This window comes from Manihot esculenta, chromosome 17, assembly GCF_001659605.2.
Source record: "Manihot esculenta cultivar AM560-2 chromosome 17, M.esculenta_v8, whole genome shotgun sequence".
Taxonomy (NCBI): domain Eukaryota; kingdom Viridiplantae; phylum Streptophyta; class Magnoliopsida; order Malpighiales; family Euphorbiaceae; genus Manihot; species Manihot esculenta.
This window is the reverse complement of record NC_035177.2, coordinates 10,210,249-10,282,337: the sequence shown is the minus strand read 5'-3', so window position 1 is coordinate 10,282,337 and position 72,089 is coordinate 10,210,249. Positions and strand designations below refer to the sequence as shown.

At 38.3% G+C, this 72,089-nt stretch overlaps 1 protein-coding gene and 1 pseudogene across 1 annotated transcript; one reads left to right on the top strand and one right to left on the bottom strand.

Moving 5' to 3' along the window:
• Nucleotides 1-24,642: 24,642 nt before the first annotated feature.
• LOC110604812 lies at nucleotides 24,643-25,857 on the top strand (annotated as a pseudogene).
• A 22,729-nt stretch (nucleotides 25,858-48,586) lies between these two features.
• Nucleotides 48,587-55,696, bottom strand: LOC110605191 (probable methyltransferase PMT14). Its single transcript, XM_021743567.1, has 7 exons — nucleotides 55,538-55,696; nucleotides 54,102-54,774; nucleotides 53,239-53,449; nucleotides 51,703-51,985; nucleotides 51,044-51,430; nucleotides 50,126-50,203; nucleotides 48,587-49,091 (listed from the first exon to the last, which is right to left on the bottom strand). Exons 2-7 carry the CDS (start codon nucleotides 54,741-54,743, stop codon nucleotides 48,860-48,862), a joined length of 1,833 nt encoding a protein of 610 aa, XP_021599259.1. The 5' UTR covers nucleotides 54,744-54,774; nucleotides 55,538-55,696; the 3' UTR covers nucleotides 48,587-48,859.
• Between the last annotated feature and the right edge of the window lie 16,393 nt (nucleotides 55,697-72,089).

Below are 72,089 nucleotides of genomic sequence, written 5' to 3'. Positions count from 1 at the left end.
TTATTAAGAAGATATATTGTGATTTGGAAGGCATTTCCCCAAAAGGATAGAGGTAAGTCTGCAAGACTCATCATGGACTGCTCCTTTCTAAAACTCCATTATAATGCAATGTTCCAAGTGAAGTTCGTTGTGAGAGAGTCCTATTTTCTGTTAGATAATTACGAAACTCTTGACTTAAATATTTACTACCTTAATCAGATCTAAGTGATTTAATATTTTTGCCAGTTTTTTTTTTAACTTCAGATTTGCATTCTTTGAACTTTTCAAATAATTCAGATTTGTATTTCATTAAATACACATAACCATATCTAGTATAGTCATCAGTGAATATAATGAAATATGAGTACTCACCTATGGTTTGGGTAGTCATTAGTCCACGTATATCCGTATGTATAAGGCTCAATGATTCTTGTGACTGTTTACTTTTTTCTTTAAAAGGTGTTTTGGTCATTTTATCCATTAAAAGAGCTTCACAAGTTTTATACGATTTATAATCAAATAGATCATGATATTCATCGTTATGTAACTTAGTAATTCTTATTTCATTTATGTGACCAAGTCTACAATGCCTAAGATAGGTTCTGATTATCTAATTTAAATCTCTTGTTATTTATATTGAGAATAGGCCTTTCAGAAGAAATATTATATAGACTATCTATATAAATTTCAGTTCCATGATAAGCTCCTTTATTATAAAAAGAACAAGTATTGTGAAGAATTTTGAGAAAATTTAGAGTATTCTTGTATTTCACTCTTAATCTTTATAATTGGTCTACATGACTATTTATACACAAAGAATTATATCTAAACAGGAAACAAATAATCAAATAATAATTACAGAGATAATTAAGGATCCTAATCAAATCAAATCATATCCCTAGAATCAACTATGATAAGCAAATAAGTCAACACTCCCCTTCAAGTTGGTGCAAAGATGTCGCACATGCCCAACTTACAAATTAGATTATGGTAGGTTTTTTTGTTGAGTCCTCTAGTAAACACATCCGCAAGTTGCCCAGTAGAAGTCACATGAATTAGGCTCAAGACACCGTCTGTTAATTTTTCTTTAATGAAGTGCAGATCAATTTCAATGTGCTTCGTCCGGTCATATTTGGACTGGATTTTGTGCTATACTTATAGCAGTTTTATTGTCATAATACAAAGTTATCTTGTCTCTCTTGAGCAACCTCAACTCCTCCAATAACTTCTGTAACCATAAGAGTTCACACACACCTTGGGTCATTGCTTTGTATTCTGCTTCAGCACTTGATCGAGCAACAACACTTTACTTTTTACTCCTCCAGGTGACAAGGTTCCCTTCCACAACTGTGCAGTAACCAGAGGTGGATCTCCTGTTATCGAGAGATCCTGCCCAATCTGCATCTGTAAAAGCTTCAACTTAGAGGTGACCATACTTGGAGTAAAGAAGCCCTTTTCCTGGCGCAGATTTTAGGTATCTTAAGATGCGAAGTACAGCCTGCATATGAGTCTCGTAAAGGTCATGCATGAATTGGCTGACTAAGCTAACAGTATAGGTTATATACAGTCGAGTGTGTGAGAGATAAATAAACCTTCCTACCAATCTATGGTATCTTCCAACATCCACGGACTCACCAATTCTTGCTTTCAGCTTGTGATTATTTTTAATGGGAGATTCTGATAGTTTACACCCCATCATACCAGTTTCTTCCAAAAGATCCAGAATGTACTTTATTTGGGAGATGAAAATTCCTTTTTTCTGATCTAACCACCTCGATACCTAGAAAATATTGTAGTTTTTCTAGATTTTTGATTTTAAATTCCTGAGCCAACAACCTATTTAGTTGAGCCATTTCCTCTTTGTCATCGCCTGTCACCACTATATCATCAACATACATAATAAGAAGGGTGATCTTATCCTTGTGATATTTGATAAACAGAGTGTGATCAGCATTTCTTTGTTGGTAACCAAAAGACATCATGACTTTGCTAAACCTATCAAACCAAGCTCTAGGAGATTGTTTTAGCCCTTACAAAGCTTTTTTAATTTGCACATATTTCCTTGTGTCTTCTCATCAACGAACCCAAGAGGAATTTCTATGAACACTTCTTCCTCTAAATCTCCATGGAGGAAAGTATTCTTCACATCAAACTATTCAAAACCCCCCGGAGTACGATGATGGAGGACAAAAAATTTATTTTTTCACCATTTTAAAGAAGAAGACATCCGATAAAAAATGTTCAAGTACTTCCAATTGCAAAAGTATCAGAACTCCTCATTCTTACGAGTACCCAGTTGGTATAGCTGGGAGAAAAGTGCTACACTAGGTTTAATGTGATTGTTAAAACACACGAACCAAAAGGCTACCAAGATTATCCAGCTGTTAGGATAAAGCTGAGCAACAGAAAGCTTTTAAAACTGAAAGACCTGCATAAAAAGGGGTCTAAAGGGAAACGGAGACCTGTCTTCAACTGCTCCTTGAAGACCATGATAGTGTCTCCAGCAGGAATAAAGTCGTTAGCACAAACGCGATGAGGAGCAAAAATTCATAAAGAAACCTGACGAATGTGATAGGTGTCATACAAACGATCCATGTCGCTATCCGAAAAGATAGATAGGATATCACTAAGGGAGACACCTTCATTCTCGGAGGTCTCCCTTAATGGAATAATGGGGCTGGCACTCGGATGGGGCCGTCAGAGGAAGAGTTGGAAACCCCGCTAAGGGAGAAAGAGGTGTTCCTATCCATATCAAAAAAACAATAAAGTTACCGTAAATCAGGTAAAGACTTTAATAGAAAGGGAGTCGTAGAGTGAATTTCTCAGAAAAATTTACAGAAAAACTCAAAAGTGATGCTTGGAGAAGATTATGGACTCTTATAAAAGTGGTTTCGACGGTAGACATTAAATGTGGCACGATAAACAGTGCAACAGCCACTAAAAGGTTCAGTAGGTGAAGCAACGTGAGTAGCAAGGAACCAATCTTGAAGGCCACGTGTGTAACGACCCGAAAATCGGACCGCTACCGGCGCTAGGATCCAGATCGGCTTAAGGCCGCCAGGACCCGTAGCAAGCCTGATATATAACCTAAAAACCTGCTTAATCCCATACATGATTAACAATATACATAAAAATTTGAACTTTTCTTTTCTTTTTCTTTTACCAAGCTCAACCTGTGCATGCACATAAACATATACATAGACATAAATATAAACCCCACACTGGAGCTCTCATCAAATGCTCCAATGGGGCCTCTCATCATACACAAGCTTGGTGAAGCATAAACATCATAAAACATGAATCATGTATACAAAAGGGATTACAATACACATAAGGTCAAGCACAACCTCTAATCCTCAATATCATTGTTATATAACATAACTATTCATCACTTTACAATTTATCATGTCCACATTCTATCTATTACAAAAGCATGACTTTACTCTTCTTGACTGCTCTGTCTAGCCCGAACCTGCAACCCTGGGGGATTAGGGAAAAGGGTGAGCTACTAGAGCCCAGTGAGCAGAATAGTAAAACATTTAAAACATATGGTAACATGGAATGCATCACATCACAATCATATCACATCAAGGATGAAGTTGTCACCAATAGTCCTCTACATGGTCCAACTGTGCCAGGGGCGTAGAATGGGCCTCACTGGTCTTTCCCTTACATAACATGACATAACATAACAGTCCAACTGTGCCAGGGGCATAGAATGGGCCTCACTGGTCTTTCTCTTACATGGTGCCAGGGGCGTAGAATGGGCCTCACTGGTCTTCCGTACCGTATCATCATCATCATAACATACGAGGACTAAAGGATCATTCAACATTCATCCACATCATCAACATATTATGCAATGCAACATATTCGTGAGTTCTAATGCAAACACCCTATTATATCTCATGGCATTCATGATGCATGAAGCATGCTAAAGCTGATTTATTTATTTTAAAGCATAAGAGTTATTCTACTCACCTCTGACTGAAGCTCTACTGACTCAGAAGCAGCTGAACTCACTGCTGGGGTCCTCGGTTCCTCGGGTCCGAACCTACACAGGTGGACTCAAATGAGGGACCAAACAACTAGAACATAACTCTAAAAACATCTCCCAAAAACCCCCTAAAACACCTTAAAACAATCATGCAAAACATGCAAAAGGAAGGCTGAACAGGGCAGGTTCGGCGGCACCTTCGGCGGCCGAAAGTCCCTCCAGAGCCGAAACCCAGGCAGGTTCAGCGGCACCTTCGGCGGCCGAAATTCCCAGACAGAGACGAAAGTCTCTTTTCGGGGGGCAAGCTTCGGCAGCTGAAAGGGCTGCCTCCCAGGCAGGTTCGGCGGCCGAAAGTCCTTCGGCTGCCGAACCTGGTTTCTGCCAAAAGGGCAGAAACTTGGTTCCTTTGCACAAAAGCCTCCCCTTTCCATTTCAACATGCTTACAACTCATTCAAATCATGCAAATATACATACATCAGCTCCTAGGGGTTTCAAACTATCCTAAACCCCACCTACAACACACAACAACAACACATCAACTCACATTGTCCATAAAACACATAAAACCTAACAAAACTTAAACATGCATTTTTACCCTTAGATCAACTTAAAACTTACTTAAAACATGTAATGAGCTCAAGATCGGCTCTTACCTCTTGAAGATCGAGAGGAAAACGACCCTAGCTCGGAGATGGGAGAGATTTGAGTTCTTGAACCTCAAAGCTCTAAAACTTGCTTTATACTCGAAAATCTTTAAAATAAGGTTGTAAACTCATAAAAATCATGAAGAAAAGAAGGAAGAAACTCAAAATGGCGAGGGATGGCGGAGAGCTCACCTTGGCCGACAATGGGGAGAAAAAGCTCGCCCATTTTCGGCTAAGGGGTCCCTTTATAGGTGGCTGGCCAGGCCACATTCGGGAGCCGAACGTGCCTCCGCATGCATACCATGTTCGGCGGTCGAACATAAGGTTCGGCGGCCGAACCTGGACTTCCCTCACTTATGCTTTCGGGGGCCTAAGGCACACCCGAAGCGCATGCATGTTCGGCGACCGAACTTGAGTTTCGGCGGCAGAACCTGAGTTTCCCTCCAAGGCTATTTTCATTCAAAACTCATTTTCCTTTTTACTTTAAATCATCAAATACATTAAAACATTTCATAAAAACATGATTTTACCCTTTCTAGAGGTCTCCGACACCCGAGATTCCACCGGACGGTAGGAATTTCAATACCGGAGTCTAGCCGGGTATTACATTCTCCCCCCTTAAGAACATTCATCCCCGAATGTTCACCAAACAACACATAGCATGGCATACACATAACATACATACAAAGCACATAAAACTCACAAGGAACTAACCTCAGAAAAGATAAGGGTATTGCTGGAGCATGGACTTCCGTGTCTCCCAGGTGCACTCTTCCATATTGTGGTGGTTCCACAGGACCTTCACCATCGGGATTTCCTTGTTTCTCAGCTTCCTGATCTGGGTGTCTATGATCCGCACTGGCTGCTCAACATAGGTGAGATCCTCTTGGATCTCCACATCAGGCTCACTAAGAACCTTGCCCGGATTTGACACAAATTTCCTCAACATAGAAACATGGAAAACCGGATGGATTCTTTCCATTGAAGCAGGTAAATCCAGCTTGTACGACATATTCCCAATCTTTTGCAAGATTTCAAAGGGTCCGATGTATCGTGGGGCTAGTTTACCTTTCTTCCCAAAGCGAACCACTCCTTTCATAGGAGACACCTTGAGCAATACCAGATCCCCCTCCAGAAACTCTACCTGCCTTCTGCGGATGTCTGCATAACTCTTCTGTCTGCTTGCAGCAGTCTTGATCCTCTCTCTGATTATGGGTACCACCTTGCTGGTGATCTCTACTAACTCAGGCCCTGCCAAGGCCTTCTCTCCAACTTCCTCCCAGCAAACAGGTGATCTGCACTTCCTTCCATATAAAGCTTCATATGGAGCCATCCCAATGCTAGCATGATGGCTGTTATTGTAGGCAAACTCCACCAAGGGTAGATGCTGCCTCCAAGAACCGCCAAAATCCAGTACACACATTCTAAGCATATCCTCTATCGTCTGGATGGTCCTCTCTGATTGTCCGTCCGTCTGTGGATGGAAGGCAGTACTGAAATCCAACCTGGTACCCATGGCATTCTGCAGACTCCACCAAAACCTGGAGGTGAACTGGGGCCCTCTATCGGACACTATTGAAACAGGAACCCCATGCAGTCTGACGATCTCATCAACATACACCTGCGCCAACTTGTCCACAGAATAGCCACTCCTGACAGGGATGAAGTGAGTAGATTTGGTGAGTCTGTCCACAATCACCCATATGGAGTCCAATCTGTTGGACGCTGCCGGTAACCCCACTATGAAGTCCATAGCTATATTCTCCCATTTCCACTCTGGAATAGGTAGCGGGTTAAGCATTCCAGCCGGCTTCTGATGTTCCAGCTTCACCCTCTGACATATTTCGCAGGCTAACACAAACTGTGCCACTTCTCTCTTCATAGCTGGCCACCAATAAACTTTCTTCAGATCTTGATACATCTTGGTGGCTCCGGGGTGAACGCTGTATCTTGCATTATGAGCCTCTCTTATAATGTCTCCTTTTAGCCCTACATCATCTGGTACACACAGTCGGCTCCCATAGCGGAGGATCCCCTTGCTGTCGAATCTGAACTCACTATCTTTGCCTGACTGAACAGTCCTGACAATCTTTACTAACTCTGGGTCCTCATGCTGTTTCTGAGCCACCTGCTCTAGAAACACGGGTGCCACTCTCATCTGAGCAATCAATGCACCTGTACCAGACAACTCCAATTGTAGACCTTTATCAATGAGCTTGTAAAACTCCTTCACCACTGGTCTCCTCTCTGCCATGATGTGGGATAGGCTGCCTAGTGACTTCCGGCTTAGGGCGTCTGCCACAACATTCGCCTTACCCGGATGGTACTGAATCTTGCAATCATAATCACTCAGCAGCTCTACCCACCTTCTCTGTCTCAAGTTCAGATCTCTTTGACTCAGGATGTACTGCAAGCTCTTATGATCTGTAAAGATCTCACATTTAACCCCATAAAGGTAGTGCCTCCACATCTTGAGTGCAAAGATTACTGCTGCCATCTCAAGGTCATGGGTAGGGTAATTCAACTCGTGCTTCTTCAGCTGCCTAGAAGCATAAGCAATCACCCTTTCATTCTGCATTAGCACACAGCCCAGTCCCACACGGGACGCATCACAATAGACTGAGAAGTCTTCATTACTAGATGGCAGAGCTAACACTGGTGCTGAAGTCAACCTCTTCTTGAGCTCTTCAAAACTCTTTTCGCATTGGTCGGTCCATACAAACCTCTGATTCTTCCTGATCAATCTAGTTAGAGGAGCTGCAATCTTTGAGAAGTCCTGAACGAACCTCCTGTAGTAACCTGCCAGACCTAAGAAACTCCTGATCTCTGTCACTGAAGTGGGTCTAGGCCAGTTAGCCACAACTTCTACCTTCTTGGGGTCCACCTCTATTCCATTCTCTGACACTACATGCCCCAAGAAGGAAATGCTCCTCAGCCAGAACTCACACTTAGAGAACTTGGCATACAAGCCATGTTCCCTCAAGGTCTGCAGAACCAACCTCAGATGATGGGCATGCTCCTCTGCATTCCTGGAATACACTAAGATATCATCTATGAAGACAATAACAAAGTGATTCAGGTATTGGCTAAATACTCTATTCATGAGATCCATGAATGCTGCAGGGGCGTTGGTTAACCCGAACGGCATTACAAGGAACTCAAAATGCCCATATCTGGTCCTGAAAGCTGTCTTTGGCACATCTTCTTCTCTGATCCTCAGCTGATGGTACCCCGATCTCATATCTATTTTGGAGAAACAACCTGCTCCTGCTAGCTGGTCGAATAGATCGTCGATCCTGGGCAATGGGTACTTATTCTTGGTAGTGACTTTGTTCAACTGCCTGTAGTCGATACAAAGTCTAAGGGATCCATCCTTCTTTCTCACAAACAAGACTGGTGCACCCCAAGGTGAGGTGCTCGATCGGATGAAGCCCTTTTCCACTAGCTCTTGCAACTGTTCTTTCAATTCTTTCAACTCGACTGGAGCCATCCTGTAGGGAGGAATAGAGATCGGTCAGGTTCCAGGCATCAGTTCTATCTCGAACTCTATCTACCTATCAGGTGGTAAACCTAGCAGCTCGTCTGGGAAGACGTCTAGAAACTCTCTAACCACTGGCACCGAGGCGGGCTCTCTAACCTGACTGCTAAGCTCTCTCACATGAGCCAAATACCCCTGACATCCCTTCCTAAGCAACCTACGAGCCTGAAGAGCTGATATCAGACCTCTAGGTGTACCCCTCCGGTCTCCCCTGAAGATAACCTCTGACCCATCCTGACCTCTGAACCTGACTACCTTGTCCCTGCAGTCCAAGGTAGCACCATGGGTAGATAACCAGTCCATCCCTAGAATGACGTCAAAATCTGTCAAGTCAGAACCTCAAGGTCGGCGGAAAGGCATCTCCCCTCAACAAAGACTGGACTGCACTGGCAGACTGACTCTGCCACTGATGGGTCACACTTGGGTCCACTGACCCAGAGAGGACACTCTAACCCAGAGATCATCAGACCCAACCTCTGGACGGCTCTCGGAGCAATAAAAGAATGAGATGCACCAAGGTCCATCAAGGCATACACATCTGAACAACCAATGACTAAGTTACCTACCACCACGGTGTTAGATGCATCTGCCTCCCGCTGAGTCATCGTGAAGATCCGTGCTGGAGCTGATGGACCTTCACCTCTGAAACCCGCTGAAGAAGAGGTTGCCCCTCTCCCTCTACCTCTGCCACTGGCCTGAGTCGTGACTGGAGCTGCTGGCTGCGCTACACTACCTGAAGCTGTCTGCTGGGACTGAGCCATAGGTACTGTCCTAGGACACTCTCGAGCCATGTGTCCATCTTGCCTGCATCTGAAGCAGGCTGTTGTCCCAGCCCGGCAAACTCCCTTGTGTGGCCTACCACACTTCGTACAAACTGCATTATCCGCACCAGAGCTTGAGCCACTCCCTAGTCCCAGACTGGACTTGACCTTATTCCAAAACTTGTTCTTCTTTGGCTTCTTGGTGGTACTGCTCCACCTCTTGCTACCTGAAGCTGCTGCACTCAGAGAAGAAGAACCTAGGGTCTTGGATCCAGAAGGTTGTGCCACTGACTGTTTAACTGTCCCCTGAATGATGGCACTGGCCTCCATTTTCCGAGCCATATCCACTATGGCATGGAAGCTCTCCCTATCTGCTGACTGGATCTAGGAGGAATATCTGGAGTGGAGTTTCATGATATACCTCCTTGACTTCTTCTGGTCTGAGTCAAGATTTTGCCCTGCAAATGGCAACATCTCCAAGAATCTGTCTGTGAACTCCTCTACACTCATATCATCAGTCTGCCTCAACTGTTCAAACTCTATCATCTTCAATTCCCTTGAGCTGTCAGGGAAAGCCCATCCTGCAAACTCGTTTGCAAACTCTTCCCAAGACATGCTGTCCGCCCTCGGGTTCACATGATTCTTGAACCACTCTCGTGCTTTCTTGCACTTAAGCGTGAACCCAGCCATCTGAATGGCTCTACTATCATCAGCCCCAATCTCATCTGTGATCACCTTGACCCTCTCAAGATACACAAACGGGTCATCCCCTTTTTCATACTGAGGAGCACCCAACTTCATGTAGTCGGTCATCTTGACCTTGCTCTCTCCAAATGAGCTAGGCTTAGGTACTGGGGTTTCTGGAACTGTGGGTTCTGCTGGAGGAGGAGGAGGAGGTGCAGCATCCCCTGGGGTAGGGTTTGCTGGATTTGGATAGTAAGGTGGAGGTGGGTACATTAGGTACTGTGGGTATGGTGGATAATAAGGTGGGTATGGTATCTGTGTGGGATAAGGGCTAAAGCTATGGTAATCCGATGTGCCTCCCATCGAATACCCAGGGTTTTGTGAGAAGGGTGGGTAATAAGGTGGCTGAACAAATCCCGAGGCCTGAGTGCCTCCTTGGGACTCTCCCATTCCTTCTTCTGACATGCTAACTCCCATACTGCCATCCCTCCTTTGCTCCACATCCATATCATCCCCCATGTCCTCCGACATTTCTCCCTGAACTGTTCCTCTTACTGATCTGCTTCTACCCAGATCCAAAGACCTTCTAGGGTCTCTTACTGCTCTTTCTCTGCTGGACCTGCTTGACATTGCTCTAGGCAATGCTGGAGGACGGGCGCTCGGGCCCTCATCCTCAGGTGGTACTCCAGTCAATCGTGCAGATCGACGAGTTCCTCTCATCCTGTTTTCTGAAAAATAGTACACATCACAAAAAAAACATTAGCATCATATGGTTCATGTGGGCACACATGAACCCGCATCACATACATCACATATCATAGCATATCATTAATGCACATGCATATAATCACGGCATTTCACATCATCATTCAAGACAGGACTCTACATCCTATCCTAGTGGACATGATCTTCCTATTGTGCTTGACCTTCTACAACATCTATGAGCCCGACACTCTAGGTCCAACCATATGAACCTAGGGCTCTGATACCATTCTGTAACGACCCGAAAATCGGACCGCTACCGGCGCTAGGATCCAGATCGGCTTAAGGCCGCCAGGACCCGTAGCAAGCCTGACATATAACCTGAAAACCTGCTTAATCCCATACATGATTAACAATATACATAAAAATTTGAACTTTTCTTTTCTTTTTCTTTTACCAAGCTCAAACTGTGCATGCACATAAACATATACATAGACATAAACATAAACCCCACACTGGAGCTCTCATCAAATGCTCCAATGGGGCCTCTCATCATACACAAGCTTGGTGAAGCATAAACATCATAAAACATGAATCATGTATACAAAAGGGATTACAATACACATAGGGTCAAGCACAACCTCTAATCCTCAATATCATTGTTATATAACATAACTATTCATCACTTTACAATTTATCATGTCCACATTCTATCTATTACAAAAGCATGACTTTACTCTTCTTGACTTCTCTGTCTAGCCCGAACCTGCAACCCTGGGGGATTAGGAAAAAGGGTGAGCTACTAGAGCCCAGTGAGCAGAATAGTAAAACATTTAAAACATATGGTAACATGGAATGCATCACATCACAATCATATCACATCAAGGATGAAGTTGTCACCAATAGTCCTCTACATGGTCCAACTGTGCCAGGGGCGTAGAATGAGCCTCACTGGTCTTTCCCTTACATAACATGACATAACATAACAGTCCAACTGTGCCAGGGGCGTAGAATGGGCCTCACTGGTCTTTCTCTTACATGGTGCCAGGGGCGTAGAATGGTCCTTACTGGTCTTCCGTACCGTATCATCATCATCATAACATACGAGGACTAAAGGATCATTCAACATTCATCCACATCATCAACATATTATGCAATGCAACATATTCGTGAGTTCTAATGCAAACACCCTATTATATCTCATGGCATTCATGATGCATGAAGCATGCTAAAGCTGATTTATTTATTTTAAAGCATAAGAGTTATTCTACTCACCTCTGACTGAAGCTCTATTGACTCAGAAGCAGCTGAACTCACTGCTGGGGTCCTCGGTTCCTCGGGTCCGAACCTACACAGGTGGACTCAAATGAGAGACCAAACAACTAGAACATAACTCTAAAAACATCTCCCAAAAACCCCCTAAAACACCTTAAAACAATCATGCAAAACATGCAAAAGGAAGGCTGAACAGGGCAGGTTCGGCGGCACCTTCGGCGGCCGAAAGTCCCAGACAAAGACGAAAGTCTCTTTTCGGGGGCAAGCTTCGGCAGCCGAAAGGCCTGCCTCTCAGGCAGGTTCGGCTGCCGAAAGTCCTTCGGCTGCCGAACCTGGTTTCTGCCAAAAGGGCAGAAAATTGGTTCCTTTGCACAAAAGCCTCCCCTTTCCATTTCAACATGCATACAACTCATTCAAATCATGCAAATATACATACATCAGCTCCTAGGGGTTTCAAACTATCCTAAACCCCAACTACAACACACAACAACAACACATCAACTCACGTTGTCCATAAAACACATAAAACCTAACAAAACTTAAACATGCATTTTTACCCATAGATCAACTTAAAACTTACTTAAAACATGTAATGAGCTCAAGATCGGCTCTTACCTCTTGAAGATCGAGAGGAAAACGATCCTAGCTCGAAAATGGGAGAGATTTGAGTTCTTGAACCTCAAAGCTCTAAAACTTGCTTTATACTCGAAAATATTCAAAATAAGGTTGTAAACTCATAAAAATCATGAAGAAAAGAAGGAAGAAACTCAAAATGGCGAGGGATGGCGAAGAGCTCACCTTGGCCGACAATGGGGAGAAAAAGCTCACCCATTTTCGGCTAAGAGGTCCCTTTATAGGTGGCTGGCCAGGCCACATTCGGGAGCCGAACGTGCCTCCGCATGCATGCCATGTTCGGCGGCCGAACATAAGGTTCGGCGGCCGAACCTGGACTTCCCTCACTTATGCTTTTGGGGGCCTAAGGCACACCCGAAGCGCATGCATGTTCGGCGGCCGAACTTGAGTTTCGGCGGCCGAACCTGAGTTTCCCTCCAAGGCTATTTTCATTCAAAACTCATTTTCCTTTTTACTTAAAATCATCAAATACATTAAAACATTTCATAAAAATATGATTTTACCCTTTCTAGAGGTCTCCGACACCCGAGATTCCACCGGACGGTAGGAATTCCGATACCGGAGTCTAGCCGGGTATTACAATGTGTCTCGAACCTCAATAGAAGATGTCTCCTTCGAATCTAAAAAAAATGAAGATTAGTGGGGGGCCTCTGATGTTACAGAACATCCACCCAAAGTAAGGTATGAGTTGTCACCACAAGACAGGGGCCACATGGTAAGAATCTGACAAGTGAAAAAGACAGTTCACCCAAGTAGAGGGAGACCCAGACACTTTATTTCCGTTATGACTCGCCCTTTCCGAATAGGTTGAGTCTTGACACAGAGTTACCATTATCAGGCACATTTCACATTTCGCCAGAGATCATGAGATTACCAACCTATTAGCTGGCAATATCCATTATCGAGCAGTCGGCCACATCATCACTGGATTTTCAGAAAACATTATATTTATTACCATCTTCTTACAGTATAAAAGGAGATCTCAGAGGTAAAGGTACGCTATCTCGAATACCACTCAAGCCCTAGATAATCCATTACGTTCTTTCTATCCTTCAAGATATTAACTTAAGTGTCGGAGTGGCTGCCGTAGGCACTCACCACCACCTCATGTTTCATCTCTTGCAGGTTCTTGCCAATCACATTACAGTATTGTTTCGGCCACGTCATCAATCTAATATCAGTTATATCAAGTACATATACATACATATATATAATTATTTTAGTAATTTATATTCTAATAGTATAATTTTATTAGTATTATATATATATATATATATATATATATATATATATATATAGAATAAATTGTAATTAACTAACTAAATTGTATAAATAGAATGGTAAAAAATATTTAATAATTAAATAATATTTCGTGTATAATTTTATTAAAATTATATGATATTGGAAATATATTATTACAATTATATATTATTATTATTATTATTATTATTATTATTATTATTATTATTATAAATCGATTTTTCAGTACAACAATTTGATTTCAGTATGCGTCTTGATAAAATATAAAAATAAAATATTTAAATAAATTGAATTTAGTACAATTCAATTTCTACATTATCGATTCGTTTTTAATTTTTATTCGATTCGATATAATTTTTTAATTTGATTTAAAATCCAAAAATCATGCACAATTCTATAGAACAATAAATTGGAAAGTTGATTTGTATAATTAAAACTTAGCTTTGGCCCAATTTAATAACTTAGAAGACGATTCATATACTACTGAATTAAAATAATTATTTTTATTTAAAAGCAATAAAAATTGAATACAACTGAAAAAATACACGATGAAAAATAATTTTTCATATTTTCATTATAAAAATAAATATTTTTAAATAAATAAATAAACTCAATATTTCATTCACTTACTATTACATCTTATAGAAAAAGATAAGTAAGATGACTAACTCCTGACGTATAAAATACATTAATCAGTAAAACTTTTTTCCTATAATACTCATGAAAGTGATTTAACATATTCAGAAATTAAACTAGGTAAAAAGCTGAAAACTTTTGTCCAATACGATGGATGGACGCAAGGATAAGATCAATTAAAGTCGGCCAATTTATCAATCGACGAAAATGAATGGTTGAAAATGAACAGTTACCGGCATGTGTGGGCGTTGGAATTTTCTTCCACTATAGAAATAATGCATTTATCTAAGTTTGAATTTATAAAAATAATGTTTAATTATTAGATATATTATTGATGTTCTCGTATTCAGAAAAAAACAAGAGAATTCAGAAAAAAGGAATTTAAGTGATTATGTAAATTTAATCGGAAAGGAAGACGTTTCTCCCCTTCTATTCTTTTTCTTTTATCTGCTAGTGACGTCTAACTGTCTCTCTGTTACAGTACCATCTGTCTCTGTTATTCAGACCCATTACGTACGGATATATCAGTCTCCTCTTCACGTCAGGCGGCCATTTAATTTCTCTCGACGTGCATGCGGGTAGAATTACGAAATGACTGGACCTATTCTCCTTTATCGACCAGACCGGGCTTCCTTCTATAAGGTTCGCGTGAGAGGCCGTCTGATTCCTCGACTGGACTGAGGCGCGCAATCTGGATTGATTCACTTCACTTTAAGAAAAATTAGGTGGATTTTAGACTTACCTTTCTCATTAGAGTATGCCCGAATGTAAAAAATCCGACTATCATCAATTAAATATTTATATTAAGTCCATTTATTTATCATACATATTTTAATTAAATTTATATAAATCTCAAACATAATATTTAATTTAATAAACAGCTAAGTTTATATTTTATCTATAATAAATTTAAGTTTATATGAAAATGAATTTAATAATTATATTAAATTAACATTTATATTCAAATATTATATTATATTATACAAGTTTGTTTTCCTTAATTTGTTAGGAAAAGTTTATTTTGTTGTAAATAGTTGAATTTTACCAAGAAATTTCTCTAAAATTGTTAGTTTTGAAAACACCGAATTCTAATTTGTTAGAGAACCTTTGAGCCAAAGCTTGCTCTTGAAAACAACATTTGCACAATTTTCCTACATCTTTTGCATTACAATTAATCTCTTGTCTCCGTTTACTTTGCTTTTGGACCAATCTTACGGCAAGCACCTAATGCCTCTCTAATTTTTCTTTGACCCACATTTATTCTATTTTTCATTATTTTATTATTTTAAAATTATTATTTATTTTTATTTTTATATTATAATAACATATAAATCGATAATTATAATTATATTATATTTTATTTTATTTTTAAAAATTTTTTTACAAAATAAATATATATTTTTGGCTCTCAGCTTAACAATTTTTTTTGAACGATTTGTTTTTAAAATGTTTTTATTACAAAAGTGTACGGAATCTGAAAGACTAGTCTTTTTCGATTGTCAAAAGTTTGGATAGGATTTAAAAGTTGGAAGGCCACCTGTCACGTGTCGTCCGTGGCAGCCTTTTCTTTGTCACGAGTGCATGTTATTCTTTCTTTTTTCAAGTAAATATAAAATAAATATTTTGTTTCAATAATTTTCAACTTTTTAATGTCGCTGTCATTTTTTTTTATAATATTTCATATTTTGAAGTTAAATAGAATAGTTATTTTGATTTTTGAAATTCAAATTTAATTAAATATAATTACATATTAAATAATAAATATTTATTTATTTAAAATTTATTTATCAAAATTGTGAAATAAATTATTTTATTTTAATTTTTTTAACTTTATTTTTTCTATCAAGAAAAGAGAATTAGAATCCATTATAAGATAAGTTCAAAAGCAAGTTAGCATACATAATGGATAATACAAAGTAATAAATACTCAAACCTTATAAGATATTAAAAGATATATTGATGTGAGCACAAACACGTATGGTGAGAAAATAAGCGTAAAGGAAGAGTTAGTATTATCTACGGGTGAGCAGTATTCGATTTAAATTGAAAAAATCGACCGAATCGAATTGATTTAAAAATTTAGTTCGATTTTTTATACGTTTCGGTTCGATTCAGTTTTTAATTTCAGAAATTTCGGTTATTTCGGTTCGGTTCGGTTTTTATCAGAAAAAAATCAAAAAAATCGAACCAAACCGATTAGTGATAATAATATATTTTTTCAATAATATTGAGAAATTAAATCATATTAAAATTAAAATATTTTAATTAAATTTTAAAATATTAAAAATAAAGTGTAAAAAATAAAAAAAATTATTAAAAATCGAAACCGATCAAATCGAACCGAATCGAATCGAATTAGACCGGTTCGGTTCAATTCGATTTCTGACCAAAATCGGTTCGGTTCGGTTTTTATAAACACTAAAATTTCAGTTTTCGGTTTATTCGGTTCGGTTCAGTTTTGAACCGAACCGATCGAATGCTCACCCCTAGTATTATCTCAAGAAGTAATTATAAGATTGAGTGTCAAAAAATTTAAAAAAACACTTTAAATTTATATTGACAGAGTATTAAAGAGAATAAAAGTTTAAGATGTATTAAAAATCAATAAAATCTCCTCTAATTAAATTGGCTGAATATGCAAAAAGGATCTAATTCATATTTAATCAATTATTTCAAATTGGAGGAGTAAATTTTTGGACAATTTACTAATTGTATTTTTATATGTTGGTTTTATTTGTATTGACATACTTAAATAACTTAGTTTTGGGTTGTTTAAATTTTACTTTAAGTAGTAGACTTGTTTGCTTTGGTGTAAGGTCCAAATTTAAGAGTTAATTTAATTATTCAGGTTCAATAAACTTGAAGGATATAATACCCTCTCCAAAAATGTGATCAAAGGTTAATTTCTAATTAAAAAACGATTTGTTGAGTTTGAAACTCTTTTTCAAGGTTTGGCTTTGATTTGAATTTTTATTACATTAAAAATTGATCTTTATCAAGATATTTTGCATACTAGTGAATTTCTATTCCTCACTTCTTAATCAACCAATTACTTATGTTTCCATTTGCATTAATCATTAGGGGTTCAATAGATTGGAAATCTACATCTTCTTATTTTCTATCACTTGTGTGTGTGGGATTTTGAGATTTGATATCATTGAGGTTTTTGCATCATATCTAGGCCCAAACAACAGGCTAACAACATCCTAATTTAGCCACTCAAAACCCTAGCTTATAGGCATGAGGAATCGAGGAGTTGTCCTTGTCGTTTGGGACTTTGCCATATGGGGATCGAGATTGGCCACTGAAAGAGAAAGGGAGAATAAACTAAAGCTCAAGACTATCAATACTATCGATTCATTAACCTTACCCCTCGCAAGAGTCATTAACCTTCCTTATTTCATGGCCCTTCTTACTCTAAATTTATTGCTAAAAATGAACATCGCCATCTACATACATTTATTATATTCTATATTTACATATTTGAAATTCTTTCATGTAAATATACGGTAATTTTAAACAAGCACAAACAAAGCAACACATGTATCCAAATGCGCATGTGTCCATTAAGACTAACATATGAGGTTTCTACTTTGAATTAGGCAAGATGAATTCTTTGTTCCTATAAATCATGTTCTTTAAGTCCATATTACATGCCATCTCTAATTTGCAAAGATGTGTTCTTGGCATGCATTGTTTTCTAAGTTTAGTTGAATACATAGCAAACAAGAAGGCACTTAGATTTCTAAACATGCATTTTTAGATCTATTTTAGACTAAGTTTCATACAAAGGTGAAGGACAAACTTTAAGGCATACCATCCATGTCTCTAACATGCATTCATTGATTTCAAGTTACCAAGTGAACGTAATTAGGTCGCTAAACTCTTTTCATACACATTTGGTAAAGAAAGCAATTAAACATCCAACCCCTTAGAAAAACTTAAAATTAAAAGAAAAACCTAGAAAGAGCTAAAAAAAGAAAAAAGTCCTATTACTTGCCCTTGGGCTGAATACCCTATGCAAGAGGTCTTTAATGTTGGGTTTTGAGCTCTTTTTGAGCTAGGACTCCTCTGTGGTTTCCATGGGCAACAGCTTCCTCTCGTTTTGCACCACTTGATGAGCTTGGATTTGGGTCCAAAGTGCTCCCTTTCCATGGGTTTGCAAATTTGCCTCCTTTAGTGAATAAGCTTCGGCCACCTTTGTTATTTGAGTCTCATCAACTTATTTGAACTTTCATTTATTTATTCATTCATTTTAAGGCCCAAGAAACTTAAAAAAAAAAAATTAATAAATAAAAATTATTAACCCTAAAAAAAAATAAAACACCTAAAGGAAGGGTTCTAATGCAAAAAGGAATTTGATGTCAACTCCAACTCCATGTAGAATTCGATCAAAGCGTCACAAGGGAACCCTAGCCAACCATCTTTATGGATCTAAATACAAACTTATCAATATGAAAATAATAAAATAAAATAAAATAAAATAATCTCAAAGAAATCAAGAAAGGCCTACCAAAGCCCTTATTCCCTGGTTTTCAGATTTTGTTAAAATTCTTACGAATTCTGATTTAATATGCAAATAGGGGTGAGCATTCGGTCGGTTTGATTTTGAACCGAACCGAACCGAATAAATCAAAAATCAAAATTTTAGTATTTATAAAAACCGAACCGAACCGATTTTGGTCAGAAACCGAATCGAACCGAACCGGTCTGATTCGGTTCGATTCGGTTCGGTTTGATCGGTTTTGATTTTTAATAATTTTTTTTTATTTTTTACACTTTATTTTTAATATTTTAAAATTTAATTAAAATATTTTAATCTTAATATGATTTAATTTCTCTATATTATTGAAAAAATATATTATTATCATTAATCGGTTCGGTTCGGTTTTTTCAATTTTTTCTGATTAAAACCGAACCGAACCGAAATAACTGAAATTTTTAAAATTAAAAATCGAATCGAAATGTATAAAAAATTGAACTAAAATTTTAAATCAATTCGATTTGATCAATTTTTTTAGTTTGAACCGAATACTGCTCACCCGTACGCAAACATGCTCAGAAAAATGTAAAATTTTCTAGAAACCCAATTACCTAGAAGTACAGAAAAATAATCAAAGTAAAAGTATGTGTAAATAAAAAGTTATAGCTCCTAAAATTTGGCTATTTCAAATTTATACAGATTGTAATTACTGATTTTTTTAGTAATATAAAAATAAAAATAAAAATTAGAACGTTAAAAATTCAGTATAAAAATTATAGACGACTTATCAATATTGATTTTATCAACCACGACCCAAACGGGTTAAGGGATCATGGACCTCTGAACTTTTTAAAAATTTAATAGAATATTTATATAATTTTTATTAATCGAAGAAAAATTATCATTCAAACTTTTAAAATGATTTATTAATTTATTCTATTTAAAAATTATTCAATTAAAATATTTTTATATTTTATAAAAATAATTTTTAAAATTTTTATAAATTTATTAGTATGTATGGAATATTTATATCATTTAATTCATATAATTTTAATTATATGCATCATTTAGTATCTATACATTTAAATATTTATACTATTTATTTTTTTTGATTCAAAATAAAATATGTTAACTAATCATTATTTTAACAAATAAAATAAATAATTTTATTTTATAAAATATATAAATCTTTTAATTGAGTAATTTTTATAAAGATAAAATTAGTAAAATTTCTAAAAATTCAAAATTCTAATAATAATTTTTTATAAATAAAGTCCCAAAACTAATATAATTTTAAAGCAGCCCTAATCTATGTCTATTTTCTTTTTTTTTTTTTCGATTTAAAAAAATTTACATATAATTTTTGAGATTTTAACTTCACTATTTAATTTTTTTGTTTTTAAAATATTTATAAGGTAAGTTATTCACATATTATTTTCATTAAATACTTGAAATTATAAAAATTATGATAATTAAATACAATAAAAAATTAATTGTGCTTTAAATTTGCTAATTGTATTTTATTTTTTTATGAATTGAAAAAATTAAACGATAATAATTTTATTATTTCATGAAAATTTAGAGTACAATTAACACTACTATTTAATGTAAATAAAAAATAATTTTAATAGTTAATAATTATATTTTAAATTTAAAAAATTTTAAATATAGATCAAAATATTAAAATCACATAGTATTTTTTAAGATAATAATTTAGACAACTCATATTACAAAATTTTAAAAATTCATATTCAATATTTAATAGTGAATAAATTAATTTAATTTATAAAATTTTATAAATATAATATTTTTTTTATTTTTTTTACTTTAAAAACTTTATACATGTAAATAAGTATTTTTTATAAATTAAATGAAACTAAAATTGTCATTGCAAAAATAAAATTTAATCCCTAACTTAAATTTCTGTATCCGTTACTAAATTTTATGATTATGAAATTACTCAATTTAAGGTCAGGAAATCAAGGAAATCAAGTTACAGGGGCATTGAAGTTGAATGGTAGACAGTGAAACTCAGAAAATCCCAACATTTAAAAAAAAAAATTTATATAAATATATCAAAATGAATTTATTGTACATAAAAGAAAAAAATATTTTGACAAACATCACTCTTGACAATCAGGATGAGGACCCAAGGAGTATGATGGTTGGTCTCACTACGTACACAGAGTTTGTGTTATTTTCAAAACTCAATCAAACGTATAAGCATGTCTAAAAATTATGAAAAATCAATCAAAATTAACAGGAATGAGATGTTTTATTGCATATTTATGAAGTTTTAATATAAAATTATCACTTACTAAGACCATCTCTAATACTGTGTCAAATCTCACTTTGACGTTGGAAATGACATCCAACGCAGCACCAAAATCCTACGGAATTTTGGTACTGCGCTACAGTGTCACGCCGAATATGGCGTGATTAGCAACTATTTGGCGTGAGACTGTAGCAATGCTATTTTCTTTCTTTTTTTTTAATTTATAATATAATTCAAAATTTATATATATTTTCAATTAAGTTCTTTTTTTTTCACTCTTATAATTTATTATATTTTTAATTTATTTTATATTTTATAATTATTAAAATTTAATTTAAATTAATATATTCTCAATTATAAATAATGTTTATGATAAATTAATTTATTTATAATATATTATATAAAATAAGTGGAGTGACACATATATTATAATTAAACAATATATATTAATTCAAAATACAATCATCAACTGCATATTAAATATTTAATATTCCGGAAGATCAGACCCGGATCCAGCAATATCATTGAGATATGGACCACATACATTAGATGCGGATGACGGTGGTGGTTGTTGACGCTGAGCTCTTTTCTCTGATATTCGAATTTTTTCTTGGCGAAACGTTTCACAAGCAATTGGATCGAAAATAGAATTTAAATCGAGCAATAAAATTTTATTTTCTTCTATAAATTCCTTTAAGTCCAAAGCTCTATTTTTCATTAGTCTTCCCTTCTCCCTTTCTGTAGTTGCATTCGCCAACGATTCCATAAATTTTTCATTATCAGCATGTAAGCATTTCAGAGCAGATGAAAAAGATTCATCAAGTTTTGTTCTTTAATTTTGCTTTTTTAACACCAAGAGGTCGATCCGATGATATATAATCTCCTACAATATCTTCATTTAAATGAATTGAAAAAGATAATAAGTTTGAAGATGATACCATAGGTGAGTCAGAAGTAGGATTGTCCAACTCTGATGACACATAAGAGGAGCTTTGATTTTGAACTATTTTTTTTTAGAGCTACTATCTTTGAACTTCTCAGCATCTTTCATCATGCTCCAAACATGGTCAAATTTGAATCCTTTTTTGTAACTTGGATATTGCATTAGTAAAGTTTTCGCTTGATTGAGCTACATAATTAGGAAAATGTTAAGAAAAGTTCTAAGATTTATGTACAAAGTAATTATCAAAAAAATACTCACCAGATCTTGCTCTGAAGCACCACTAGGATGTAAGTTTTCAACTTATCGATAACAACCATTCAATTTTCTTATAGCCTTCTCAATAACTTGCAATCAACATTGCAAATATCGTGGGTTGCGGGACTCCCAAAACACATTCTTTGTAATTTAATATGCTTCTGCTATTTGACTCCAAAAACGTTGACTAGATTGTTGTTTACCTATAATGGGATCTTGTGAAATATTTAGATAAACTCTGCATAATAACACATCTTTATTGGTAGAATATCCTGATGATCTTGAAGTCATCATTTACAAATTGATTAAATATTGAAGGGTATGACTAACTTATGGTAAGTTGTAGATGTTAGCATTCCAATATATATAAGTAAGATTGAATCTCAAATAATAATTACACCAACAGTATTTTGATAGATCTCATCTTAAAATCGACTGTTAGATGGATTTCATTTCGATCTCCACCTTCGGATAATATGCATTCTATCCCCACATTTTTCAATGAAGTCAGATGGAATCTCAAATAATAATTACACCAACAGTATTATGATAGATCTCATCTTAAAATCGACCGTTTGATGGATTTCATTTCGATCTCCACCTTTTGATAGTATGCATCCTATCCCCACATTTTTCGATGAAGTCAGATAGAATCTCAAATAATAATTACACCAACAGTATTCTGATAGATCTCATCTTAAAATCGACTGTTGGATGGATTTCATTTTGATCTCGACCTTCAGATAGTATGCATCCTATCCCACATTTTTCAATGAAGTAAAATGGAATCTCAAATAATAATTACACCAATAGTATTCTGATAGATCTCATCTTAAAATCGACCGTTTGATGGATTTCATTTCAATCTCCACATTCGGATAGTATCCATCCTATCCCACATTTTTCAATTAAGTCAGATGGAATCTCAAATAATAATTACACAAACAGTATTCTGATAGATCTCATCTTAAAATCGACAGTTGGATGGATTTCATTTCGATCTCGACCTTCAGATAGTATGCATCCTATCCCCACATTTTTCAATGAAGTCAGATGGAATCTCAAATAATAATTACACCAACAGTTAGGGGTGAGCAGTATTCGGTTCAAACCGAAAAAATTGACCGAACCGAATTAATTTGAAAACTCGGTTTGATTTTTTATTTAATTCGATTCGGTTTGGTTTTTAATTTCAGAAATTTTAGTTATTTCGGTTCAGTTCGGTTTTGATCAGAAAAAAATCAAAAAAATCGAACCGAACCGATTAGTGATAATAATATGTTATTTTTAATAATATAGAGAAATTAAATCATATTAAGATTAAAATATTTTAATTAAATTTTAAAATAATAAAAGTAAAGTGTAAAAAATAAAAAATTTATTAAAAATCAAAACCGATCAAATCGAATCGAACTGAATCAGACCGATTTGATTCGTTTCAGTTTCTGACCAAAATCAGTTTGGTTTGATTTTCATAAATACTAAAATTTTACTTTTCAGTTTATTCGGTTTGGTTCGGTTTTAAACTGAACCGACTGAATGCTCACCCCTACCAACAGTGTTCTGATAGATCTCATCTTAAAATCGACCGTTGGATAGATTTCATTTCGATCTCCACCTTCGGATAGTATGCATCCTATCCCTACATTTTTCAATGAAGTCAGATGGAATCTCAATTAATAATTACACCAACAGTATTCTGATAGATCTCATCTTAAAATCGACCGTTGGATGGATTTCATTTCGATCTCTACCTTCATATAGTATGCATCCTATCCCCACATTTTTCAATGAAGTCAGATGGAATCTCAAATAATAATTACACCAACAGTATTCTGATAGATCTCATCTTAAAATCGACCGTTTGATGGATTTCATTTCAATCTCCACCTTCATATAGTATGCATCCTATCCCCACATTTTTCAATGAAGTCAGATGGAATCTCAATTAATAATTACACCAACAGTATTCTGATAGATCTCATCTTAAAATCGACCGTTGGATGGATTTCATTTCGATCTCTACCTTCGGATAGTATGCATCCTATCCCCACATTTTTCAATGAAGTCAGATGAAATATCAAATAATAATTACACTAACAGTATTCTGATAGATCTCATCTTAAAATCGACCGTTTGATGGATTTCATTTCGATCTCCACCTTCAGATAGTATGCATCATATCCCCACATTTTTCAATGAAGTCAGATGTAATCTCAAATAATAATTATACCAACAGTATTCCAATAGATCTTATCTTAAAATCGACCGTTGGATGGATTTTATTTTGATCTCTACCTTCGGATAGTATGCATCCCTATCCCCACATTTTTCCTATTAAATCATGTATTCTTTAAATATATAAACATAACTCATATTTTTCAGTTCATCTTAAATTTGAGTCAAGAAAATTCTATAGATTGTTACTTAAAAGGGATTTCTGTGTTGGAGATACATCAAATAATGATGTTAAAAATTCATCATCATCTTCTTAAGATATTGATGATTATATTTCATATGATAATGAGTTTGTAGTGGAAACACAAGCAGTTAATCAACAATTTCTTAGAAATAAGATGGTTTTGCAGCAAATACAAGATCAACATCGGGTCTCTAGAGGTGGCTCTGTTCTAGGTCATATAGTAATCAATCGAGATCGTGAAGCGGCTAATCGTAATTTATTTCTGGATTATTTTTCAGATAATCCACGATTCAATGATGTAATGTTTCGTCGACAATATAGAATGTCTTAAAATTTATTTCTTTATATTGTCGATGCAATAAAAGTGCATGATACGTACTTTGAATAACAAAGAGATGCAGTAGGTAAAATTGAACTATCTACTCTTCAAAAAATCACAGCTGTGTTTCAAATGTTTGCGTATGGTTTGCCGGCGGATGCTACCGACGAATATGTGAAAATTGGGGAGTCCACTGCAATTGAAAGTCTAAAGAGATTTTGTCGAGCCATCGTTGAGGTATTTGTCGAGCAGTATCTGAGATCACCAACTGCCGATAATGTGGCAAGGCTTCTTTGTATTGGTGAGCAACGTGACTTTCCTGAAATGTTAGGTAGTCTCGATTGCATGCATTGGAAATGGAAAAATTGTCCTACTGCATGGGCTGGCCAATATACAAGTCGTAGTAGATCGCTAAAAATTATTTTAGAAGCTGTAGCTGATTATGACATTTGGATATGACATGCATATTTTGGAATGTCTGGCTCTAATAATGATATTAATGTTTTGGAGTCATCGCATTTATTTTTCGACCTTGCTAAAGGTATTGCTCTTCCCGCTCATTATGTTATTCAAGGAAAAGTATATAATACAGGTTATTATTTAGCTGATGGTATATATCCAAAATGGTCAACTATTGTGCAAACTATTCATGAACCACAAACAAGAAAGAAGAAGTATTTTGCAATGAAACAAGAATCATGTCGAAAAGATGTTGAACGTGCTTTCGGAGTATTACAGTCACGTTTTGCAATATTTGCAGGGCCATCATGTTTTTGGAAAAAAGAAGTGTTGCATGATATTTTAACTACATGTATTATCATGCATAATATGATAATCGAGGATGAACGTGACCTTAGTGCACCTATTGAAGACGGTAGAGAATTTTCAGCTCCAACTGTTGAAATGGCTGTCGATGAAACTACTCGATTTGAACAATTTTTGGCTCGACACAAAAAAATTAATGATAAAGATGCTCATTTTGCACTTCGTAATGCATTAATAAAGCATTTGTGGGAGCAATATACGAATTTAAATAATCATATAAATTAGCTTGTATTTTTTTATTGATAATTTAATATGTATGAGTTTATTTTATTTTTAATTTGCTAATTAATGTTTAATTAATGTATGTTTTTAATTAATGTTTAAGTAATGTTTTTTTATAATTAATATTTAATTAATACATTTTTATAATTAATATATTTTTATTTATTTATAATATAATTGAATATTTGAAAATTGGATGAAAATGTAAAATATATAAGTATTTGGGGTGAATATATAAAATTATATGAATTTTTTGGGTGAAATGTATAAATAAAATTAAAGTAAAATAAATAATATAATATTAAAGAGAGAGAAGAATATAAATAGAATATTCTTTTTGGTGTTAAAAATGGTGCAGAAAGTTGGAGATAGGTGCAAAAGGTTGGAGATAATATTACGCTATTTTGACATTTTACACCAAAATAGTGCAAAAAATGGTGCATAGGGTTGGAGATGGCCTAAGAGGACAGGCAAAGAAAAGTAGAAGAAAAGAATGGAATAATGTGCCTAGATGCACTTTTCAATGTGATCCAATTATTAAAATTTGACTTTATAATCAAATCGAATTGAATTAAATCAAAATAAAATTATTCAATTTTTTAGAAAATTTAATTTTACTTTTCATTTTTCATTCTAGCTTTTTTTATTTTTTTGAAATGGAAACTGGGGATGAAGGAAGTACAATTGAAATCTCTCAAATTTATTCAGATGCACTTACCATCAGGCTAAACCTGTGAGTGCATTTTTTTTATTCTAACTTAAATGGGTAATTAACCACAAAACAAGCAATCTAAACCAAAACAACAAAGAAGAAACCTTAATTAAGATAGAAACAAATTTCATTCGATCATCAAAACCATAATCATCCAATCAAGAAGATATAACCATCTTAAACAAAAGAGAGAAAAAATTACACAAATTGCAGAAATTTTATTAAAAATAAAAAATAAAAAAGGAAAGGGAGGCTCTATGGCGGCTTCAAGGGTGCTACAGGTTGCAACATTTCCAACATTTCCAACATTTCATCCAGATGTCATACGGGAGGTGGCAACGTCAAGGCTGCTGCGGAGCTGCAATAATACTAAGAGTCATGTGCAAAGCGACAACATTAAGGGTGCTACAGGGCTATGACAACATCCATCAGGCTATAATATTGCAGTGCAATCAGCGCTTCAATCTAACGGGCAGTATGGGCGGCTAGATAGGATAGAACAAGAGAAATAAGAGGAAGTGATTGGAGAAAGAGATGATGGAAGATAGAAAGTGTTAGGGTTTAGTAAAAGAAGGATTACATATTAATGACATGAATGGCTGAGATCTAAAAGGTGTGGATGGTTAAGGTTAAATGTTTAGTAAAATAAATTGAAAAAAAAAGGAAAAAAATGTTTTAGTGAGGAATCGAGACCTATACCCTTTAAAGGTTCAAGATTGGTTTATTATTGAGCTAAAATCTAAGAACACTTAAACCCTACCTCTAATAAATTATATATTGGTTTGGTTTTATTGAAATTTTATTCTTGAAAATCGAACTAAATGGAAGAGATAAAATATTATAAAAATCAAATCAATCCGTACTGATGATCATATAAATCAAACTAAATTATCAAATAAAATTAATTCGATCGATTTTTCAGTTCAAACTGAGTAATACTCACCCCTAACTTAAGGTGACTACCAATGGTTTTCGTTAGTGGTTGTTTAGAGTGATTTGAGAGATTTTTTGCTACTAGTAGGGAGGGTGACCAACTTCCCTTGCCTTGTTAAATGAATGTCCTCCCATGTGTTTAGAATAAGTTGCAAGATTAATTAACCTATCTACTTAGAATTGGACTCTCCCCTCTCCTCCCATGTGTTTAGATAATTTTTTTTTTATCTCTAAAGTTTTATAAAAATTAATTACTTGTCATTTCTTAGCTTGTTGGCTGAATTGGCGATAAGACAAATCTGATTTAGATTTTTTTTCACTCCTTAGTACAACCTATTCTTCCTTACATCCAAATTGACCTTAGATCTTGTATAAAAAGTCCTGAAACATGCAAGGAGGCCCTAAAATTTCAACTTAGCTGAATGGACCTTCGGATCACTCACCTCTCTATTCCTTTTGGCTTCTAAGCCCAAAGCTCTTATTCTTGGGCTTTTAAGGTTATCTTTATTTTTTTTTCCTTTTTATTATTTTTATTTTATTTTATATAGCATAAAGGAATTATTTTGGATCTCCTTTGACCCATTTTACAAGTATTGGAACCAAGTAGAGTTATCATCATTGGTTTTCTCATTGCCTCATATGTGCATGGGCACGTGGTACCAAAATTAAGGGTTTACAATTTCCCCCCACTTTGATAAAGGCTAGAGTTAGACTCACTCAATTGCCTAAGTTAGGTAAGGACTTCATAAAAATATTGAGTTTACATCCAAGTATTGAGTTATGGCAAGTGAAATGTAATGTCGAGTTTACACCTAGTGCTTTGAGTTGGTCAAGATGAGAAATGTGATGCAAATTGTTTTGAAAACTTTGATATTTTAGGATTTGGACCCAGATTTTCTTGGGCTTCCTACATTCTCCATTTTTTTAGAGAGAATTAAACCTTCTTATAGTTCAACAGATTATATGACATGGACAATATGGCTCGAGACCAGGTCCATAGGATATACTTTATATCCTAGGGGCCATCGCACATGCACAGTAGATAAGTTGTATCTGGACTTACTTTATAACTTGTGGCCTATAGAACATACTTTGTATTCTACTAGGATATTCTTTACGCTCTAAGAAATATATTTTATATTTCAAAGCCGAAAGATGTAGGGGAATGAGTAAAGCATCCCTAAAAACCAAGATGTACTATATATTTTGTAGCTTGTAGAATATATTCTGTATTTTGTCAGGATGTGCTTTGTGTCTTAATAAATATACTGTAATACCCGGCTAGACTCCGGTATCGGAATTCCTACCGTCCGGTGGAATCTCGAATGTCGGAAGCCTCTAGTAGGGTAGAAATATGTTTTCATAAAATGTTTTAAGGTATTTCATGGTTTTAAGTAAAATGGAAATGAGTTTTTGCATAAAAACAACCTTGGAGGAAAACTCAGGTTCGGCCGCCGAACCTTAAGTTCGGCCGCCGAACATGCATGCCTTCGGGAGCGCATTTAGGCCCCCGAAAGCATAAGTGAGGAAAGTCCAGGTTCGGCCGCCGAACCTCAAGTTCGGCCGCCGAACATGGCATGCATGTGGAGGCACATTCGGCCCCCGAACGTGGCCTGGCCAGCCACTATAAAAGGGTCCCTTAGCCGAAAACGGGCGAGCTTTTTCCCCATTTTCGGCCAAGGTGAGCTTTCCGCTGTCCCTCACCGATCTTGAGTTCTTTCCTTCCAATCCTACTCGATTTTCATGAGTTTTTACTTTGTTTTGAAGATTTTCAAGCTTTGAGCAAAGTTTTGGAGTTTTGAGGTTCAAGGGAACTCAACCCCTCCCATCTCCGAGTTTAGGTCGTCTCTCTCTCGATCTTCACGAGGTAAGAGCCGATCTTAAGCTCATTGTATGTTTTAAGTAGGTTTTAAGTGGATCTATGGGGTAGAATGCATGTTTAGCTCATGGTTAGGTTTATGGGTTTTATATGTGTTTATGATCAATGTGAGTTGCTTGTTGTGTTGTAGTTGGGGTTTTTGTTGGTTAGATGCCCCTAGGAACTTGTATACTTGTTTGTGTATGTTTGGGAATGTTGTAGAATAGGGTTATGCTTGATTGGATAGTTTTGGAGGCAAATGTGCATAGAAGAGCTGAGTTTCTGCCACTAAGGGAGAAACCAGGTTCGGCAGCCGAAGGAACTTTCGGCCGCCGAACATGCTTGTGGAGGCAGCCTTCGGCTGCCGAAGCTTGCCCCCGAAAGGAGACTTTCGTCTCTGTCTGGGAGTTTCGGCCGCCGAAAGTGCCGCCGAACATGCATTAGTTTCGCCTCTGTCTGGGAGTTTCGGCCGCCGAAGGTGCCGCCGAACCTGCCTGACTTTCGGCTCTGGAGGGACTTTCGGCCGCCGAACCTGCCGCTGAAAGTGCCCTGCCCAGCCCTCTCTTGCATGTTTTTCTATGATTGTTTCATGATGTTTTAGGGGGTTTTTGGGGAGTAGTTTAGAGTTATGTTCATGTTTGTTTGGTCCCTCATTTGAGTCCACCTGTGTAGGTTCGGACCCGAGGAACCGAGGACCCCAGCAGTGAGTCAGCTGCTCCAGTGTCTGGTCAGAGCTACCCAGAGGTGAGTGAAATAACTCATTATGTTTTAAAGCAAATAATGGACTTTTTAGCATGTTTCACGCATCATGAATGCCATGAGATGTACTAGGTTGTTTGCATTAGAATTCACGAATATGTTGCATTGCATACTTTATTGTTGATTGTTGTGGATGAACGTTGGATGATCCAAAGCCCTCGATCCATGATATGACGATGCGATATGTACAATACGGAATGTAAGACCAGTGGGACCCATTCTACGTTCGCTGGCACCATGTAAGGGAAAGACCAGGACCCATTCTACGTTCTGGCACAGTTGGACTGTTATGTTATGCTATGTTATGTAAGAGAAAGACCAGGACCCATTCTACGTTCTGGCACAGTTGGACTAAGTAGAGGGCTATTGGTGACAAGTTCATCCTTGATGTGATTAGCTGTGATGTGACGCATTCCATGATGCCATATGATTTAAATGTTTTTATTATTCTGCTCACTGGGCTCTTGTAGCTCACCCCTCTCCCTTAACCCCCAGGCTTGCAGGTACAGGGTAGACCAGGAGGTCAGCAAGAGTAATGAAGTCTTATATATGTAATAGCTAGAATGTGGACATGACGATTTGTAGAATGATGTTTTGTAAAAGTACAGTATAGATATGTAATGTAATGATGTTTGAGGATGTTAGAAGTGTGTTTGACCATAGTATATTGTATCCCTATTAATACATGATCTTAGATATTTTATGATGATTATACAAACCAACTCAACTTATGATGTATCGCCCATTGGGGCATTGATGAGATCCCACAGAGGGGTCATGATTATGATTATGCTTATGTATAGTGCATGCACAGGTTGAGTTTGGTGTATGAACGAAAGAAAAGTTTTAAATTTTTATGTATTTTCTTGATCATGTATGGGATTAAACAGGTTTTCAGGTTGAAATGTTAGGCTTGCTACGGTTCCCGGCGGCCTTAAGCCGACCTGGATCCTAGCGCCGGTAGCGGTCCGATTTTCGAGTCGTTACAGAATGGTATCAAAGCCCTAGGTTCATAGGATCGGACCTAGAGTGTCGGGCTCATAGATGTTATAGAAGGTCAAGCATAATAGGAAAGATCATGTCCACTAGGATAGGATGTGGAGTCCTGTCTTGTATGATAATGTGAAATGCCATGATTATATACATGTGCATTGATGCTATGATATGAATGATGTATATGTGATGAGGGTTCATGTGTGCCCACATGAACCATATGATGCTAATGTTTGTGTGATGTGTACTGTTTTTCAGAAAACAGGATGAGAGGAACTCGTCGATCTGCACGATTGACTGGAGTGCCACCTGAGGATGAGGGCACGAGCGCCCGTCCTCCTACATTGCCTAGGGCAATGTCATGTAGAGCAAACAGAGAAAGAGTGTCAAGGGACCCTAGAAGGTCTTTTGATGCTAGCAGAAGGGGGACAGATAGATGAGGAAGTTCTTCAGATGTGAGGGAGGTTATGGAAGAGGATCAGAGGAGGGATGGGAATCTGGATGTTAGCATGGAGGAAGAGGGAACAGGGGAGTCGCAGGGAGGCGTTCAGGCCTCGGGGTATGGTCTTCCACCTCATTATCCACCCTTCCCACAGGGTTCAGGGTATCCGATGGGAGGTACATCGGATTATTCCAGCTTTAACCCCTACCCTACCTACATGCCTTATCCACCTTTCTATCCACCTTACACGCAATACCCAGCTTATCCACCCTCACCCTTCTATCCAAACCCGGCAAACCCCACCTCCACCACCTACAGAACCAGCAACCCCAGTTACTCAACCTCCCAAACCTAGCTCAGCCGGTGGGAGCAAGGTAAAGATGACAGATTACCTCAAGCTGGATGCTCCCAAATACAAGTCAGGGGATGACCCCTTTGATTATCTGAGAGTAGTGAAGACAATAACTGATGAGCTAGGGGCGGATGATAGCAGGGCCATTCAGATGGTAGGGTTCACCTTAAAGTGCAAGAAGGCACGGGAATGTTCAAGTGTTATGTGGACCCGAGACTAGACGGCATGACATGGGAAGAATTTGCAAATGAGTTCGCTGGATGGGCTTTTCCAGACAGTTCCAGAGAACTGAAGATGTTTGAGTTTGAACAGCTGAGGCAGACAGAACACATGAGTGTAGAGGAGTTCACGGATAAATTCTTGGAGCTATTGCCTTTTTCAGGGCAAGCTCTAGATATCGATTCGAAGAAAGCCAAGAGATATGTTATGAAGCTGCATTCCAGGTACTCCTCTTTGATTCAGTCAGTTGAGAGGGAAAGTTTCCACACTGTGGTGGATATGGCTCGAAGGATGGAGGCGAGTGCTATAGTTGAGGGGTCAGTGAAGCAGTCAGTGACCCAGTCTTCAGGGGTTAAAACCCCAGGCAGAGGAGGGCCAGGTCTCTCTTCTCAGGGATCAAGTAGCAAGAGGTGGAATAACACCACCAAGAAACCGAAGAAGAACAAGTTTTGGAGTAAGTTGAAATCCGGTCTGGGATTCGGCGGTGGCTCGAGCTCAGATTCAGACGGTACAGAATGCCAAAAGTGTGGGAGGCCGCACAGAGGAGTGTGTCGAGCTGGGACCAATTCATATTTCAGATGTGGACAGGAGGGACACATGGCTCGGGAGTGTCCTAGAGCACCTTTTATGGGCCAGCCCCAGCAGACAGCTTCTGGTAGTGTGGCACAGCCAGCAGCTCCAGCCACAACTCAAGGCAGTGGCAGAGGTAGAGGGAGAGGGGCAGCCTCTTCTTCTGGTTCCCGAGGTGAAGGTCCATCAGCTCCAGCCAGGATCTTCACCATGACTCAGCAGGAGGCTAACACATCCAACACCGTGGTGTCAGGTAATCTCGTCATTGGGTGTTCTGATGTGTATGCTTTAATGGACCCGGGTGCATCTCATTCATTTATTGCTCCGAGAGCCGTTGAGAGGTTGGGTCTGATAGTCTCTGGGTTAGAGTGTCCCCTATGGGTCAGTGGACCCAAGTGTGACCCGTCAATGGCAGAGTCAGTCTGCCAGTACAGTCCAGTTTTTGTTGAGGGAAGATGCCTCTCCGCCGACCTTGTGGTTCTAGATTTGACAGACTTTGACATCATTCTAGGGATGGATTGGCTATCTACCCATGGTGCTACCTTGGACTGCAGGGACAAGGTAGTCAGGTTCAGAGATCAGGACGGGTCAGAGGTCGTCTTCAGAGGAGACAAGAGGGGTACACCTAGAGGTCTGATATCAGCTCTTCAGGCTCGTAGGTTGCTTAGGAAGGGATGTCAGGGGTATTTGGCTCATGTGAGAGAGCTTAGTAGTCAGGTCAGGGAGCCAGCCTCGGTGCCAGTTGTCAGAGAGTTTCAGGATGTCTTTCCAGACGAGCTTCCAGGTTTACCACCTACTAGGGAGATAGAGTTCGAGATAGAGTTGGTACCTGGAACTAGACCGATCTCTATCCCTCCCTACAGGATGGCCCCAGCTGAGTTGAAGGAGTTGAAAGAGCAGTTGCAAGAGCTGGTAGAAAAGGGCTTCATCCGACAGAGTACCTCACCTTGGGGTGCTCCAGTCTTGTTTGTAAAAAAGAAGGATGGGTCCCTCAGACTTTGTATCGACTACAGGCAGTTGAACAAAGTCACTACCAAGAATAGGTACCCTCTGCCAAGGATCGATGATCTATTCCATCAGCTAGCAGGAGCGGGTTGTTTCTCCAAAATAGATCTAAGATCGGGGTACCATCAGCTAAGGATAAGGGATGAAGATGTGCCAAAGACAGCTTTCAGGACCAGATATGGGCATTTTGAGTTCCTTGTGATGCCGTTCGGGTTAACCAACGCCCCTGCAACATTCATGGATCTCATGAACAGAGTATTTAGCCAATACCTGGATCACTTTGTTATTGTCTTCATAGATGATATCTTAGTGTATTCCAGGAACGCAGAGGAGCATGCCCATCATCTGAGGTTGGTTCTGCAGACCTTGAGGGAACATGGCTTGTATGCCAAGTTCTCTAAGTGTGAGTTCTGGCTAAGGAGCATTTCATTCTTGGGGCATGTAGTGTCAGAGAATGGAATAGAGGTGGACCCCAAGAAGGTAGAAGCTGTGGCTAACTGGCCTAGACCCACGATAGTGACAGAAATCAGGAGTTTCTTGGGTTTGGCAGGTTACTACAGGAGGTTCGTTCAGGACTTCTCAAAGATTGCAGCTCCTCTGACCAGGTTAACCAGAAAGAATCAGAAGTTTGTGTGGACCGACCAGTGCGAAGAGAGTTTTGAAGAGCTTAAGAGGAGGTTGACTTCGGCACTAGTGTTAGCTTTGCCAGCTAGCAGTGAGGACTTCACGGTCTTTTGTGATGCATCCCGAGTGGGACTGGGTTGTGTGTTAATGCAGAATGAGAGGGTGATTGCTTATGCTTCTAGGCAGCTGAAGAAGTATGAGTTGAATTACCCCACGCATGACCTAGAGATGGCAGCAATAATCTTTGCACTCAAGATGTGGAGGCATTACCTCTATGGGGTTAAATGTGAGATCTTTACAGATCATAAGAGCCTGCAGTACATCCTGAGTCAAAGAGATTTGAACTTGAGACAAAAAAGATGGGTGGAGCTGCTGAGTGACTATGATTGCAAGATTCAGTACCATCCGGGTAAGGCGAATGTTGTGGTAGACGCCTTAAGCCGGAAATCACTCGGCAGTTTATCCCACATATCGGCAGAGAGGAGGCCAGTGGTGAAGGAATTTTACAAGCTCGTTGAGGAAGGTCTTCAGTTGGAGTTGTCTGGTACAGGTGCTTTGGTAGCCCAGATGAGAGTGGCACCCATGTTTCTGGAGCAGGTGGCTCAGAAACAGCATGAGGACCCAGAGTTAGTGAAGATTGCCAGGACTGTTCAGTCAGGCAAAGATAGTGAGTTCAGATTCGATAGCAAAGGGATCCTCCGCTATGAGAGCAGACTATGTGTACCACATGACATAGGGCTAAAAGGAGACATTATGAGAGAGGCTCATAATGCAAGATACAACGTTCACCCCGGGGCCACCAAGATGTATCAAGATCTGAAGAAGTTTTATTGGTGGCCAGCTATGAAGAAAGAAGTGGCACAGTTTGTGTCAGCCTGCGAAGTGTGTCAGAGGGTGAAGCTGGAACATCAGAAGCCGGCTGGAATGCTTAACCCGCTACCTATTCCAAAGTGGAAATGGGAAAACATAGCTATGGACTTCGTAGTGGGGTTACCGGCGACGTCCAACAGATTGGACTCCATATGGGTGATTGTGGACAGACTCACCAAATCTGCTCACTTCATCCCTGTCAGGAGTGGCTATTCTGTGGACAAGTTGGCGCAGGTGTACGTTGATGAGATCGTCAGGCTGCATGGGGTTCCTATTTCGATAGTGTCAGATAGAGGGCCCCAGTTCACCTCCAGGTTTTGGCGGAGTCTGCAGAATGCCATGGGTACTAGGTTGGATTTTAGCACTGCTTTCCATCCACAGACGGACGGACAATCAGAAAGGACCATCCAGACCATAGAGGATATGCTCAGAATGTGTGTGCTGGACTTTGGTGGTTCTTGGAGGCAGCATCTACCTTTGTTAGAGTTTGCCTACAATAACAGCCATCATGCTAGCATCGGGATGGCTCCATATGAAGCTTTATATGGAAGGAAGTGCAGATCACCTGTTTGCTGGGAAGAGGTTGGAGAAAAGGCCTTGGCAGGGCCTGAGCTAGTAGAGATTACCAGCAGGGTAGTACCCATAATCAGAGAAAGGATCAAAACTGCTGCAAGCAGACAGAAGAGTTATGCAGACATCCGCAGAAGACAGTTAGAGTTTCAGGAGGGGGATCTGGTATTGCTCAAGGTGTCTCCTATGAAAGGTAAACTAGCCCCACGATACATCGGACCCTTTGAAATCTTGCAAAAGATTGGGAATGTGTCGTACAAGCTAGATTTACCTGCTTCAATGGAAAGAATCCATCCGGTTTTCCATGTTTCAATGTTGAGGAAGTTTGTATCAGATCCGAGCAAGGTTCTTAGTGAGCCTGATGTGGAGGTCCAAGAGGATCTCACCTATGTTGAACAGCCAGTACGGATCATAGACACCCAGATCAGAAAGCTAAGGAACAAGGAAATTCCGATGGTGAAAGTCCTGTGGAACCACCACAATTTGGAAGAATGCACTTGGGAGACACATGAGTCTATGCTCCAGCAGTACCCTCATCTCTTTTAAGGTTAGATCTCTATGTGTTTTTGTGCTATGTATGTATGTTATGTTTTATGCCATGCTATGTGCTAGTTGAGGAACATTCGGGGACGAATGTTCTTAAGGGGGGAGAATGTAATACCCGGCTAGACTCCGGTATCGGAATTCCTACCGTCCGGTGGAATCTCGAATGTCGGAAGCCTCTAGTAGGGTAGAAACATGTTTTCATAAAATGTTTTAAGGTATTTCATGGTTTTAAGTAAAATGGAAATGAGTTTTTGCATAAAAACAACCTTGGAGTAAAACTCAGGTTCGGCCGCCGAACATGCATGCCTTCGGGAGCGCCTTTAGGCCCCCGAAAGCATAAGTGAGGAAAGTCCAAGTTCGGCCGCCGAACCTCAAGTTCGGCCGCCGAACATGGCATGCATGCGGAGGCACGTTCGGCCCCCGAACGTGGCCTGGCCAGCCACTATAAAAGGGTCCCTTAGCCGAAAATGGGTGAGCTTTTTCCCCATTTTCGGCCAAGGTGAGCTTTCCGCCGTCCCTCACCGATCTTGAGTTCTTTCCTTCCAATCCTACTCGATTTTCATGAGTTTTTACTTTGTTTTGAAGATTTTCAAGCTTTGAGCAAAGTTTTGGAGCTTTGAGGTTCAAGGGAACTCAACCCCTCCCATCTCCGAGTTTAGGTCGTCTCTCTCTCGATCTTCACGAGGTAAGAGCCGATCTTAAGCTCATTGCATGTTTTAAGTAGGTTTTAAGTGGATCTATGGGGTAGAATGCATGTTTAGCTCATGGTTAGGTTTATGGGTTTTATATGTGTTTATGATCAATGTGAGTTGCTTGTTGTGTTGTAGTTGGGGTTTTTGTTGGTTTGATGCCCCTAGGAATTTGTATGCTTGTTTGTGTATGTTTGGGAATGTTGTAGAATAGGGTTATGCTTGATTGGATAGTTTTGGAGGCAAATGTGCATAGAAGAGCTGAGTTTCTGCCACTAAGGGAGAAACCAGGTTCGGCAGCCGAAGGAACTTTCTGCCGCCGAACATGCTTGTGGAGGCAGCTTTCGGCTGCCGAAGCTTGCCCCCGAAAGGAGACTTTCGTCTCTGTCTGGGAGTTTCGGCCGCCGAAAGTGCCGCCGAACATGCATGAGTTTCGCCTCTGTTTGGGAGTTTCGGCCGCCGAAGGTGCCGCCGAACCTGCCTGACTTTCAGCTCTGGAGGGACTTTCGGCCGCCGAACCTGCCGCCGAAAGTGCCCTGCCCAGCCCTCTCTTGCATGTTTTTCTATGATTGTTTCATGATGTTTTAGGGGGTTTTTTGGGAGTAGTTTAGAGTTATGTTCATGTTTGTTTGGTCCCTCATTTGAGTCCACCTGTGTAGATTCGGACCCGAGGAACCGAGGACCCCAGTAGTGAGTCAGCTGCTCCAGTGTCTGGTCAGAGCTACCCAGAGGTGAGTGGAATAACTCATTATGTTTTAAAGCAAATAATGGACTTTTTAGCATGTTTCACGCATCATGAATGCCATGAGATGTACTAGGTTGTTTGCATTAGAATTCACGAATATGTTGCATTGTATACTTTATTGTTGATTGTTGTGGATGAACGTTGGATGATCCAAAGCCCTCGATCCATGATATGATGATGCGATATGTACAGTACGGAATGTAAGACCAGTGGGACCCATTCTACGTTCGCTGGCACCATGTAAGGGAAAGACCATGACCCATTCTACGTTTTGGCACAGTTGGACTGTTATGTTATGCTATGTTATGTAAGAGAAAGACCAGGACCCATTCTACGTTCTGGCACAGTTGGACTAAGTAGAGGGCTATTGGTGACAAGTTCATCCTTGATGTGATTAGCTGTGATGTGACGCATTCCATGATGCCATATGATTTAAATGTTTTTATTATTCTGCTCACTGAGCTCTTGTAGCTCACCCCTCTCCCTTAACCCCCAGGCTTGCAGGTACAGGGTAGACCAGGAGGTCAGCAAGAGTAATGAAGTCTTATATATGTAATAGCTAGAATGTGGACATGACGATTTGTAGAATGATGTTTTGTAAAAGTACAGTATAGATATGTAATGTAATGATGTTTGAGGATGTTAGAAGTGTGCTTGACCATAGTATATTGTATCCCTTTTAATACATGATCTTAGATATTTTATGATGATTATGCAAACCAACTCAACTTATGATATATCGCCCATTGGGGCATTGATGAGATCCCACAGAGGGGTCATGATTATGATTATGCTTATGTATAGTGCATGCACAGGTTGAGTTTGGTGTATGAACGAAAGAAAAGTTTTAAATTTTTATGTATTTTCTTGATCATGTATGGGATTAAACAGGTTTTCAGGTTGAAATGTTAGGCTTGCTACGGGTCCTGGCGGCCTTAAGCCGACCTGGATCCTAGCGCCGGTAGCGGTCCGATTTTCGGGTCGTTACATATACTTTATATTTTAAAGTCTAATATAGAATGTACTTTGTATCTTAATAATCATTCATGACATAAAAGGCGTATTTTGTATCCTAAAGACTTTCATGAGATGCGGCACTTATTTTATCCTAAAGATGCGCTTATATGAATGAAAAGATTGTTTTCATTCTTTTAAAAAAAATGCCTCTAGGAATAAGATGATATCCATGTTGTTGAAGTAAAAAAATTTTTATGCCAAAAGAGATAACTTTCAAACAAATGCAGATTTATTGATTTATTTTCACTGAAGTGAATTTTGATGATATAAAACTTTCTAAGGACACTTTTAAAAATTTTGAAAACAAGGACCAAAAGATATTTTTTCATATGCAAAAATTTTGAAAACAAGGACCAAAAGATATTTTTTCATATGCAATGAAATATGATGAATGTATAAATGCAAGTTTCAAATTTGGATCAAAAGCTCTTTATCCTCCATTTTAACTGTCAGTTTTCTTGAGTTTTTCTTCTTCTTCTTTTTTTTTTCACTTTTTTATTGCTTTTTTTAATTGAATTCCCTCTCTCTCTCGATCTCGATGAGAATTATACTCAATAATTGAATGTAAATGATGTATATGAGAAGGTTTTCCAAACTCATCACTCTGATTGAATTGTACAAACATAGCCGAAGTTGATGCTTCTTGATATGTTTGACAAACAGTCCTCCTCTTCTGTAGTTTTGTACTTATTATTTTCTTTAAATTTTGTTTAAACTTCTCTTTATGAGTTTTCAACTTACGAGCTTTTTCTTCTTCTTCTTTCTTTTTTTTTTAATATTTCTTTTTTTTATTTCTCTTATTTTTACCTAAGACACCATTTGTTGGTTTTTAACTCAAAGATCCTTTTTTTTTTTAACTTTAATTTTTGCTTAAGTTGCCTTTTGAGGATTTTCAACTTAACTGAGTTTTTCTCTTTTTTCTTTTTATGGCTATAAGAGAAATTGACATTTATAATTGTCCCTAACTAAAATTCTTTTCTTGACCCATAATTTGCAATCCAATATGCCTCGATGCATGAAATGTTGATTATAAAATATAGATCCACTTTTACTTAGTCATAAGATGTCTTTACCTTTAAGATCAAATGTAAGCACTAATAACCAAATTAAATACTACTTTTATTCATGCAAGTGATTTCTTTTTTATTAATTGGGGTAGACCATTATTACTTTTTTAAATTAAACCTGATAATATTTTAACTTTTTAAAGTCCGATAAAACTTATAACATGTTAAATGGCTCTTTTAGATTTTCTATCTAAATCTTCTCTCACTCTCCTTTTGCCTATACTGCATTTTGCGAGTTTTCAGCCTAGCATATTTCTTTATTCTTTTTCTTTTTTATTGTTTCTAACTTTTGCCTAGGCCTCCCTTTATGGATTTTCAACCTGGCAAGCTATAACTTAAATAAGGTGCTTCTCATCAATCATTAGTTGTCATTACTGTTTATGCTCACTATTCTGATACTTCTCTTGGACAAGATCTATTGCATCCCATAAGGTTTGCCTCAGATATACTCAAGTCTAATCCTTAATTGAAAGCAACAAGCTAAGCCTATTATGACATCATGTTTTTACTCCTTGCTAACCATTAAAGTAACAACACTAAATAGTATCATGAAATTGCCTTTCAGTATAGTAAGTCCATTGATCATATTCCATCTTATTGTTGGTAGAAAAACTCTGTGTGTTATTATCAATTGTTCCTTATTATGCTTAAACTAAACACATCCCATTGAGATGATCTTTTTGTCCCACTTCTCGTCTCTGTACTATTTTTTAACCATATTCTTTTGTCTCTTCTCTCTTTGCTTCTTTTTTTCTTTTTTTTTTAAACACTTATGTTTTTTAGAATTTCGCACCTTTTTTCAAACTATAATATGCTTTCTTTGCTTTGTAGGTCCCACAATTTGATTTGTAAGCTTCTCATAAAAGATTATAACTCCTATTTTAGATATGCCTTATTAGAGTAGGAGAATGCGAGGATGCTTTAAGCACCTCATTGCATCAGAGGGTTATGAATTCTTCTCTTTCTTTTTAAGTTAAGAATGCAATCAATTTTATTTTCTGAAGTTTTTTTTTTCCGTACCCAAGCAGAAATGGATTTAAATAACTAAGAATGATATGCATTTGGTGTTTAGGATAAAAATAAAATAAATAAGCAAAAGAGAACTCTTTTATTAATACTTGTACCAAATACACTAGGCTTATTCAATTGTATGTGCTTCCCCCATTTATTACTCAAGTCTATCTTCATTCTTTGAACTTGATCCTTTTAGGCCATAGAGTCTTCATTCTCATCTTTATAGATAGTTAGGCATTAGGTTGGTATAAGTGTTGGGCCTTTATCCTGGGTTAGTTATTTTCTTTCGTTAATAAACTTCAACCTTATACCTTAGTTGAAAGTAATTATCTATGTTCTGATCTGTGCATTAATAATAGAGACAATAAAGATTAACCTTGTGATTTGGAGGTAAAGGATCTAGAGTCAGCTTGGCAGTTAAAAGTTGCAACAAGCCATGAGCATCAAAGAACTTGGAGAGGGTTTTGTCTAAGCGAGAGAAAATCCTAGTAGGCTTCTTGATGACCTAGGCATCCACTATCTTTCCTTCTCCTATAATTTGGCAATAATTTTTAAACAAGATACAATAAAATATAAAACCATCTTTACAAATAATAATTACTAAATAAATAATAATTATGATGATGATGATGTTTATAAGAGTTTACAAATCAAGTATATTTCCATAAAGTTATTTAAGTATAAAGTTAAACCGAGAATTATTCTTCTCATAGAATCATATAATCTTTCACAAATTTTCATAATCTACACTGTTCGGGCAAATTCATGTGATTATATTAATATACTATTAGGGGTGAGCAGTATTCGGTTCAAATCGAAAAAATTGATCGAACCAAATCGATTTGAAAATTTGGTTCAGTTTTTTATATATTTCGGTTCGGTTCGGTTTTTAATTTCAAAAATTTCGATTATTTCAGTTCGGTTTGGTTTTAATCAGAAAAAAACCGAAAAAACTGAATCGAACCGATTAGTGATAATAATATATTTTTTCAATAATATAGAGAAATTAAATTATATTAAATTTAATATATTTTAATTAAATTTTAACATATTAAAAATAAAGTGTGAAAAATAAAAAAATTATTAAAAATCAAAATCGATCAAACTGAACTGAATCAGACCGGTTCGGTTCGATTCGATTTCTGACCAAAATCGATTCGGTTCGGTTTTCATAAACACTAAAATTTCGGTTTTTAGTTTAATCGGTTCGGTTCGGTTTTGAACCGAACCGACCGAATGCTCACCCCTGTATACTATAACTCGTAATTCTTTATCACATATAAAAATTCATATAAACTTATGAGCCTTAATAATATTTTACACATCAAGCTAATAGTAGCCTTCAATATTTATTATTATTTAAATATTTTTTAATCCCCTAATTCTTAGTAGGATTGTTTAAACTAAATAAGGGTGTTGTAGATAATAGCACAAAGAGTGTCGAATGGTAAGGCTCGAAAGCCAGAGTGATAGAACTTACAAGTCAATAATTGTAGGGCATCTCATGTGCCAAACCTTTAGAGTCCAAAGACTAAAATTGTAACAGTAGCAGTAGGGCTTAAAAACTGAACCTATGAGGTATCTCATTCTAACTCTAAAAATCTATATTATATAACTATATATTGTATCTTTAATCTAGTTTATAACTTCTAACAAGGATTAGCATTTATTATTTTCTTTAACCAACTATATTTATTTTTCAAATCTAAATATTCCATGCTTATACTTCAAAAATTTTGAAAAACAAAAATTCATCATATTCTTACTTATATCATATAACCTTAATCAACATAATTAATGCATTATATTAATACAATTAACTATTAATTATAGTCCTCCAAATAGAGTTGACTCACATGAGTTTTCCACTTGATTGTACTAAACTCAATAACTTTTCATCTATAAACTATTTAATATACAACATAATTACATTGCTTTCATTTCGTAAAATCTACCTTTTCATCATTCAAAGTTTCTATCAAAATTTGCTCATTTAACCTAAACCTTTATATGAACTTGATTATTCTCAATTTCTAATTGAAGGTACATCCAAATAAAATAATGAACATATATAGATATGAACATGGATATTTAAAGCCTCTAGTGTGTATATATATATATATATATATATTTCAACCATTACAAAGCAATTGAATAAAAGATTTCTTCCTAATCCAATTTTATCTTCATCCTTGTGGAACTCATCTACTTTAAAGAACTATACATAAAAGAAGACAAGACACATACTTAATATTTCATTAAAGAATTTCGGCCATTCATAAAAATTATTCTCAATTTTTCACACTCTTTCAACTCAACCCATTAATCATCAAGAACTCAATTAAGTTAAGAGAGTATAACTGAAAAAAGTAAAATGCATTATATTATATCCCTTTTTAAATTTGGCCAAACTAAAGTTTTATTCCAAATTCCATGTCATCAATTTAAGCCTTTACACAATCTTCTATTAATTTAATTAATATATCACTACAAAAAATTTGTGAATTAGCAACAAAAAAATTGATCGCTAATTGGGGCATAATGGTGGCTATTTTGATTTGGTTGCTAATTGAGGCAAAATGGTCGCTATTTTGAAAATAGGGATCAAGTAGCGACCAAGTGAAAACGTCAATGTTTGGCCAATCGTTAAAAAAATAGTGACTAATTGACATTTGGTCGCTAAATTAGGGACCAATCAGCGACAAAAACATCATCGTTAATTGAGTGTCAATATGAATTTGCCATTATAAATTTTGATTACTAAATTAATCACAAAATAGTCGTTAACAATTGATCACTAATTTGTCGCAAATAAGTTGGTAAATTAGTCGTTGTTTGATCGCTATATGAAAGCTGAATATCTCTTTTTTTAAAGCTTTTATAGTCACTAAATGGTCGCTAAATTAATTGGATGCTATATGATCGTCAAATGGTCAGCATTTTGTTGCTAATTGGTGGTAAATCAAAGCATGTAAAAGTTATTTGGATCGTCTTTTGTAATTTGATCATTGATTGGCCGCTACTTTGAGCCTAATTTATTCTTTTTTTTTCTTAATATATTCATAAACATATTGCAATAATAATATGTACACATATATTTTAATTCATAATTTTACAATCTAAAATAGCAAAAAAAAAAGACAATATAGTCCAATACTAAATACATAAATATTAATAGATCCAAATAGTAGAAGTTCAAATATTTAAAAAGTAAATGTGTTTGTATAGTGAAACTTAATATTTAAGTCATAAACATCAAATTGTACAGATTTCAGCTAAAAAAACTACATTAAAAAGATTAAAGATCTAAAACTAAAAAGGCAAAAGACACGTGAATCATACCTTCTTTTCAATAGCCACAGCTTCGCAAGCAGCAAATGATACAACTAAGATAACATTTCTCCAAGTTATCTCTGCATGTGACATAAAAATAAGAAATAGATTGCGCCAATTGAATCATCTTCATATCTCTTTGTTATATATATATATATATAGGGAGATTTACAATTTAGTCTCTGGATATTGCAATTATTAACAAGTCAGTCCCTGTATTTTTAGAAACCTATTAAAACGTCCTTATGTTTTCTCTCCGTCAACGAAATAGTCCTTCTGTCTATTTTTGCCGTTAAAAATATAGTAAAAGACTAAATTACCCCCAATTATTTTTCTCCTCCTCCTCCTTCCTTTTCTTCTTCATCAATTCTTCTTCCTTTGCTTCTTCTTCTTCTGCTTCTTCTTCTTCTTCTGCTTCTTCTCCTTCTTCTTCTTCTTCTTCTGTTTTTTCTCCTTCTTCTTCTGCTTCTTCTCCTTTTTCTTCTTTTGCTTCTTTTTCTTCTTTATCTTCTTCTTCTTCTTCTCATTCTTCTCCTTCTTCTTCTTCTTTTTCTTCTTTTTCTTCTTTCTCTCCTTCTTCTTCTTCTTCTCCTTCTTCTTCTTTTTCTTCTTTCTCTTCTTCTTCTTCTTCTTCTTCTTCTTTTTCGGAGGAGGAGGAGGAGGAGGAGGAGGAGGAAGAGGAAAGAAAAGATAGGGACTATTTTGTTGATAAAAAGAAATAATAAGGATGTTTTAATAGATATGAGAAAAGATAGGGACTATTTCGTTGACAAAAAGAAACAATAAGGACGTTTTAATATATTTCTAAAAATATAGGGAGGGACGATTTCGTTGACAGAAAGAAACGATGAGGAGGGACTATTTCGTTGACTTAAATAAACGATAAGGATGTTTTAATAGATGTGAGAAAAGATAGGGACTATTTCATTGATGGAAAAAAATAATAAGGACGTTTTAATAGATATGAAAAAAGATAAAAATATTTTAATAGATTTTTAAAAATGTAAGGACTAACTTGTTAATAATTACAATATACAAGGACTAAATAAATGGTTTTATTTGAGGGTAAAATTGGATTTAAAAAATTTTCTCTCTCCTCCTTTATCTAATTTTAACGGAAAATAAGACGGAAGGACTATTTCGTTGACGGAAATAAAACATAAGAACGTTTTAATAGGTTTCTAAAAATACAGGGACTGACTTGTTAATAATGGCAATATCCAGGGACTAAATTGTAAATCACCCATATATATATATATATAACAAATAAATAAATAAAGCTGGCCTTTTTTTATTTCTTGCTGCAATAAACTCATTCACGATACATATAGTGCAAATAGTTATCTATGTGAACAAAACATTTGATAAAAGAAAACATCCCAAGTTAAAATACCTGCAATTTCTCATATTGCAGCCTACCCTTTGAATTTAAATTAAAGCCAAGAACAATAAAAAGAAAACACAAAAAAAAAAAGAAGAGAAGAAAAAGAAAAAGATAGGACAATAGTTATTAACGAGTACCAGCTTCCCGGCCGTCCTGAAAGTTAGACACGAACATGCATTGCTCGACATCATACTTCCTTTAGACAAAGGCCAGTCAAAGAAGGCAGATCTGATCGACCAGGGGCAGTCGAGAAAGGTCATTACAGTCCTGGGGGACCTCCCTCCAGGAGGGATCAATATCCTTGTCAATCCTTGAACCCTCCTTCAACTCTACTACCACGAAGACCTCAGCCTAGCCTTTTATTGAATTTTTGTACCCCGCGAAGATAGATAACCCTCCTTGGAGAGCAAAGTAATAAAACTCATGATTGATCCGGACTAAACAGAAGGTGGAGAATAGAGTGACAGAAGGGAAAAAGACCCCAGCACAAGCTAATTGATTCAAAAGAACACATGAAGAGGATGAAATTCGGGGATAACATACGAGGGGTCACTCTGAAGTGACGGAAGACCTCGATAAAGAAGGGGGTAAAAGGAAAGGTTAATCCAAACTCGCATTGCTTGACATAGAAAATCAAACTGCGACTCTGTTGGGGGTCTATCAAACCCACCGGTAGAGGAACAGGGAGGACAATCCTCTCACTGTGAAGAGGAGCCTTAATCCTATAAATGGAGGTGTCTATGTATTCATCGGAGAAAAAATTGGAAGGAGTAACTGTAGACATCAGACCCACAACATCGGAGATTCTAACAGCGGCCATAGGGAGAATGGAGATGTACCTCGGGGAAAAATTTGCAGAGAGGAAAGACAGATTAAAGGAAGCAGAGCAAGAGGAAGAGTCTAGAGCAAAACTGAATACGAATTCAAAATGGGTAAAGGCGAAGAAAAGACTTTTTGATAGGAGCCTCCCTAGGGCCGCGTGGTCATAATTGAGGCTTCGAGATTTACCCCCTCATTAATCATGGAATAACTAATGAGCAGGTAAATAGGCACTTGATGACCGCTGGGCCACTGGCACCCAGGCCGTAGTCGAGTCGTTGCAGGAGAGTTAGGCCCAAAACCTATCAGAGCCCACCACGCAAGCTGGCACATTAGCACACAACCTAGTCCACGGTTGAGCAGGCCGAGCTGACCGAGGCCCGGGCTCATCAAAGGGGAACCCAGCTCATCTGACGTGATGGGGGAGTAGGGGAGCAGGCCTAGCTATGCCACGACCCTATCAGCATGAGTGCCGGAAGAGAATTAAATGGCCGCCTAATGATGGTGAAAAGGCAGGTACACCCGTACGTAAGACTCTATATGATAGTGACAGGTGGTACTATAGCAGAGTAGCGATTATGCCTCACTAGAGGACAAGGAAAAAAGGAATAAAAAGAGAAAGACGTGAACCATTCAGACTAAACTTACTCATTCACAATTGTGTTTAGTCCTATGGTTAAGGTGAGTATAAAGAATTGGAATTTTTCATTTTATCACCTTTTGTTCTTCTGGTTTTTATAATGTAGAAAATGATTCATCAGTTAGCACCTGTAGGAAATTCTACAAGTTTTTTCCCTTAATTTATACAACCATAGATGGACTTCTTAGTTATATAAAATTTTATGAGATAGTTGGCTCAATGATAATAAGTTGAATGAAAAAGTAAATTTTTAAACTATTATTTTGGATCAATAAGTAGAATTGGTATTGAAGGAGATACAATTAAATTGTCTTCCAGAGTCAATCAATTTCACCAATTGAATTTGCCAGTCCTGATGATCCTCAAGGGACATCTGGATTCTTTGTCAAATAAAATTGTGAAATATCTACGATCAATTATTGAAAAAGTAATTATTATTCATATAATTTCCTTTTTTGGTTATATATATTAGCTTTTAATTAACTATTTTTTTTTTTTTTTAATGAATTTTTGTAGGCATGGGTTGGCAAAGGAAACTTACAAAATTGAAGTTTTCAAAAAGATGTATTTGAATTTACTAATTATTAGAATAGTACTATTAATACTCTGATTGTGGAAACATAAGAAACATTTTTTTTAACATAAGTTTGTGGTGTTCTATTTTTTTTTTTTTTTAAAATAACTAATCAAAGTATTAATATCGTAAAAATTTATCATATTATACTATTTTGTACTCTTACTATATCTTTTATAGTTTTGAATAAAAAAAAAACATAGTATTTAAATTTTTTATTTTTATTAGGATGCATATTTTCTGCTTAAATTTGATTCATTTAGTAAACGAATTAAGTTGAATTGAGTTTCTTAAATAGCTTTTAAATAACTTAATTAGTGTACAATTTTAGTAATGAACGAATATTGATATAAATAATTCAATATTCTTTATCTTCAAATGAGATTAAAAGTTTGATAAATCAAATATCCGCCGAAAATATTTTACTCTTTACTCCTTAATGCGATAATGGATATGAACATAATTTAATTTTAATTTAGTGTATTAAGGATATGTGTTTAAAATTTTTTTAAAAAAAATACAATCTTAAAAGCACACCCTCTCTTTTGGCTGAGCTTCATCTTGGCTGGTTGTGGTACATTACTAACTAAAATCAGAAGTGACTTTAGAACTCTGAGACACCAACCTGGGGATCAGTGGCAATCACCCGCAACCCAATTCACTTGTAGCTCCAGCTATAGAGCTTGACGTGGATGCTGAATCTGAAAGTCCTGGATTTTTCTTTGTGCATTTGTCTCGCCACTAAGAGGGTATGGGTAGGGCTAATGGCCAAGATTTTGCTTGTTATGATACAAACATGATACCAAGTGAGAGAGAAGGGAGTGCAAGAAGCACATGGATTGTTTATTCCAAAAAAGCAAAGAAGATTCCAGATAAGAGCAGAGCAGAAATTGTTATATGTGCTGCGGTTGTTATTTTATATAAAATAAGACACAGAGCTAGATGGAATGAGTATTCGATCGGTTTGATTCGAACGAAAAAAAAAAATTCAGAAAAATGAATTAAACAAACACAAATTTCATTTAACGAGCAAATACAAATTCTATTGTGCCCTCCAAAATCACATAAATGAATGTTTAAATTAAGATGGAGAATTAATACATTTGCTGCACATCATCAACAACATTGTATTAATAACTTACATATGCCTGCCCCAAACCTCAGAACTCTTCAGTCCAATTTCTTGTTTGGAGAAACATAATTCACTTCTTTAGTTATGTATAATTTTCATTATTTCTGCCTCCAAAAGAATTGACTTATGGCTTATTCATCAATTTGATGTGGTGTTTCCTGAACCAGCAACCCAGTACTGTTTGACAGCAACTAATATCTTCTCAGGCACAAGAGGACCATCCTCATGATCCACCATTTTTGCATCCCATCTCATGCCTCCTATAATTTTCATTACCTCATTGAGAACATCAACCTCGTCTCTGAACATTACTGTCCCTTCAGGACGTAAAACGCGATCCATTTCCAGAAGAATGTCCTCTGTTTTACACCTGTTATGCCATTTACACATGTTGATCAGAATTCAATGGCAGTGAAGGTTTTGCTGATCAAGTAATATGTATGCATACATGGGTCATGAAATTAGTAAGGTTTCCACTTGACAAGCAATTTAATGATGGTGACTGTAAAATAGAAGATTCAACTTGCCTAGAAGAGTATTGCATCAAGAGTAATTTTTACATGTACCCAGGTGTACATACCTCAGCCAATCAATGAATGACATCAAGCTAAAATCATGGTACATTCCACTAATTAATATTAAACTAATGCCAAAAACCTTGGTAGGTAAGAAATTTCCTTGCATCAAACCAATAGATAAGTGCCAAATACTTCCAAGTGTTTTACATTAACACATACCCTTGTTTGGAATCAATAATTTCACTAGAATTCAATTCAATTCAAATCAATTCAGTTCTTTTCTGTCAAGTATCAATTTTTTTGTTTGGAATTGAAGAATTTATTTCTTTTTTAACTTGCAAAATTTATATTTTCGAAGAAAATGAAATCATGTGTGATTTTGCGAGTGAATTCTTTTCTTGTAAATGAATCATGCCAAATGGAGGGATAGTTTTTTTGTAAAGTTGAAATCCATCATGACAAAAAGGTAGAGCACTAATAAAAAGGCATATTAAGAGAAAAAATATACAAACGTTTTCATAAAATCATGATCTTAATTTTCGCAATTTAGGCCAAATAGAGCAAATGGATTACAAAATTTATCAAATTGACAAAATTTTGGTTTCCCTTTTTATCTAACCGACCAAAATTAGGCTCACAATTACCAACCTCTTCCCTCATTACAGTTTTGTTGCAAAAATTAGCTAAAATTGTCTAAGATTGGAACCTTAATTTTGATCAACTTTATAAGTTGCAACAAATATGTTGAAATTAGCCAAAATTGAACTATTGGATTAAATTGCAAATTCACGAAAGGTTTGCCTCTTTTTTTATCATCAGGAGCAGTAAAATTAGTTATAACTCAAGTATGCATACATAAAGAATAAGAAAAGGTTTAGAAGCTTACTTCTTCCGATACAAGCTAAATACACCACTGGCATGAATAAAATCATATGTCCTTGGGTATGTTGAGAATCCTTCACACCTGAAAGTAGAGAACAAGTGAAAATGTCATTGGGATTTCAATTTCAAATCATGAATTTGTTAGGTTTCAACAGTGAGATTTTTTAGTTCCTCCATGAAAGTAATCAATAGATGGAATTAGCAGGGTATGATTGATTGAGTCAAAGAAGACTTTGGAAGGGCATGGTCATCTCTCCAAGCCAGAATGGCATACATCCTACATTCATATTTTTCTCCTTTCTTTTTTTTTTCTTTTCTTTCCCATTTGGTATTTGATTTGTCATTGCCCATAAACAATATCTGTAAATGGTTTATTTTCATTGAAGGGAGTTGATTTTGTTTAAACCATTGCAAAGGACTTGGCAAAGCAGCAGCAATATGATTAATGACAAAATAAAGAAGGTGAAATAACGAAATTCCTCTCAAAATGCACTAGAGGTTTTGTGGAGACAGAAAGACCACAAGCTGCACAGAATAGGACAATAAGCCAAGATGATTTTTGTGAATACTGATAAAACTTCATGCTACAATTTCCCAGTGAATCTTAAAATGATTGACAAGCTGCACTAGTATGAGTCAGCAAATTTGAGGTTAGCCATAGATGTTTCCTAGTTTAGCTGATAAATTTTATGGTTTCCTAGTTTAGCTGATAAATTTTATGGTTTCTAGTTTGAGAACTTGGGGATTGAAACCCCCCATCACAACACAAAAATGAGGGTTTTCGGGGGGAAACAGGTACTTCCATTGTAATTGTCCATCAATTGGATCAGCAAAATTGTTGAAGTATAAGTGAAAGCATAACCCACATGCCATCAGATGGCATAAAATTGGCAGTAAAAGGAGGAGATTCATAAGGACATACCAGTCATGATAGATTCCAACTAGACCTCTCTCATATATAACACCCAAAGTGTTCCTAGCAATTGTAGGCACAACATTCATCACCCAAGACTTTGGTGATTCAAGTGCAGCTGCAAACCCTCCAAGCCCTGCATTCATATCCATCACATTCCGATATCTTGTAGTGCCAATCAATCTGTTGATCCTTTTGTATTCATTTACATGCTTTTTCCAAAGTTTATTGTCCTCTTGATAAGATTCTGCTGTGACGCCCTCAACAAGTCCCTTAGCTATTCGAGGAGGCACTGCAAAAAGCCTTTCTGGAAACTTCTTTAACCCCCCACCAGCTACTTCTTTAGCACTGGTTACCTTGGGGAAAGGGGTTAAACATGTTTCCATTTCTTTGTACCTAAATAAACCATAGAAGGAAGACTTAGGATAGGGAAAAAAAAATTGTAGAATTTACAAGAGCTGTTATAACTTTTCACCTTTTCAAAAGGCATGGTATCTAGTTGAGAACATGGAAGCACAAAGTAATAAGCAGCAGGTGGAATGAAACAATTTTACTGTGGAGTAACCTTCAACTGTTTTATTATAGTTTACATCAACATCACTAATATCTATTTGTCATTTTCTCGATATTACACATTCATCAGCAAATTAAGATGAATCTAAACTCACCAGACATCATCAGCATTATCTGATTTGCATATGTTGGTAGACTTCCTTGGGCAATTTTTGTCATTTTCAAGTTTTCTCCAGATAGCTAGATCTCCTTTCTCATACTTTTTCTCCCAGCAAAGACTTTCAGCAATTTCTTCAATCTTTCTTTGCTCAGCCTGGAGATCCTGCTTAGTCCGCTTCCAAGTCTGATAGTATGTCTTCCAATTTATTGGAGGGCCAGACAGGATCCAGTATCCTCCAGGTCTCAGCACTCGATCAACTTCCATTAGATACATTCCATCTGTATACAGAAGCCCACGAAATTATTATAAACTACCAACAGATAAACAGGAATTTATCCCATAGAATCAGCCAGAAGTGATTCAATATCAAAATTTTAATCATTTAAGAGGACATAAAAGAAATGAGAAATTGGAAGTTTTAACCCAAAATTTTAATTGTGATGGTATCACAAACTTATTACAAGATCTAAAGTTCAGTTGACTTTTTCTCCATCCATGTTTTGAAGTCGAGAATATACTCATGCAAGTCTACAAGTTTCAATCAAGCAAACAACTTAACTCGTGGACAAGGTCACCTGCCAATGGAATCAGTGTACACAATTTCAAGTGAAAATATTAAGATCGGTAAACTTGCAAGTTTTTGTGCAGATGATTCCTGGTTCTCCCAAATTGAACTGAAATTTATTAGTAACGTACAATTTTGTTTGTGAGGTACAATATATAATCTCATTATAATTTTAACTTTAACTTATGTGCGTATGTGTGTGTGGTTTATAATAATTATATGCTGGAGTAAGCTTTCTTTCACTAGTTTATATTCATAAATCAATTGAAATAAAAAATTATGTGATTAAGCTTTATTCATATTTTCTATTGGTATATCATAAGAGTGATGCTATTGAACATGAAAATCGTGCACGGTCAAACTCATTTCAGCAGTCCAAAATTGCTCGTGTGTTGAATTCATGTACGTATTTCATAACAAGAGCATTTTCCATATCATAATAAAATATTAATGTTTATTTCAACATTGATTAAAAACATTATTTATAAAAGGAAATTTGATATTAATTTAGTCATCATTAAACGTTTTACATATAGATATTATCTTTTCTATTTATAAACCATTATCAATTAATTTGATCTATCAAATATAAGAGAAAAAGAGACACAATAAGATAGATAGATGAGTTAAAATTATTATTATTTATTTTGTTAACTTGAAAACCTGATAATGATATAATAGGTTATAATGACTTTTTCTGAAACAAATTAAAGTTGAGTCATTTTATTAAAATAAATTAAAGTCAAATGGTGCAAATGAAACAAATCACAAAGTTGAGTGACCATTTGTAAAATTACCATCAGGAATCAAATGTCTTTCACACTTACTGTTTCATAAAAAAGGTCTGTTATTGTCATAAGCAATCCAATGGTGGGATTGATATGAAATTTTCAATTTACTACACTTGATATATCTTTAGAAAGAAAAGACTTCCACATCATTCTTGTTGGAATTAGAACTACTAACCATTTGAGGTCCATGGTATGAGACATCGAGAGCATTGAGCCATATCAAAAGCTCTTGATGGGTATGGAAGACGTATTGATCCTAGAACCCCTATAACAGCTGGTACTCCCCGCTCCAATGCAAATTGTATTTGTGCCTCATGGTTATCTCGTGGTGCAAAGGACACTGACAATACATTTCTTTTCATCAGGTATGCACCCCAACTTGCAACCTACACATTTATCAATTTCATCAGGTCAGCAATCATAATTTATCACTTTGAGTGGATAGAAATGCAATTTTAAGTCAAGTTTCTCACTTTTTTTGGTAACAAATAAAAGATAAAAACCTGATTTTGTATGGAGACCTATAGTAGTCCACACTCCACAGTCACAAGACAATTACATGATGTAAAAAGTGTCAAGAGGGAATTGCACTAGAACTTACAATAAATCATGGAAAGAAAGGGGGTATAGTCTAAAACAGTGGAGTATAAAAAACGTGAAATCATGTCATATATATCAAGTCCTTTGAAGCAATATGCAATGCCCCCCTTTGGGCATGAGATCAACATAAAGATAAAATCAAGAGCATGATTATGCGCTAAACTGCTATACAACAGCCCCTTAAACGACAATGAAGTAGTAATGGCCCATTTAGTCAGCTTTCAAGCATTTGAAACTGCAGAGTTTATGCAGCTCTAAATTCTCAATCAATAAATCCAAGCTAAAAAACCAAAGCCTAGGCGTAGTAGAGTTAAAAAAATACTGACTAGCTGGATGTAAAGAACTATAATTGAGTTATAAAGTTACTGCTTACATAAAAACTTGAATAAATAACTAAACATTTACCAATTAATATTTTTATTATAATTTGAAACATACCCCACAACCAGTATCTAGAGCAGTCCTGACAGAGCCATCCGCTATTGGGATCACTGTTGCAAGTTCATCAATATATTTATCTGCACCCTGAGGGAACATGGTTCCTCCTCCTGGAAATTTGAACACATCCCCTTGAAACTGCACCCAATTCTGAACAGCCTTTTCAACAGTTAGGCTTTTATATGGAACATTAGCATAGTGGACATAGTCACGGCCTTTTGGCCATGGAAATGGGGTCTTATACCCTTTTGGTGCTGGAATAAGACAATGCAATTTTTCTTCTTCTGGCGGACAATGTCTTTCCCTGTATATCATATTTTCCCGTGGAAATTTCATTGCCCGGTCTTGTTCTTGGCAAGGTGTATAATCAGTATATTTAACATTACATGGCTTGAATGCTTTAGCTTTTGACTTAGATGGTTTAACAACCTCAACAGGATTGTGATGGGCTTCAAAGTTCAGATCAGGAAAGAACTTGCAATCTGCCTTTTTGGTTACTGCCAAAGCTATGCTATCTCCTTTACCAAAACCACTCCTCTGCCATGCTCCCAAGACATAAAAGAAACAGCACAGACAAAAAACAATAAATATTGACAAAGGACTCCGTGTTCTACTGCCTGAGGGCTTATGCTTCGAGCCCATGATATGGCTAGGAAAATCTCCTTGAGCTTCACTGTAAGATGCAGGATAGTTAGAAACAGGGACTTCTGTGAGTGATATAGAAGAAGCCTAACGTTTTTCAAAGGGGTAAAAGGAGCTATAAACATTCGAAAAGAGTACGCGTTTAGATCAATTTAGATCTTAAAAAACTATGAAATAATAGAACGCCTTCCACTTCACAATGACATCATTGTTAACTTGAGGCATAGTTTAAGAAAAATTGTACAGTTGATCATTCAGCAAGATCGCTCAGCCAGAAATACAACAAAATGGAAACAAATTTTAATAAGTAACCAGCAATAATCTAAAGAATTCTGCGAGAAATACAAAGCTTGGAGAAAAAGAAAAATGTAAATCAATTGACAAGAAAGATAAATCTTGAGAGAACATGACAATCAAGTAACATTGCTCAAATCAGTCGATTAACATCAAATCTGGGAATTACACTAACATAATAAACAGTATAATGGCTATTATAGTTAATGCTACACTTCTTTCAGAACCTGGGACCTAGATTTATGAGGCCACCAAAGAAGAACAAATGCAAATTTCACGTCTTTTGCTCCAAGAAACCTTAGGAACACTCGGTGGGTGAGAAAAGTAAAGCTTGTTTTTAAGCTCTAATTACACTAAAAATCAATCAGAAAGCTCAAACAAGATTCTTGCTGTGATCCCAAGAAGAAGATCAGAAAAAAGGACAAACATTTGAAGAACCCAGAAAAAAAATGCCAAAAAAAAAAAAGCAGGGAGTGAAGGCAGATGGAAATAGATCAAACCTGAGAAGCGCTTCGAGCTCCTGAATCTAATATCTCTCTCTCTCTAGATCTCAACAGGACTAGAAGCGGGGAAAGTGCTAAGTGTTGCAGTGTGAGCAAAATACTACTATAACTAGGAGACGGACACAAAGATTGAGACCCGCAATGGTAAAAGACAGATACGCATGATGAGGAGCTATTTATGGAAATGAAAGTGTTTGATAAAAAAGAAATGAGGGTTGTTTGATAAAAAAAAAAAAATGCATATGTTTACGTGTATTTAATTTTTAAACTTCTTTATTTACCACAATTATAATTAAGAATTAAATAAAATTTTAAAAAAATAATTAATAGTAAATTATAATAGCCTCTAAAATTTTATATTAATAAATATATATTATTTTTTTAATTTAAATTTTATATTAAAAGTAAATATATTTTATATTTATCACATATAATAATAAATATATTATATATAATAAATATTTATTATAAATAAATTTATATTAAATAAAATATTTATATAAATATTATATATTTAAATATTATAAATAAAATGAAATATTATATTTTTCAGTTTTTAAAGTTTTATCCCTTTTATCTCTTGAACTTTATCCTCATCTCCCTGCTCGGCAAGAATTTTAATTTAATGTCGTAGTATTTTTTTTTCACCAATAATTTTTATAAATAATAATTCATGAAAATTTAACAACTCAAGTTTATAGTAATTTTAAAATAAGATTTAAAAAATTAAGATATTCCTTTATATAGTGGAATTAATATGAAATCTTAATTATAACATGAGTCGCTTTAGTGTTTTAGTGTTTTGATTTAATTGAAACACTTCATTTAAATATCGGAAGAATGAATAATAAATGCTATCTGTTTTAATTTTTAGTTAATTATGATTAAAATAACTTTTAGCGATTAAAATAAATAATAATTATTAAAATAATTAATATTATTAAACTGATGTTGCTGAGATTAGATTGATGACGTGGCGTGAATGAAATTATGTTGTGATTAGCTAGAACCTGCAAGAGTAGAAGTGTGAGGCATAGACAGCCACTCTAATGCTTAAGTCAGTATCTTAAAGAGTAGAGAGAATGCAATGGATTACTTAGAGTTTGAGTAGTATTAGAGATAGCGTATCTTTGGCTTTGTGGTCGTTTCCCTTTTATACTGTAAGAAAATAGAAATAAATATAGTATTTTCTAAAAATTTGGCAATGATGTGGCTAGCTACTTGATAAGAGAAATCGCCAGCAAATAAGCTGGTAATCCCGTGATCTTAGGTGAAATGGGAATGTGCCTAATAATGGTAACTCTGTGCCAAGACTCGGCCTATCAGGGAAAGGTGACTCATGACGATAACCCGGGCATTAAAGTGTCTAGGTCTTCTTTTATTCGAGCAAGACCATATTTTCTACTTGTCAGATCCTTGCCACGTGGCTCATGTCTTATAGTGATAGTTCATAGTTTACTTTGGACGGATGTTATGTAATATCAAAGGTCCTCCACTGGTCTTCATTTCTTCATATTCAAAGAGACATCTTTTATCAATGTCCGGGACACGTGGCCCCTTAAGGTTGGCTCCTTGCTACTCCCATCGCTTCCACTGCTACAATGTTTATCGTGTCGTATTTAACACCTGCCATCGAAACCACCTTTATAAAGGTCCATCGTCTTCTCCAAGCATTATTTTTGCGTTTTTTTGCAACTTCTTTTTTAGAGGAATTCACTCTACGGCTCCCTTCTCGTTTCTGTTAAATTCTTTGCCTGTTTTATTGTAATTTCATTGTCTTTTTAATATGGATAGGAATACCTCTTCCTCCCCTAGCGAGGCCTCTATTTCTAGCTCCTCCTCTAACGGCTCCATTCGAGTGCCAGCCACCATTATTCCATTGAGGGAGACCTTCGAGAATGAGGTGGCTCCCTTAGTGATATCCCGTCCATCTTCTCAAATAGCGACGTGAATCGTTTGTATGAAACCTATCGATTCTTTTCAAATTTTTGCTCCTTCTCCCCGCGTTCGTGCTAACGACTTGATTCCTGCTGGTGACACTATTATGGACTTCGAGGAGCAGTTGAAGGAGGATCTTCGTTTCCCTTTAGACCCTTTCTTTGTGCAGGTCCTTCAGTTTCACAAGCTTTCTGTTGCTCAGTTTCATCCTAATAGCTAGAGAATCTTGATAGCCTTTCGATTCGTGTGTTTTAACAATCACATTGAATCTAGCATAGCACTTTTCTCCCAGCTATACCAACTGAGTACTCATAAGAATGAAGAGTTCTGGTACTTTAGTAGTTGAAAATACTTGAACATTTTTCACCGGATGCCTTCTTCTTTGAAATAGTGGAAGAATAAGTTTTTTGTCCTACGTCATCGTACTCTGGAGGGATTTGGGTGCCTTCAAACTAGCTGGCACTACTAGGTAGAGTTGAAGAATGATGGGATCCACCTGAGGAGAGAGGAAGACAAGGCTTTAGCTTCCCTTATGGCAATGGCTAAAGCCTTAAGGAAGATTAATATTACTCAAGCGGTGATGAACGCCATCTTATCCTGGCAGAGTCATTTGCTGGCAAGCTAGACCCGCGCTCCTCACCCACCCATCCTTCCTGAAAACGTTCCCCTACCTCAGGATCAATGTACTTCTCTTTTCATCCATTTTATTTTCTGAACTAACTATCTTATTTACTTTTCCTTTTGTTTGCAGATATAGCAGGGTCAAGCAGATTTGCAAAGGCAGTATGTGCTGCTTGAAAAGGCAAGGCTGTTGCTGCTAAGGTTGCTAATCCCCCTGCTAAACATGCTCGCCCTTCAGAGGAGGTGATTGTACTTTCACCTCTCCCTGCCCAGCCTACGACTGAAGAGCTGGCACCATTTTAGCCTGAATCTTTGGTCCCGGGCATTTCTAGTCTAGCCTCAACCCCTGTCTCCCTGCTGATGCCCCTTCTTCTTTCACTCCTATGAGTGCTGCGATTGAGTCTTCCTAGCTCGCTGGCATTCAATGTTTGGCCTTGGCGCTAAATAGGGCGCCTTCTCTCCTTGATGACCCTTCTTTGGGTCTCTTACTAATCAAGAGTGTCATGAGGCCCGCAGATCGCTGTCACTTGAATGAGGTTGAGACGGACGAGCTATTTCTTAATGTTATTCATTCTGTGCTGAAGGGTGCCCTTTGCGCCTATGTATTCAAGCAGCATTGTAGAGCCTTGAGGCTAGAATTTGGAGCAAATCAGATGCAAAGGGAGCTTTTGGCTGAGGAATGTTCAAACTTGCAAGCCTGGGTAGCTGAAGTTGAGGGTACAATGAAGGAGACCATGGAATCGGTGGACAAGCTTCAGGCTGACCTTGATGCGACCCTTGCCTTTAACCTGGGCCTTAAGAGTCTGGCTAAATTCGCAAGGATCAAGTGGCCTTGTTGCAACATTAGGTCTTAGAGCTGTAAGCTCAAGTAGAGGAGGCCCGGGTTGCCACCACCAGGGTAGCCGAGATCGAGGCGGAACTTCAGGAGACAGTGGCCTAGGGCGGGCAGATGTTTGTTCAAGATCAGTATTCCGTGAAGAAGGAGCTGATAAAGCGTTTTCCTTCTGAGGATTTCTCCTGGATAGATGACATCCTCTCCGAGGAAGAAAATGAGGGTAAAGGGGAGCATTCTGAAGATACTCCCCTTGAGATGAGTGTGATGAAGATATACCCTCTGACCTGGTTTCTCCTGTAATAAATGCCAAAAATATCAATGTAACGGAGACTCGAGCGAATAAGGCTAATGTGTAATAGCCCGGAAACCGGACTGCGACCGGCGCTAGGATCCAGATCGGCTTAAGGCCGCCGGGACCCATAGCAAGCCTAACAACTCTCCTATCACCTGGTCAAATCCCATACATGATTAAAACATAAACATAAAAACTTAAACATCTGATGTATACACCGAGCTTGACCTGTATGCTACATAACTGAAAACATGTAAACCCCCATGCTAGAGCCCTCATTAAATGCTCTAGCTGGGTCAACATTACATACATCAAGCTTGGATGATGAACCAAAACCTAACCTGTGCATGCATAAAAAACCATAAGCATAAAACCTCCACTAGAGTCCTTATCAAATACTCTAGCGTGGTAAACATCACATGCCACAAATTTAGTTCAAACTCAACTTAACATTAAAACATAACATACATCATGTACGAAAAAGGGACCAACCAAGCCTTAGGGCCAAGCACAACACTATTCCATAACATAACTCTACTTCAAACTTACATTACATTACATTCCATTCTCTTATAATACATTACATCAATTTACATTACATGTCCACGCTAACATGCTAATCTATTACATAAACATAACATTAACCCTTGCCGACTTTCCGAACTATCTCTGACCTGCAAACCTGGGGTTAGGGGAGAGGGGGTGAGCTAGAAAGCCCAGTGAGCAGAACATGGAAAATAATAATAAATCATATGTTTTCATGGAATGCATCACAGCACAAACATTTCACATCACGGATGGACATGACCACCAAAACTCCATCTGTCTGTAACATAACATGGTGCCCGGCCCTTCGGGCTCCTCAGGACTTCATTATGCCCGGCCCTTCGGGCTCCTCAGGACTTCATTATGCCCGGCCCTTCGGGCTCCTCAGGACTTCATTGACATATCATAATTAGGACTATTGGGATCGCCTTGGTCCATCCACATCAACAACAAATTAAGCAATGCAGCATCTTCGTGAAATCTAATGCAAGCAACCTAATACATAAACATGGTATTCATGATGCATGAACATGCTTACAATATTTGAGTTAGTTCTACTCACCTCTGGCAGACGCTGGACTGACTCTGCAACAGTTAACACTGGTGGCCTCCTTGGTTCCTCGGGTCCGATCCTACATAGGTGGACACAAATGAGGGACCAAACACACTCTAATAAGACTCTAAACAACTCCCCAAAAACCCCCTCAAATATCCTCAAAACATGCATAGAAAACAACCATGAAAGGGCTGGACAGGGCACTTTCGGCGTCACTTTCAGCGGCCGAAGGTCCCTTCCAGAGCCGAAAGCCATGCAGGTTCGGGGGCACTTTCTGTAATACCCGGCTAGACTCCGGTATCGGAATTTCTACCGTCCGGTGGAATCTCGGATGTCGGAAACCTCTAGAAGGGAAAAATCATATTTTTATGAAATTTCTTAATGTATTTTATGGTTTTAAGCAAGAAAGAAATTGAGTTTTGAATGAAAAAGACTATGGAGGCATTCCTAGGTTCGGCCGCCAAACCTCAACTTCGGCCGCTGAACATTGGATAGTTTAGGGGGGCAAGTTAGGCTTCCGAAAGTAGCAAAGGTTCGGCCGCCGAACCTCATGTTCAGCCGCCAAACTTGCATGAGTTTTGGAGGCACTTTAGGCTGCCGAAGGGTGGTCTGGCCAGCCCCTATATAAGGGCTCCATGGCCGAAACGGGCGAGCTTTTTTCTCCTTTTCGGCCAACGGTGAGTCCATGCTCTCCCATGGTCGTTTTTGATATTTTTCCTCCAATCTTTCGAGTTTTAACGAGTTTTATCTTGGTTTGAAGATATTTGAATAAAAAGAGTGAAGTTTTGGAACTTGGAGGTTCAAAGAGCTAGATCTCTCCCATCTCCGAGTTGGATCATCTTTCCTCTCGTTCTTCAAGAGGTAAGAGTAGATCCTTAGCTCATTTTATGCTTTTAACAAGTTTTATAAAGATTTATGGGGTAGAAACGTATGTTTAGGTTATTTTGAGTTTATGGGTTTAAGTTGAGTTTTTGAGCAATGTGGGTTGTTTATATATATTTGATGTGTTGTAGTTGGGGTTTAGGATAGTTTGAGACCCCTATATGCTTGTTGGCTTGAGTTTTCTTGTTGTAGAATAGGTAAATGCATGATTGAATGGTTTGGGAGGCAAATGTGCATGTTGGAGGCTGAGTTCTGCCCTTTGGAAGAACTCAGGTTCGGCAGCCGAAGGGACTTTCGGCCGCCGAACCTGCCTGTGGAGGCCAGCCTTTGGCTGCCGAACCCTGCCCCCAAAAGTGGACTTTCGGCTCTAGAAGGGAGTTTCGGCCGCCGAAGGTGCCGCCGAACATGCATGAGTTTCGTCTCTGGAGGGAACCTTCGGCCGCCGAAAGTGCTGCCGAAGGTGCATGACTTTCGGCTCTGGAGGGACTTTCGGCCGCCGAACCTGCCGCCGAAAGTGCCCTGTTCAGCCCTCCTTTGCATGATTTCTATGATTATTTTAAGGTGTTTTAGGGGGGGTTTTTGGGGAGTATATTAAAGTCATGTTCATGTATGTTTGGTCCCTCATTTGAGTCCACCTGTGTAGGTTCGGACCCGAGGAACCGAGGACCCCAGCAGTGAGTCAGCTGCTTCAGTGTCTTGTCAGAGCTAGCCTAAGGTGAGTAGAATGACTCTTTACGTTTTAAGCAAATAATGAAAGTTTTAGCATGATTCACGCATCATGAATGCCATGAGATATATTAGGTTGTTTGCATTAGAATTCACGAATATGTTGCATAGCATACTATGTTGTTGATGTGGATGAATGTTGAATGATCCATTAGTCCTCGTATGATATGGTATGATATGATGATGATATGGTATGGAAGTCCAGGAAGACCCATTCTACGTCCCTGGCACTATGTAAGAGAAAGTCCAGGAAGACCCATTCTACGTCCCTGGCATATTGGAATGTTATGATATGTTATGTAAGAGGAAGTCCAGGAAGACCCATTCTACGTCCCTGGCATATTGGAATGTTATGATATGTTATGTAAGAGGAAGTCCAGGAAGACCCATTCTACGTCCCTGGCACTATTGGATATGTAGAGGACTATTGTTGACAAGTTCATCCTTAACGTGATTTGTTTGTGATATGATGCATTTCATGAAAGCATGAACTTTAAATATAATGTTTCATTATTCTGCTCACTAGGCTCTAGTAGCTCACCCCACTCCCTTAATCCCCCAGGTATGCAGGTACGGAATAGGCCAGGAGGTCAAGAAGAGTAAAGTTATGTCTATGTAATAGTTAGATGTGGACATGATGAATTGTAAAGTATTGAATAGCCATGTAATAATATTATTGAGGATTAGAATTGTGCTTGACCCTATGTGTATGGTTATCCCCTTGATACATGATCTATAAAATGTTTTTATGATGTTTAAGTTTAACCAAACTTTTATGATATTAAGTTACCCCATTGGAGCATTGATGAGGACTCCAATGTGGGGTTGATGATTATGGTCATTAGTTGTGCATGCACAGGTTGAGTTTGGTAAATGAATGAGAAAAGTTCCAAATTTTTATGTTTATGTTGATCATGTATGGGATTAAACAGGTTTACAGGATGTATGTCAGGCTTGCTACGGGTCCCGGCGGCCTTATGCCAATTTGGATCCTAGCGCCGGTAGCGGTCCGGATTCCGGATCGTTACAGATTGGTATCAGAACCCTAGGTTCATATGGTCGGACCTAGAGTGTCGGGCTCATAGATGTTCTAGAAGGTCAAGCACAATAGGAAAATCATGTCCACTAGGATAGGATGTAGAGTCCTGTCTTGAATGATGATGTGAAATGCCATGATTATATGCATGTGCGTAAATGATATGCTATGTATGTGATGCGGGTTCATGTGTTTGCACATGAACCATTTGATGCTAATGTTTTACGTGATGTGTGCTATCTTTCAGTAAGCAAGATGAGAGGAACTCGTCGATCTGCACGATTGACTGGAGTACCACCCCAGGACGAGAGCACGGATGCCCATCCTCCTGCATTGCCTAGGGCGATGTCCTGCAGGTCTAGCAGAGAAAGAGCATCAAGGGACCCTAGAAGGTCTTTTGATGTGAGCAGAAGGGGGACAGTGCAAGGTGGAATGTCGGAAGATGTGGGGAATGATATGGATGTGGACCAGAGGAGGGATGGCAGTCTTGGAGTGAGTATGTCGAAAGAGGGTATGGGAGAGTCTCAAGGAGGCACTCAGGCCTCGGGATTTGTTCAGCCACCCCAGTACCCACCCTTTTCTCAGAATCCCAGCTATTCGATGGGAGGTACATCGGATTACCCCAGCTTTAGCCCTTACCACTCTCATATGCCATACCCACCTTTCTACCCACCATACCCACAGTACCCTGTGTACCCACCCCCATCTTTCTACTCAGGTCCAGCAAACCCTACCCCAGGGGATGCTGCACCTCCTCCACCACCAGCAGAACCAGAAACCCAAATGCCTAAATCTAGCTCATCTGGAGGGAGCAAGGTCAAGATGACCGATTACATGAAGCTGGGTGCCCCCCAGTATGAAACAGGTGATGACCCGTTTGAGTACCTTGGGAGGGTCAAGATGATTACAGATGAGATAGGAGCTGATGACAGTAGAGCCATTCAGATGGATGGGTTCACACTAAAATGCAAGAAGGCCCGAGAGTGGTTTAAAAACTATGTGAACCCGAGGTTGAATAGCCTATCATGGGAAGAGTTTGCCAATGAGTTTGCAGGATGGGCTTTCCCTGACAGTTCAAGGGAGCTGAAAATGATCGAGTTTGAGCAGTTGAGACAGACAGAGGAGATGAGTGTGGATGAGTACACAGACAGGTTTTTGGAGCTATTGCCGTTTACCGGGCAAAATCTGGACACGGATCAGAAGAAGTCAAGGAGGTATATCATGAGGCTCCATTCCAGGTATTCCTCCTTGATCCAGTCAGCAGAGAGGGAGAGTTTCCATGCCATAGTGGATATGGCTCGAAGAATGGAGGCTAGTGCAATCATCGAAGGGAAAGTTAAGCAGTCAGTAGCACAGCCTTCTGGTTCCAAGACCCTAGGTGGGGGAAGATTAGACCCTTCTTCTCTGAGTTCAGGCAGTAAGAGGTGGAGCAATACTACCAAAAAGTCAAAGAAGAACAAGTTCTGGAATAAGATCAAGTCAGGTCTGGGATTAGGAAGTCGCTCGAGCTCAGGTGCAGATAATGCAATATGTATGAAGTGTGGGAAGCCGCACAAAGGAGTATGTCGGTTTGGGACGACAGCCTGCTTCAGATGTGGGCAGGAGGGACACATGGCACGGGAGTGTCCTAGAGCAGCTTTTGTGGCACAGTCCCAGCAGACAGCTTCTGGTAGTGTAGCTCAACCAGTAGCTCCAGCCGCGACTCAGGCTAGTGGCAGAGGCAGAGGGAGAGGGGCAGCCTCTTCTTCAGTGGGTTTCAGGGGTGAAGGTCCATCAGCTCCAGCACGGATCTTCACGATGACCCAGCAGGAGGCAAATACATCAAACACCGTGGTGTCAGGTAATCTCATCATTGGCTGTTCAGATATTTATGCCTTAATGGACCCTGGTGCATCTCATTCTTTCATTGCTCCGAGGGCCGTCGAGAGGTTGGGTTTGATGGTCTCTGGATTAGAGTGTCCCCTATGGGTCAGTGGACCCAAGTGTGACCCGTCAGTGGCAGAGTCAGTCTGCCAGTGTAGTCCAGTTTTTGTTGAGGGAAGATGCCTTTCTGCCGACCTTGTGGTTCTAGATTTGACAGATTTTGACGTCATTCTAGGGATGGATTGGCTATCTACCCATGGTGCTACCTTGGACTGCAGAGACAAGGTAGTCAGGTTCAGATGTTAGGATGGGTCAGAGGTTATCTTCAGAGGAGACGAGAGGGGTACACCTAGAGGTTTGATATCAGCCCTACAGGCTCGTAGGTTGCTCAGGAGGGGTTGTCAGGGTTTTCTAGCTCATGTGAGAGAGCTGGATAGTCATGTTAGAGAGCCCGCCTCAGTGCCCGTGGTCAGAGAGTTTTTAGATGTTTTTCCAGACGAGCTGCCAGGTTTACCACCTGCTAGAGAGATAGAGTTCGAAATTGAATTGATGCCTGGAACCAGACCGATCTCTATTCCTCCCTACAGGATGGCACCAGTAGAATTGAAGGAATTGAAAGAGCAGTTGCAAGAGTTGGTAGATAAGGGCTTCATCCGACTGAGTACCTCACCTTGGGGTGCTCCAGTGCTGTTTGTGAGGAAGAAGGATGGATCCCTCAGACTTTATATCGACTACAGGCAGTTGAACAAGGTCACTACCAAGAATAAGTATCCGTTGCCGAGGATCGACGATCTATTCGACCAGCTAGCAGGAGCAGGTTGTTTCTCCAAGATAGATCTGAGATCCGGGTACCATCGGCTGAGGATTAGAGAAGAGGATGTGCCGAAGACGGCGTTCAGGACCAGATATGGGCACTATGAGTTCCTTGTGATGCCGTTTGGGTTAACCAATGCCCCTGTAGCATTCATGGACCTCATGAACAGAGTTTTCAGTCAATACCTGGATCACTTTATTATTGTCTTCATAGATGATATCTTAGTGTATTCCAGGAATGCAGAGGAGCATGCCCATCATCTGAGGATAGTCTTGCAGACCTTGAGGGAACACTACTTGTATGCCAAGTTCTCCAACTGTGAGTTCTGGCTGAGGGGCATTTCATTCTTGGGGCATGTGGTGTCGGAAAATGGAATTGAAGTGGACCCCAAGAAAGTGGAAGCTGTAGCTAACTGGCCTAGACCCATTACAGTGACAGAGGTTCGTCCAGGACTTCTCTAAGATTGCAGCTCCTATGACCAGACTAACTAAGAAGAACCAGAGGTTTGTGTGGACCGACCAATGTGAGAAGAGCTTTGAGGAGCTAAAGAAGAGGTTGACGTCGGCACCGGTGTTAGCTCTGCCAACTAGTAATGAAGACTTCACGGTTTTCTGTGATGCGTCCCGTGTGGGACTGGGTTGTGTGCTAATACAGAATGAAAGGGTGATTGCTTATGCTTCTAGACAGCTGAAGAAGCACGAGTTGAATTACCCTACACACGACCTAAAGATGGCAACTGTAATCTTTGCACTCAAGATGTGGAGGCACTACCTTTATGGGGTAAAATGTGAGATCTTCACAGATCATAAGAGCCTGCAGTACATCTTGAGTCAGAGAGAATTGAATCTGAGGCAGAGAAGATGGGTGGAACTGCTTAGTGACTATGATTGCAAGATCCAGTACCATCCGGGTAAGGCGAATGTCATGGCAGACGCCTTAAACCGGAAATCACTTGGCAGTTTGTCCCATATTTCAGCAGAGAGGAGGCCAGTGGTGAGGCAGTTCTTCGAGCTCATCAATGAAGGTTTGCAGTTGGAGTTGTCTGGTACAGGTGCTTTGATAGCCCATATGAGAGTAACACCTGTGTTTCTGGAGCAGGTGGCTCAGAAACAGCACGGGGACCCAGAATTAGTGAAGATTGCCAGGACTGTTCAGTCAGGCAAGAATGAGGAGTTCAGATTTGACAGCAAGGGGATCCTCCGCTATGGGAACAGATTATGTGTACCAGATGACGTAGGGCTAAAGGGAGACATTATGAGGGAAGCTTATAATGCCAAATACAGTGTTCACCCTGGAGCCACCAAAATGTATCAAGATCTGAAGAGAGTTTATTGGTGGCCAGCTATGAAGAGAGAAGTGGCAAAGTTTGTGTCAGCCTGCGAAGTATGTCAGAGGGTGAAACTGGAACATCAGAAGCCGGCTGGAATGCTTAACCCACTACCTATTCCAGAGTGGAAATGGGAGAATATAGCTATGGACTTCGTGGTGGGGTTACCGGCATCGTCCAACAGATTAGACTCCATATGGGTGATTGTGGACAGACTGACCAAATCTGCTCACTTCATTCCTGTCAGGAGTAACTTCTCTGTGGACAAGTTGGCGCAGGTGTATGTTGATGAGATTGTCAGATTGCATGGGGTTCCTGTTTCAATAGTGTCTGATAGAGGACCTCAGTTCACCTCCAGGTTTTGGCGGAGTCTGCAGAACGCCATGGGCACCAGGTTGGACTTCAGCACTACTTTCCATCTTCAGACTGACGGACAGTCAGAGAGGACCATCCAGACAATAGAAGATATGCTCAGAATGTGTGTGCTAGATTTTGGCGGTTCTTGGTGGCAGCATCTACCTTTGGTGGAGTTTGCTCACAATAACAGTCATCATGCTAGCATAGGGATGGCTCCATATGAAACTTTGTATGGAAGGAAGTGTAGGTCGCCTATCTATTGAGAAGAAGTTGGAGAAAGGGCCTTGGCAGGGCCTGAGCTAGTAGAGATCACCAGCAGAGTGGTGCCCATAATCAGAGAAAGGATCAAGGCTGCTGTGAGCAGGCAGAAGAGTTATGCAGATATCCGCAGAAGACAAGTAGAGTTTCTGGAGGGGGATTTGGTATTGCTCAAGGTGTCTCCTATGAAAGGGGTGATTCGGTTCGGGAAGAAAGGTAAGCTAGCTCCGCGGTACATCAGACCCTTTGAAATCTTGCAAAAGATCGGGAATGTATCGTATAAGCTAGATTTACCTGCTTCAATGGAGAGAATCCATCCGGTTTTCCATGTTTCTATATTGAGGAAATTCGTGTTAGATCCGGACAAGGTTCTTAGTGAACCTGATGTGGAGATCTAAGAAGATCTCACTTATGTTGAGCAGCCAGTGCGGATCATAGACACCCAAATCAGAAAACTAAGGAACAAGGAAATCCCGATGGTGAAAGTCCTTTGGAATCACCACAACATCGAAGAATGCACCTAGGAGACACGGGAGTCCATGCTCCAGCAATATCCTCATCTCTTCTAAGGTGAGTGTTTTGTGTTGTTGTTGTGTGTTTGGTATGTATGTTCATGTTTTATGCCATGCTATGTTTGTTTGGTGAACATTCGAGGACAAATGTTCTTAAGGGGGGAAGAATGTAATACCCGGTGTAACGACCCGAAAATCGGACCGCTACCGGCGCTAGGATCCAGGTCGGCTTAAGGCCGCCGAGACCCGTAGCAAGCCTAACATGCAATCTGAAAACCTGCTTAATCCCATACATGATCAAGAAAAATACATAAAAATTTAAAACTTTTCTTTCGTTCATACACCAAACTCAACCTGTGCATGCACTGTACATAAACATAATCACAATCATGACCCCTCTGTGGGATCTCATCAATGCCCCAATGGGCGATACATCATAAGTTGAATTGGTTTGCATAATCATCATAAAATATCTAAGATCATGTATTAAAAGAGATATCTTATACATATAGTCAAGCACAACCTCTAATCCTCAAAGTCATTACATGACTAAAACTGTACTTTTACATAACATTAATACATTTATCATGTCCACACTATCTATCACATACACATGACTTCATTACTCTTACGGACCTCCTGGTCTACCCTATACCTGCAATCCTGGGAAAAAATGGGAGAGGGGTGAGCTACTAGAGCCCAGAGAGCAGAATAATAAAATCATTTAAATCATATGGCATCATGGAATGCATCACATCACAGCTAATCACATCAAGGATGAACTTGTCACCAATAGCCCTCTACATAGTCCAACTGTGCCAGAACGTAGAATGGGTCCTGGTCTTTCTCTTACATAACATAGCATAACATAACAGTCCAACTGTGCCAGAACGTAGAATGGGTCCTAGTCTTTCCCTTACATAACATAGCATAACATAACAGTCCAACTGTGCCAGAACGTAGAATGGGTCCTGGTCTTTCCCTTACATGGTGCCAGCGAACGTAGAATGGGTCCCACTAGTCTTACATTCCGTACTGTACATATCACATCGTCATATCATAGATCGAGGGCTTTGGATCATCCAACGTTCATCCACATCAATCAACAATAAAGTATGCAATGCAACATATTCGTGAATTCTAATGCAAACAACCTAGTACAACTCATGGCATTCATGATGCGTGAAACATGCTAAAAAGTCCATTATTTGTTTTAAAACATAATGAGTTATTCCACTCACCTCCGGATAGCTCTGACCAGACACTGGAGCAGCTGACTCACTGCTGGGGTCCTCGGTTCCTCGGGTCCGAACCTACACAGGTGGACTCAAATGAGGGACCAAACAAACATGAACATAACTCTAAACTACTCCCCAAAAACCCCCTAAAACATCATGAAACAATCATAGAAAAACATGCAAGAGAGGGCTGGATAGGGCACTTTCGGCGGCAGGTTCGGCGGCCGAAAGTCCCTCCAGAGCCGAAAGTCAGGCAGGTTCGGCGGCACCTTCGGCGGCCGAAACTCCCAGACAGAGGCGAAACTCATGCATGTTCGGCGGCACTTTTGGCGGCCGAAACTCCCAGACAGAGACGAAAGTCTCCTTTCGGGGGCAAGCTTCGGCAGCCGAAGGTTGCCTCCACAAGCATGTTCGGCGGCCGAAAGTTCCTTCGGCTGCCGAACCTGGTTTCTCCCTTAGTGGCAGAAACTCAGCTCTTCTATGCACATTTGCCTCCAAAACTACCCAATCATGCATAAACCTATTCTACAACATTCCCAAACATACACAAACAAGCATACAAGTTCCTAGGGGCATCAAACCATCAAAAACCCCAACTACAACACCTCAAGCAACACACATTGTTCATAACACATATAAAATCCCATAAACCTAACCATGAGCTAAACATGCATTCTACACCATAGATCTACTTAAAACTTACTTAAAACATGCAATGAGCTTAAGATCGGCTCTTACCTCGTGGAGATCGAGAGAGACGACCTAAACTCAGAGATGGGAGGGGTTGAGTTCCCTTGAACCTCAAAGCTCCAAAACTTTGCTTAAAACTTGAAAATCTTCAAAACAAAGTAAAAACTCATGAAAATCGAGTAGGATTGGAAGGAAAGAACTCAAGATCGGTGAGGAACGGTGGAGAGCTCACCTTGGCCGAAAATGGAGAAAAAGCTCGCCCGTTTTCGGCTAAGGGACCCTTTTATAGTGGCTGGCCAGGCCACGTTCGGGGGCCGAACGTGCCTCCGCATGCATGCCATATTCGGCGGCCGAACTTGAGGTTCAGCGGCCGAACCTGGACTTCCCTCACTTATGCTTTCGGGGGCCTAAAAGCGCTCCCGAAGGCATGCATGTTCGGCGGCCGAACCTGAGTTTTCCTCCAAGGTTGTTTTTATGCAAAAAAAAAAAAAAAACTCATTTCCATTTTACTTAAAACCATGAAATACCTTAAAACATTTTATGAAAACATGTTTCTACCCTACTAGAGGCTTCCGACATCCGAGATTCCACCAGACGGTAAGAATTCTGATACCGGAGTCTAGCCGGGTATTACATTCTCCCCCCCTTAAGAACATTCGTCCCCGAATGTTCCTCAACTAGCACATAGCATGGCATAAAACATAACATACATACCTAGCACATAAACAAATAGAGATCTAACCTTAAAAGAGATGAGGGTACTGCTGGAGCATAGACTCCCGTGTCTCCCAAGTGCATTCTTCCAAATTGTGGTGGTTCCACAGGACTTTCACCATCGGGATTTCCTTGTTTCTTAGCTTTCTGATCTGGGTGTCTGTGATCCGTACTGGCTGTTCAACATAGGTGAGATCCTTTTGGACCTCCACATCAGGCTCACTAAGAACCTTGCTCGGATCTGACACAAACTTCCTCAACATTGAAACATGGAAAACCGGATGGATTCTTTCCATTGAAGCAGGTAAATCCAGCTTGTACGACACATTCCCAATCTTTTGCAAGATTTCAAAGGGTCCGATGTATCGTGGGGCTAGTTTACCTTTTTTCCCAAAGCGAACCACTCCTTTCATAGGAGACACCTTGAGCAATACTAGATCCCCCTCCTGAAACTCTACCTGTCTTCTACGGATGTCTGCATAACTCTTCTGTCTGCTTGCAGCAGTCTTGATCCTTTCCCTGATTAGGGGTACCACCCTGCTGGTAATCTCTACTAGCTCAGGCCCTGCCAAGGCCTTTTCTCCAACTTCTTCCCAGCAACCAGGTGACCTGCACTTCCTTCCGTACAAAGCTTCATATGGAGCCATCCCGATGCTAGCATGATGGCTGTTATTGTAGGCAAACTCCACCAAAGGTAGATGCTGCCTCCAAGAACCGCCAAAGTCCAGCACACACATTCTGAGCATATCTTCGATAGTCTGGATGGTCCTTTCTGACTGTCAATCAGTCTGCGGGTGGAAGGCAGTACTGAAATCCAACCTGGTACCCATGGCATTCTGCAGACTCCGCCAAAACCTGGAGGTGAACTGGGGCCCTCTATCAGACACTATCAAAACAGGAACCCCATGCAGCCTGACGATCTCATCGACGTACACCTGCGCCAACTTGTCCATAGAATAGCCACTCCTGACAGGGATGAAGTGAGCAGATTTGGTGAGTCTGTCCACAATCACCCATATGGAGTCCAATCTGTTGGACGTCGCCGGTAACCCCACTACGAAGTCCATAGCTATATTTTCCCATTTCCACTCTGGAATAGGTAGCGGGTTAAGCATTCCAGCCGGCTTCTGATGTTCCAGCTTCACCCTCTGACACACTTCGCAGGCTGACACAAACTGTGCCACTTCTTTCTTCATAGCTGGCCACCAATAAACCTTCTTCAGATTTTGATACATCTTGGTGGCTCCGGGGTGAACGTTGTATTTGGCATTATGAGCCTCTCTCATAATGTCTCCTTTTAGCCCTATGTCATCTGGTACACATAGTCTGCTCCCATAGCGGAGG

What these genes read in the sequence shown, in the direction of transcription:
- LOC110605191 (XM_021743567.1), bottom strand. Translation starts at nt 54,743, where the DNA reads ATGGGCTCGAAGCATAAGCCCTCAGGCAGTAGAACACGGAGTCCTTTG. An exon ending in GATAATGCTGATGATGTCTG is followed by an intron (nt 51,431 to 51,702) that starts GTGAGTTTAGAT and finishes TGGTTTATTTAG; the next exon opens with GTACAAAGAAATGGAAACAT. An exon ending in GTTGGAATCTATCATGACTG is followed by an intron (nt 50,204 to 51,043) that starts GTATGTCCTTAT and finishes CTCTACTTTCAG; the next exon opens with GTGTGAAGGATTCTCAACAT.